The sequence below is a fragment of the Myotis brandtii genome, unplaced genomic scaffold, assembly GCF_000412655.1.
Source record: "Myotis brandtii unplaced genomic scaffold, ASM41265v1 scaffold123, whole genome shotgun sequence".
NCBI lineage: Eukaryota > Metazoa > Chordata > Mammalia > Chiroptera > Vespertilionidae > Myotis > Myotis brandtii.
The window spans coordinates 11,725,679-11,797,767 of NW_005354291.1; the positions used below are offsets into that span (position 1 = coordinate 11,725,679).

Below are 72,089 nucleotides of genomic sequence, written 5' to 3' on the forward strand. Positions count from 1 at the left end.
TCATAACCAATGTGCTGAGCTCTAGTAAGAGCAACTGACCCTCAATCCTTACCATTTCTTCTTTAGGCTTCAATGACATTGCTACCCTGGGAGGATACACTGTTTTTATGGAAAACTCTAATGTTAAAAACAATCCCTTGATTCTTAATTTTTTTTTGTAGTATATTCACTTTTTCTCCCAACAATATTGTTTAAACTTCAACACAAAGAGAAAAATGAGGTAGCTAGGTAGGACTGAGAGAGTGCTAAATTGATTTGGAAGATCTGGTCATGGAACTCTCTTTTCTAATTGTGTGACCTTGAACAAGTTCCTTCAGTTTAATGAGCCTCAGTTTTTTCATCTGTAAAATAATAATAAAATGCATCCCATCTACCTCATAAGGCAATTGTCAGTACCAGGTTATACATGAAAGAGCCTTGTGAAACAATGAATAACATTACATTTTGGTTTTATGAAAACAAGAGACATATACAATACTTTTATAAAAAGTTTCTTTCCTTAGACTAAAGTGTTTTTACATTTAGTTGTTGAGTGGAATAAATGCTTTCTTTTCTTACAACCTGGAAAACATATGAGATAATAAATAATAAAATATCTATCTAGTGGCAAATGTCCCTAAGGAGAAAGGGACACAAATAGACCACATCATAAGAAATGTTTTATGTTCCCCTTTAGCCTGGATGACTGTGACTTGATCATATGCTTAAAAAAACCAGCAACAGTGGGAGTGATGGTTGTAATTAGGAATCAGGGAAGCTCATTGGGGATTCTGGGTTTCTTTTTATACATGCGAAAGATTTTTTTAAAAAATTCTTTAGTTTAACCAAATTAGATTTAATTCATATATATATCAAGAAAAGTTACAAAAGAAAAACTGAACTTAAAAGATCAGTTCATCATATTTTTTCTTTCAAAGAAAGAATTATGTACAAATAAAAAGAATCAATGGATTCATGACATTTTTTCAGAAAAGATGCAGGTAGCAATGGCATGTCTTCCCTTTTGTAGATGAGATTAAGTGCTACATATTTGTAATTTGTTTCCATTCTCACTATGTTAAAAAACAGTCCTTCATTTTATAAATATACAGCTTCCTTATAGAGTCAGTATTTATCAACTATCTCCTAACTGGCAAAAGGTAAAAAAATAAATAAATATTTCCGGTGTTAACTGACTTGACACTGTTTGTTGAATGTCAAGTATATGCTAGTCATCACACTTACAAGAAAGATAATAAACCAATAAAAAGGCCAGAATTTGTCTTGGCAAATCCATTTTGATAGTAGCATTTAATTCATTTAATTTAAGGTATTCAACTTTATTCTAGGCCAGTGATGGCGAACCTTTTGAGCTCGGCGTGCCAGCATTTTGAAAAACCCTAACTTAACTCTGGTGCTGTGCCACATATAGAAGTTTTTTGATATTTGCAACCATAGTAAAACAAAGATTTATATTTTTGATATTTATTTTATATATTTAAATGAGTTCGCGTGTCACCTCTGACATGCGTGTCATAGGTTCGCCATCACTGTTCTAGGCTATGGTTTTAGCTAGATTACCAAATAAAGTGAAATTTTATTTATCTCTATTATAAAACATCCTATATAATAAAAGGCTAATATGCAAATTGTGCCCTCAACCAGGAGTTCGAACAGGGGGTGGGCCGGCCGGACCCGACTCGTGCACTGGGCCTCTAGTTTTATATAGAATTACAAAATTTAGTTCCTCAGTTCAAGAGAAGCTGTAACAGCTGATTAAAAATTCATCCTGCCTACTTGTATCTCTGCTACTTTCTTTTTACCTGGACCCACGCTGACACCTACATACATATCCCTCTCTCTTTGTCTTTTGTCTCATTGGTTCTATATTATAAAATGTTACAGAACATATTTATGACATGGTCTCTTTTGACACAAAGACATAAAAAAATTCTCTTTCTTGTGGCAATGTGACAACATGTAGCCCAAGGGGACAAATCAATTTGTTAGTAATTGCTCATTTGAATATTAGTGATAATTCATTAAACATAAACAGTGAATTTTACAGCTTTCCCAGATTTCACACATATGCATTCATTTCCATTCTCTTGTTTAAATCATACAAAGGATTTAGGACCTGCAAAGATAGTTTACTTTGAAGAAAATATATTCTTTTGAGCTCTTTTTTGACCCAACTGTCCTTATTATAGTGATATTTTATCTCTTCTGTCTGGGTATTTCCAATGTTGTAGCAATATTTTGACATTATATAAATCTCCTTGATGGAGACCTGGCAAACATAAAGATAGACAATTCCATACACAATCACATATGTACATGGTCACTTGGAATGAAGAGAGCAGGTCAGCAGAGCATTCTACAAAGGTCATTTTTTTATTATTGATTTCAGAGAGGAAGGAGAGAGAGATAGAAACATCAATGATGAGAAAGAATCATTGATTGGCTGCTTCCTGCACACCCCACACTGGGGACCGAGCCTGCAACCCAGGCATGTGTCCTGACCAGGAATCGAACCATGACCTCCAGGTTCATAGGTTGATGCTCAACCATTGAACCATGCAGACTGGGCTACAAAGGCCATTATTATTTACTAGAGGCCCGGTGCACGAATTTGTGCATGGGTGGGGTTGGCTGCCCACCCCAATCATGGCCGATGGGGCAGGGCAGGCTTGGGGGAGGGGATGTGGGAGATTGGCCAGCCAGCCCTGCCCCCGATCTGGGTGAGTGGGGCAATCGGGGATGGGGCCTGGTTGAGGGGACAATTTGCATATTAGCCTTTTATTATATAGGATGAACTGGATTGCCTTCTGAATGGCTGAGAAATGAAGGAGAAACTAGGTGGTAATGAATTTTATAGCCTTTTTATAAGATGCATTTTTTTTTTGTATTTTTACTGATTTCTCTCTCTCTCTCTCTCTCTCTCTCTCTCTCTCTCTCTCTCTTTTCAACACTCAATCTTTCAGATCAGGTTTAATATAATTCCTTAAGTGAGGCCAGGAGGTCACATTTTTAACTTGACTTGTCCATAAGATGTTCATTAACTACTTTTCTATGTACAGCACAAATGAACTGTGGTATGGGAGGGCTGCTCCTGTCACTGTGTCACCAGGCTGTGCACATGATAGAACAGGCTATTGTGATTAGTATTGATTGAAAAGACATTAGAGGAAAATTGGTAGCCTGGTACCAGAGTCTTGTTTTCTATAAGCATGACCTTTGGCTTTATCTCTATGTGCACCATGAAATGAAAAGCTTATTTTTATAATACCTATCTAACAGATTTTCATGAGGAGTTCCAACTACTCATTTTGATGATTTTCCCCATTATTAATTATAAAATCAGTCAAATAGCCTCTCCCTATAAGTAACCTTCATAATCAAAAGAGATAAACTCATCCAGACCTGATTCTGGTAGAGATGAAGAATTTGATTGAATTTGAGTCATAAGATTTACATTAACCTTTCCATCATTTCCTAGAGTAAAGAGACCTATCTGTAAGGTGTTGGATGAACAGTTTATGCATTTCCAGATGAATTGGAAAACATAATTTTTAGTTAAAAATAGAATAACATTCTGAAGAGAAGCTGGATACTTTGGAAAGTTATGTGCAACCAAGTGATTTGATTTGTGAAAAGGCAGACATTTTAAATGATTAAACACATTTTAGTGAATGTGTTTCTCCTTCAATTTGGCTTTTCCTTGCACACTATCTTGTCATTGAAGTACAGACTTGACATTTTGGATGGAAGCTGTTGAACACAATAGGGGAAGACCAGAATGTTCTTCTAAAATTCTCCTGTTTATTTAAATTTAAAAATATTTAGTCCTTATCTAGCCAATCATTTTATATTTCTATTTTTAATTTTTAATATAGGGTTTTACTAGATAGTTCTGCCTAGAATTCCTTCTCAGCTTTGGCTGAACAGAGTACCAATATTTTAGCTCTTCTGGAAGGGCTGAAGGTGTACTTAAAGTAGAATGTTCTTATTTTTATCCAATATGTGCTATTTTTATAATGAAGTGGGTCTTTGAAAGGTTCTTAAAATGTAATATAAATTAATGCTTTATTGAACATACTCTATAAAATAAACAAACATGAAATCTTAAGGAAAAAGAAAGGATCTAAAGTAAAACTTCCCCTCTATTTGTAAGGGTCTATGTGCTAAGCTGTATTTATTTAGTTTACTAGGTATTTATTACTACTGTTTGGATGAAAAAGGAGAGACAATCTAAATAAAGGACATGAGTTTCACCTCTTCATCTCAAGGATTCAATATGCATATTTAAATCAATACCAGAGTAATAATAGCACAGCGGGTTACTGCATTAGAAGCAGTGTGGTCTAATGGCCAAGAATGATGATGCCTAGGTTTGAATGTGTCCACCACTTCCTGGCTATGTGACTTGGGACACATTATGTAAGCCAAGTTTGTTTTCCATCTTTAAAGAGGTGACAATAATTGTACCTATGTCTCTGAGTTCTTATAATAATGAGAAAGTATACTTTGTGCAAGTTAAATTATTTAACAGAGTGTGTGGCACACTCCAGGATAGCAGTAAGGGTTGGCTGTTGTTGTTACTGCTACCTGAAAACATTTATAGAGAAGGTTCTCATTGAATCCAGTGACTGGGAAAGAGCATGCAGAGTGTGGAAGGCATGAAGAGTTTTGAATGTCCTGCCCAGTGTTAGTACTTTCAGAGGGCAGTGGACCTAGTTTCCAAAGAGGTCTTAGGGTATTAACCCACAATAGCCACCTGCATGTAAGAATTTTCTTAAATAATTATGTTTTCTCTTTTGAAAAATTCATGCAAATTTTGAGTTATAGTCCATAATATGTGCTGGTAGTTGTTACTATGAGAGTAATGTGCCTCCACCTTGCGCTCCAAACCTTCAAATACAATTTCTGCTCTTGGGGCTGAGACCTACTTATTCTGTGGCTTCTGGCACTCTGTACTTTATGCCAGATGGAGAAACACAAGGAAAAGCTGAGAAAGGGGTCACATGCAGGTTGGAGGCAGGAATTTCAGATTTGTGTCTGGAGGTAACTTTAAAAAAAGATGTTGAATGAAATATTATAGTACCATTTACAACAGTAGGTACTATGTTGTGAGTGCTTTCTGCATGCCAGACACTGGGTTAGGCACCTTATAAATAACTCATTAACTACTCACAATATCTCTGAGCAAAAGCGATTGTTTCTGCATTTGCAGAGAACATTGCATTGGAAAGATGGGAGTCCAGAGGCACTGTGATCATTTTGTAGGAGATACTTGGCCAGATTTTGACTGATAATAATTTAGCTCAAGAGGGTAACAATACAAAGTTTTAAAAGCATAAGTTTTATTATCTTATTCAACAAACATGGGTTAAATGTTAATGTACCTCATAATGGTGAAAGGGATACTCTCCTTGCTTTGCAGAAAGGTTGACAGTCAATTGCAGGGCTGTTTGATGAGTGTTAAGAAGCATAGGGTATCTGGGAACCCATAGACAAACCAGTCCAACTTTGGGAATCTAAGTGCCTTTAATAGACAGATGTTGTGAAGAATAAAATTTTTAACTGAGTAGATGCAGAGCATGGAAGCACACTGGAGTCAGACTACTTGGGTTCAGTTTCTCACCCCACTGCTTACTAGCAATGTGATCTTACTTAGGTAATTTACTTAACCTCCAACCCTTAGTTTCCCTCCACTGCTTACTAGCAATGTGATCTTAGGTAATTTACTTAACCTCCAACCCTTAGTTTCCCCATCTGAAAACAGAAATCAAAATAATACTTGCCTCATAGGGTTGTTGTGCAGATTGATGTGAGGTAATATATGAATTGTGAAATAGTGCCTGACCCATAATAATAAGTTCTATGCAATTGTTTGCTTGTTTCTATGGGAAGTAGAAAGAGAAAGAAGTTATGAGTGCAAATAAGCAAGAAGCCGATGCTACAATCATTGATGCATTCATTGATATTTTTGGGGTTTCTCTCACTATTATAAACTTCACACTCTCACCTCCTGTGTTTGGGCCAGAACTTAAAACTTGTTAAGGCCAAGGGGGTAAAGGAAATGACTGGAGAGTTGGGCACTGCCAGGAACTGAGTTGAATGGGGCCTTCTGAAAAGGGCAGCTGCTACTCAGCTCCAACCAATTATTGCCACACGGAAATGTCAGTCCAGTGATGCCAGAGCTTCTGACATTTTAGAGAAGCTGCAAAACCAAAACTATGAATCAAAAAAAAATTGTCCGTAGGCTGGATTTAGCCTTTTGAGACTCTTTTTAGGTTCTCTGTTGCTTTGGGGGATATATAATGGCCTTTTCTTTCAAGTTCTGCACAACAAAGAGGAAGGAAGAAAGAAGTTGCTGGACTCTGGGGAGACAATTTCAAATAGGCTGTGGTTTTCTCTGGTCTGGGTCCCTGAGCAGTGCAGGCTGGGGTGCTCCCTGGGTTTGGAACCCTACTCCTGCAGGTCCATTTTCTACCTCACCCCCAACAGAGGGTGTGTGTGTGTGGTGGTGGTGGTGGGGTGGCTGGTTATGTTATTGAACGTCCCACGATGGTGATATTTATTATACTTAAGTGTCAGGGAGCAATTCATATTTGTTACACGTGTAAATGACTAGTTTTAGTACCATTCAGACTCCTATCTTTTCATCCTCAGATATATTTTGCAATATGGAAGAACCAAATTTAGCTTAGAAAGGATGACATTTATGATAACTGCTGCCAAAAGTAACATTCAAGTCTGTAATTTCAACCAACATTCATTCTATAACTCTTTATTGAGCATCAACTGCATGCTGCTCTCTTCATGCTCCTTCATCTGGTCTTCCTGTGACAAGCAGTGTGACTATGTGAAGGTACGATGAGTGACAGTGAAGGCACAGGGGCTCATGTGGATTTGGGTGCATAGACTTTGTCCTAATGAGTCCATGGCTTTGTCAAATGATCCAGTTAGCAAGACCTCATTCAGAAAACTAAACACCAAAACTGACCATAATTTTATTACTATGTTTCAAGTAGAGAATAAAATGAACTACCTAGAGGTAATTATATTTACCCTGGCTCTAGAAAGAAATCAACAACCAAACCAGGTTGAGAGTTTTATACTACTTTAGTTTTTTTCTTATTTGATTGAGTCCTATAACTCCTTAAATTTGAATTGCCAGGAAAAAATCAGATTAAATAACAACATTTAATAATCCTATAGAATAAAAGTCTAATATGCAAATAGACCAAATGGTGGAACAATGAAACAACCAGTTGCTATGATGTGCGCTGACCACCAGGGCATGCATGTGCAGAACATAGTGGGTATCAGCCGCGGCAGGATGGTAGAGCAGGTGAGCAGGGGCACCAGACCAAGGTGGGGCGCTGGTCACTGTCATCAGGGTGAGCCTCTGGTGGTTACTGAAAATTCTTTCTCTCATGCAAAAACGGTCCCGCCCGGTGCTCGTACCTGCTGCTGGCGCTGGCGCCGGCCCCACTAACACCCGCTGCTGGTGCCGGAGCTGCAGCTTGCACCCACTGCCGTACCCTGCTCCAGTCCTGATCGCTCAACATCGGCAGTGGGTGCCAGCAGCGGCTGCTGGCCCTAATTGCCCCTGAGGGCTTCTCCACCTCACACCCACAGACAGCGCCAGCCCCAATCACTCCGTGCCTTCAGGGGGTACAAGTGGGGCTGGCGCCATCAGCACATGGGAGCAGTGGTGGCGGGAGTGGGGCTGCCGGCAGACAGGGGACAGGGGGCTGTGGCAGGAGGGGCCGGGCGGAGGCATGGAGGATGGGCTGAGACCTGCCCCTGTGCCTACCACAGCCTCGTGGCCCACAGTTCCTTTCAAGGTGCACGAATTCATGCACTGGGCCCCTAGTCAACAATAATGACAGCATTTTTCCTATCCAAATTTACACCTTTAATATGTTTTTTGAGGATACATTGTGTTTTCTTTTCCCCTACCACAACAAATTCATCCTGCTGCCTCTCCACTGGCTTGTCCCAGATCTGGAATTTAATTTACATTCTAAGTAAACACAGTGCTGACATTAGACCATGCACGACTCAATAATCAAACCCTCTAGACTTAGCTAGCCACTTCCAATTTGAGAATGTGTAATTCATTTCTACTATAAATGAGTTATACCATACAAAACAGCCATATGAAGGAACAAAGGAAGAGAAATACCTTGACTGCTCATAACAGACACTATCCCAGTGCTAACATATATCACAGTATAGTCCTTCTTGTCTTCAATTAGTTTTTCCCTACACACAGTTCCTTCGAATCTTGTACATCTTGGGACTCAAACTGCATTATCCTCTGCTTCATCTAATTGAGTGGAAATCCTTTTCCTTGGCAATGGAGAGCTTTAGAGCACTACAATATGCAAATGCCCTTTTAATATTACACAATGTGCTGTTTCCCCTGGGGTGAGTATTAAGACTTTTAATGGGAAATGACACTAACTGGAAAACTTTATCTTTTTCACTTTCTATTTTGCTCTTTCACTTTGAACCTATTCTTTTGTATCATACACAAATGTTTTCTACATGAATATAGAACATGTAGACTATTTGTTGTAAGGATTAAGTTAGTTTATACATGTAAAGGACCTAGAACAGTATCTGGCGGCATAGTTAATAGTCAAATATTTACCACCATCATCATTATCATCATCACCACTGTCAATGTAAACTTCCCTCTAGACTCTAGAGTTTTGTCACTTTGTTTCTTTAGGCAGTGTAATTCTCATCTTGCATTTTGGGTCATGACCTCTAGTGACAATACTCAGGATAGGAGGGTTCCCCTATCTCAGAGCTTTGGAGCTAATTTCCCTCCTCTCTTAGCCATGTGTACCTCATAGATGCTTCCAGACTGGGACTTAATCAATGCATCAGCAAATTTTTGGTGACTATGTGTTGATGTAAGGCACAGTGGCTTGTAAAATATCTTTAGAAACCTTCCTTGCTCTGAAGGAGCTGATAATATGTTAGAAAAACTAAATAGAAAATTTATTAAAATACAACAAAACAAAAATTGTACTAAGGCCGAGTGTGCTCAAGAGAGACAAATGAGTGGTGTAGACAGAGTGATTCTGAGGAATCACCTATTAGAATTACTGCTATTAGAATCACCTTTACCTATTATAGTAGAGTGAGAAGGTCTCAAGGAAGAAGTGAGTCTTAGAGTCAAAGATGAGGAGGATTTCATTCAGCATGCTAAAGGGTTACGTCTTGAAATATTAATTTGTGCATTTTCTAGATGTATTCTTCCCTGTGGTAATTTTTTTCTCTTCCAGCCACAGTGAAGCAAAAACAAAGGCTAATAGAACACTTCATCCTAGGCTAGAGCCTTTTAGGGTACATGGAACAGAGTTTTATCTCACGCTTTTAATAGAACTGGATCTGCAGAAAAGAGAGGAGAGTGCTGATGAATCATTGAAACTAGAGAGAGAAGAGAAGGAATGGGGCAGGGAGCAAAAGAAGAACCTTCAACCTGTACAGTCAGGGAGCTGAGAAGAAGCTGATTTGGTGCAGGTTATCATCTAATGAGGACTCCACAGAGCCTTTGAATGGTGGCCTACTGTTTCCCCTCCTGCTCATTGCCTGTGAATTACCTGCCATCTTCAGGTGCTAAACTCCTGTAGCTCCATTTTATACCTCACCCCCAACAGAGGTGAGGGGGCATGGACATCTTATGAGGAGGAAGAGTATCATGTAGGACCCTCAGTCAAAGTAGGACCCAACATGACCAATCAGGAATCCCCCTTTGAGTGAGAACATTGGTGGCCACAGTGACCCTGATACATATAGAAAAGAACAGGTATAAGAACTAGCCCCTAGTCCATTTAGAATAGGTAAATTGGAATAATTCTTAAGTTTGTAAAAAATGCCACTGACAGTTGGGCTGTTAACCTACATACAGAGTCCGCCCCATTAGGCAGAGACTATGTTCAACCACACATAAAGACTTGAGACACCCTCCTCCCCCCCTTCGACACACATCTTTATTAATTCCTTTAATCTCTTCTTTTAACCAAATCATAAAACAGTATTCTTTTAGGATTGCCTCTAAAGAGGTAAAAAAAAATGCCACTGACAGTTGGGCTGTTAACCTACATACAGAGTCCGCCCCATTAGGCAGAGACTATGTTCAACCACACATAAAGACTTGAGACACCCTCCTCCCCCCCTTCGACACACATCTTTATTAATTCCTTTAATCTCTTCTTTTAACCAAATCATAAAACAGTATTCTTTTAGGATTGCCTCTAAAGATTAATACCACATGGCTATCCTGAATAAGTAAAGAAAATTAACAAGTAGTGTTATTATCAACACAGGATTTCAGGATTGAAATGGTAGTGTTGGCTTGTAAAGCAGATTTAAAAACTGCCACAAGCAGAAAGGGAAGAGCTGAGAAGTCAGCTTGTCCTTTGTTTACTTCTGGACCTGTATTCTCTGGGTCAGATTCTAGCCAACTGAAAAAATTCATGAGTTCAATGATTATCCATCCAACTACCCATCTATTCATCTATCTATTCAACCATCCATCTATTTATCTATCCATACGTCTATACACACATTTGCAAAATGACTACTATATACTAGGGATTCATTGAAGAGCAGAGATTTTAGCAGTGGGAGAAAAAAAAAAACTCCCCCATCTCATGATGCTTATATTTTACACACATTTACGAAATGACTACTATATACTAGGGATTCATCGAAGAGCAGAGATTTTAGCAGTGAGAGAAAAAAAAAACTCCCCCATCTCATGATGCTTATATTTTAGTGGGGACAGATAGACAAGAAACAAAATAAATTGGTGTAAAATAAAATAAATTATGGAGAAAAAGAAAATGAGAAAGGGTCATTGGAATTCCAGGGTTGGTAGAGGGAAGGCTTATTTTTTAAAAAAATTTTAGGTCTATGAATTTATTAATAACTATAGATTTCTTTCAGAGCATGAACAATACTGAAAATAAGCAAATTTAAAGTCTTATGATAAAACATTTCCACTTCTCCTGAATGTAGTTTTTCCTCACTGGTATTAAAATCAGATGATGAGTTTAATGGTTCTTTAAATTGAAACCAAGCATTGGTTTTCATCACTGTGGTAATGTTCTTTGCCTTAGGATCATATTCAAATTGCTTTGATCTCTGAAAGAAATAGAAGAATCCTTTATGCTGGGAAGCAGCATCAACCAGGAGACCAATTCTTGGGAAGTAATTTATCACCCACCATGGGTACCCTTTGTACATGATTTAGATCACTTTGTCAAGGCTTCCATTTTTAAAAAAATGGTCAGGGAAGGCCTCTCTGAGAAGGTGACTGAGTGAATGCCTGAAGGAACCATGGAGGGATAACTTGGGGAAGTATTCCAGAGGGGGATTCAGGGAGAAAGGCCCTGAGCTAGTTTATGGTACAAAGGCCCTGAGCTAGTTTATGAAGGCTATTATGTAGGCAACAAACTGAAATTTTCAGCCATGGAGGGATAACTTGGGGAAGTATTCCAGAAGGGGATTCAGGGACAAAGGCCCTGAGCTAGTTTATGGTACATGAAGGCTATTATGTAGGCAACAAACTGAAATTTTCAGATTTTCAATGACTCTAGTAGATTTATAACAGCAAATGACACTGATGAATCTTTTGGTCAAAGCAAATTTATATTTCACTGTATGTGGATATAAATTATCTACTGTCAGAAAATTCTTAAGCTAAATATTGACTAATTTTTCTACATAATATTATATTCTTGTTTGGGGAAAATCTAAATCACTCCAGTAGGATTGGCAGTTTCTCTAATACTGGCTCCTAGGAAGTTGGTGATGATGACAGTCATTTGTGATTGCCTATTGATAAATTAAAACAGAAATTGTCATGACCTGACCTCATTCTAATGCAAACCCTTAACTACCAGAGGAACAAGGAAACTCTTGTCAGTGTCATTGCCCTCTTCCCAATTCCCCCTATTAGATTTGCATAGTTTTGCCATCTTTCATGGAGGTCAATACTCAGCGTGTTTGGCTTTTAACTGGCATCATTAATCAATGTGACATTAATCCAGGAAGAATAGCTATCACCCTGGGGCAAGTGGTAGGAACTAGCCTTGTTAAGGTGACACTTTTGATTGCAGAGTTTATTCATCCTTATGCACTTTACTCCCTTGTCAGGTCTCATGAGACCTTTTGCAAGGGCTATCTTCAAAACCTTTCTCAGCCTCACTCCTGCTAATAGAATGCAATAATAGCCGGGCCTTCAGGCTAAGTGGACATTTGAGATCTTAGATATCTAGAGACAACATATCATACCTCAGAGCAAGAAACAATTGTCTTCATTTGAAGCAACATTCCTGGTACTAGCAGGGAATTTTGTTTGAATGCTTTTATTTGTGGAGCAAAAATTGCAAAGACATTTGTCTTTTCATAATTGTAATCTATACATTAGAACAATGTAGGCTAGAAACCAGGGCAGAACTCAGTCGTCCTTCCTGTGAGCCAGAATGGGCAGAGTTCAGAAGACGGGAAATGGGTTTTTCCCCACCCTCACCACATAGTTACTGGAGGTGCATTTCTTCATCCTTCACTTAATCTCTCTGTCTCAATTTCTCATCAGTAAAAGGATATCTTTTTCTTAAAAGGAGATAAAATGAACCAATATAAGTGAAAAATGTAGATTCTCTAAATATTATCACAGTTTTAATAGATTGATGATCATGAGTGCAGACAATCTTCGACACCCCTACCCTCAGGGGTTAACCCCAAACTGCTACTCACCAGGTATGGGAAATTCATATTAAAAATTACCGCAGTTACTCCACGGGGCGAGGAGGGCATGTATTACGCACATATGCAGCACATTACCTGACAACAGCTCAATAAATAGCAGTATTGTGATTTGTAGGGGATGTGAGGAGCGTGCCAGAGATCGGAACAAGCCAGAGCCCAGGAACCCAACCTTGGGAGACCTCAAGCTGTGCTGGAAGAGTAGTGGTGTGGCAGTCTCCCGTCCCCAGGGGCTGTGCATCCTGCGCTGGCTCCAGTGCTGGGGACTCCGCCCTTTCCTGGCCTGGCGAGGACACTGGCCTAGGCGGCAGGCGCCAGGGCGGAACCCAGCAAGGCTTCTTGGACAACCCCGCCCTCGGAAATGAATTGCAATGCTTAACTGCAGATTTCATTCATCTTTAACAAAGGACTACTCCTATTCAGTTTGATTAAAATAGAAAACGGACTTCCTAGGAATTATCAATGTGCAGTCATATGTGCCACACATTCGCATATGTGAGAAGCCTGAGGAATAGCGAGTTACTATTTGCAGTCAGTGCCTGGAATACTTGCCCTTCCCCTGGTGTTTCACACCAGGACTGTTGTCTGTGATCACGGAGCTAAAAAATGAGAGACTTGTGTACACTATAGGAACTTTTTTTTAAAAAAACAAGTTGTTTCCTTTTTCCAATCTGTGCAAATTTATTGAATAATATGTAAACAACTGCACAGGGCAAAAACTTTTTTATTATAATTTGGTAGTAAATCAGTTATCAGCATTTTATTTAACCTATTATTGGTCAGACAAGGGCTAGATTGCACACAAAATCATCATATGTTTAGCATGTGGACAAAAAAGGGGCTCTGTAGACAGTAACTTCACAGGGCGATCTGCTCATAAGTTCCTAACTGAGCAGGTCACGGTAGTCATACCCCAGGCATATAACTTTTTTAGTAAAAGGTTTATCTTTGCCTTAAGCAAGCCCTGTCTGTTTTTCCTGTGTATCTAGTTAACACAGCTTTGAATGAAGAATAATCACCCCCAAGAGATCACACAATCTTGTTAACTATACTATAATCTGACCCTTCCTCCCACCTTCATTTTCTCTTCCTACTTCCCTTCTTAATCTCAAATTCATAAAAGAAACTGAAAAACTGTTAGTCTTCAGATCCCATGAGATCTTGCTTCCCAACAATAGTCATCAGTTTTGGCTCAAGTAAACTCATGCAAATTCTCTACAGGCTTGGACATTTCTTACCTCAACAAGTATATTTGAGCAAACATTTATTGAATGCCTGCTCAGTAACAGGCACTGTGCTTGGCATTGAGGAGACAAAGCTTGTGAAATGGTTGGGGGTGGAATGGGTGGGTGGGGCACAGCAAACCGATATTTCATACGTAAATGTGCTGGGAGAAATCTCAGCCGGCCATGGAAGCCAGAAGTGGAACTTCCAGTCTGAAAGTTCTGAGAAGACTGCCCTGGGGCCTGAGTCCAGTCTCAGGAGATGAATGGGAGCCTCAAGCAAAATTGACGGAAGGGTGGGGGAGAGAGGGAGGAGTCTGTGGTTGGGTGGTGGCAGGGTCACAGCATAGAGATGTGAAACAATACCATGCCTGCAAATAAATGTACGAGGAAAGCAAAAGAGGCAGAACGTGGAGAAAGATGAGCCTGGAGAGGAAGATAGGCAAAGTTGGGTCTCGTGCTAAGAAATTTGGGCTTTACTTTAGGACAGGTGTTGGTTGGAAAGATTGGGAGTGGCTTCCTTCGCTTGGCCCCATCCCTAGAGGATCTAGGAATTTTTGAGATAAAACTCCTAAGGCCACGAAGTGCAAAGGAAATGTCAGAAGGGCCCACACCTAGGAAGTATGCATTGATTTTAACAGCTGATAAATATTGTGCCTTCCACACATTGCTCACGTACAATGCTTGCTAACAAACTTTTTTTTTTTTCAAGTTTCAACTCCAAGTTTTTATAAGTACTGGGTTGGATTCTTTTTAACACAGTCCTTTATGATTTTTTTTTTTTTACAATTTTCATGTTAAAAGGATGACAGCCCACACTAGGATGAAAAGATAAAGCTGCTCTGAGCTGAAGAGAAATTGACCCTTTACACACCCTTCTCTGGATGCTTCAAGGACAAGGGTGGAGGACAAAAGCCATGTCTTGGGTGGAAACCATTTGAGGTGGAACCAAGAGTTTGGTTGGAAGGCTTTATTTTCACACCTATTCCACAGTCCTCTAATTCTTCAACTCTAATGTTTAGTAAACAAGTATGCATTGTACTCAACAATGACTTCGTAAGTACCTACTATGTTTAGGCATTGGACTGGGTAACAGGGATGCAATGGGGAGCAAGATAAATTGGGTTTCTGTCCTGAAGGAGCTTAAAGGTCAGTGATGCTGGTGGTTGGGGAGTGAGGTGGACTTGGGGAAGTACATAGGAATTACTAGGAAGCATGCCAACGCCATGGTGGGAGCACTGTATCTGGCAGCACATAACAAGAGCATGATCCTAGACTGGCCATCAGAAAAGACTTTGCCAAAATGTACATTGGCAAGGCAGGTAAAAGTTGGGCAACTAGTCCTTAGTCCCTGAGAGAAAAGCTCAACACATGCTTTAGTCACTGCACCTGAGGGGATGGGAGCTGAAAACCCCACTTCCTGTCAATTTTGGGCTGAAGACCACAGTGGGGCGGTGTTCATTCTCCGACACTTTCAATCAGCTACACAGGTGGGCAGGTGGGTTTTGGGTTCAGAAAATACCCTCAGGTAAAGGAATGTAGTGTGGAGATGCGAGCATTTGGAAGGCTGGTCAGTGTGCACTAAAGTGCAAGGGTGAGGACTTGGGCCCACACCACAATATCTGCTGCACTCTTCTAGGGCCCCCAACATCTGTGCCCAAATTCTGAGCCCTTAAACCACACCACATTGATTGAATTTCCATCTGGCTGGCAGGTGGAAGACATACAGTTGGCAATGGATAGAGCCTGTAAAGTCACAGATCAATCTGGAACTCTACGCTGAAGCCTCAGTAACTCTTAGGCCTATGGCTCTAGGCCCATATCTCCTTAATCACAGCACAGACTTCCAAAAATTCTTTTCTTCACTCTGGAGTCTTGATACTGAAGGAAAACATGCTATTTTGAGGGACCTAGTAATTCAAGAATGTCAAGTTTAACTGGGAAAATAAATGAGACTCCACAAAATTAGAATTTAGTCAGGCATGGGGTATTGAACAAGGTCAAACACTTAGCTTCAAACAGCTGGGTTAATTAGAGTAAAGTCATTTGGTTTGGGATTTTGAGGGCAATATGACTCAGAATTTTTCCAGCAATAAATGAGTCATAAGATTTGGAAATATGATATTTAATAACTCAATTTTTAGAGCTAAAAAGTTCATAGTAGTTTATCTTAATGACAATTTTTCTTAATAAAAGACTGGGACAAAGGGAAGAACAGTTCTGGTCTTTCCTTTCTTCCTGGATTTCTCTCCTCATCAAATATTCATTGTAGTAGGCAATGTGGATTTAAATGTCAGCATCATGGTTGAGGTGCTCAAGGGTTTCATAGTCTAGAAGAAGACAAACAGATTAGGGCACTCTAACTAACAAGCTTTGGGACCCTGGGACAGTCTGTCAGTCTCTCTGGGTCTCAGTTTCATTGAGAAGAATTTTGATGAATGAGATCAGTGATTCTCAACCTTGGCCATCCATTAGAAACATTTTGGGGAGCTTTGAAAGAACTCCAATGCCTTGGGTGGCCCCACTCTCAAAGATTCTGTCTAACCTGCTTTGGGGTAGGGCCCTGGCACTATTTTGTTTTGTATTTTTCCTTTTTCTTTTAAAGCTCCTAAGGTGATTCAAATGAACAGCTGAGATTGAGAACCACTAAAAGATAACTTTCAAGGTTTTGGAAACTGTAGAACTCATGCTTTCTCTGAAGAGAGTTTGCTTCCTGTGTAAGTCAGCAGAAGGCGGAAGATAGTAGCTAGAATTTACATTCCCGAGTAAAAACAGCATGAGGGCAGTGAAGCTCTGGATTAGGTAACCTCATGTTGGCCAGTACTTGCACTCTGAATAGATAGTTTACCTCAATAGGATGCATAGAACCCTCATTCCAGAAATAACAGGTGCCCACATTTCTTTTTCCCCCAGAAGACACATTCATAAGGCCAACAACTAATTATCATACCAAGAAAACAAAAACTGTGAGGGAGAGCAGAGGCGGTAGGCAGCACCATCGAGTTGTACAAACCATGACTCACTCTTGTCCTAGGCTAAAGCATCTTTGTAGCATTGCTCTGAGAAGTACCTGGTGGTTGCTTTGCAAAAGAAAGATGGCAACATACTTTGCTGTGGGCCAAAGGAAAAGGAAAATCTCCAATCTCCTATATCCTCTGATTGGCTTCAGACCACACCTCTCAGTGAACTTTCCATGCTCGGAATAGGGAACCATTGGCTTCCACATCCCTGTTCTGGCTTGTTCACTTACACTAACAACCTCTTCTATTATGTACAAGGCAATTAAAGGATGAGCTTAGAAGCTGGCATCTTTCCTTTAAAGTAAAAGCCAGAGCTTATGTTGTGCTAGTGACAGTTTCCTGTAAAAGCAAATTTCTTATTAGTGATGACATAAGAGCCATTGGAACTATCTCAGTTCATGGTTCACTTGGAGCCTGCCCCACGCCCTTCTGAGGCTCTCTTTCTGATATGTATATGGCTGAAAAAACCTCTCCCTCAGAGTGCCAACACCAATACAGTTACCTCACCTTGGAAGAGTCCATAGTTCTCAAAAGGGACTGACTCCTCAGAGCATTTTGAGGAATGACTTGGAGGCATGTTTAAGTTGCTTATATTTTTTGCCCGGCCAGCGTGGCTCAGTGGTTGAACGTCAACCTTTGAACCAGGAGGTCATGGTTCAATTCCTGGTCAGGGCACATGCCCAGGTTGTGGCTCGATCCCCTGTGTGGGCCCTGCAGGAGGCAGCTGATCAATGATTCTTTCTCATCATTGATGTTTCTCTCTCTCTCTCTCTCTCTCTCTCTCTCTCTCTTTCTCTCTCTCTCTCTCCCCCCTTTTCCGAAATCAATAAAAACATTTTTTAAAAAATTGCTTGTACTTCTTCTTGCTGGCTGTGAAGCCATCATTGCTCCATCTAAAGCAGTGGTTCTCAACCTTCTGGCCCTTTAAATACAGTTCCTCATGTTGTGGCCCAACCATAAGATTATTTTCGTTGATACTTCATAAGTGTAATGTTGCTACTGTTATGAATCGTAATGTAAATATCTGATATGCAGGATGGTCTTAGGCGACCCCTGTGAAAGGGTCGTTCGACCGCCAAAGGGGTCGCGACTCACAGGTTGAGAACCTCTGATAAAGGAATGTCTACAAAAAGCCAATGGAACTTCATTCATTCATTGGCAGATATACTTCCTATTTTATCTTCTGCAGCAGATCTTGTTTGAGAGAACTTTGTAATGTGTAGTGACCACTTAGAATGAGCTTGAATTAGTCAGTTGATTAAAAAGGGGCCCTTAATTTAAAAGAGGGAGAACGATATCAGCTCCATGAAGACCTGGGTGGGTTAAAATTTGGAGTAACATAATCAGCAAAAATTAGCTTTGTAATGTGCCATGTGGGTAGGCAACAAGGACACTAACAAATTGAATATATATATATTTTCTATTTAAATTATATTATTGTTTGATTTGAAAAGCAATGTATATTCCTATGTAAAATACAGAAAATGAAGGAATAAGATTTTTGAAATCACACATATTCCCCCAAATAATGAGGAGGGCAGCAGCTAATTATATTTTTTCTGGTCTTAGTTATTTATTTTTCCAGGCTAGCTATTCTAATCAAAATATAATGAAATAAAACTCAAGTCTTCTTGAATGGCTTGCCAAATAAAATGCAGAATTCCAAGTTAAACTTGAATTTCAGATAAATAACAAAAATACTTTTAATATAAGTATGTCCCTAATATAACATGGAATATATTTATACTAGAATATTATTTGTAGTTTATCTAAAATTCTAATTTAACTTGGTCTTTGTTATTTCTATTTGGTAAATCTGGCAACCCTATGAGTATGGTGAGAAAAAGGAAGAGGATCTGTCTACCCTGAATAATTGATACTAATTTTTCACAAATAAAACATTAGTTTTAATTTCTTACGAACAATCTACCATTTGGTAACAGCTAAGTGAAAGTGAAAAAGAAAAAAAAGGAAAGAAGAGAAAAATAGGCACACGGTATTTATAGTGTCAAAAAGGTAAACTGAAGTAATCATATTACACCTAACCAAAGTTATTTAAAATGTATAAAATAGCAGAAGGTATTTATGAGTAGCTATTAGTTTTATGTGTTGAAAGTACTATAGGAAATTCATGTTGGTTTTGTAGATGATCATCAACACTGTTTATGTTTATGGAGCAGTTCCAGGCTTTTGCCTTTTCAGATTGAATATAATTTATGGTAGCTCAGGCTTGAAAAGACTTGGGAAATTCAGCTGAGGATTTAGCCAATAGCAAACCATCTGTTGTCAATTCCAGGAGCAATGGTACTAATCAGTGAGGAATGGAGACTATCCCTAGGCCTCACCTGCAGAGGCCTCTCCCCACCATTTGTACACCAGTGGGGTTTCCCATAGAGCTTTACACGAGAAGGCATTGTGAGACCTGTAAAGCCTGGAAAAAACACAAAGGATCATCTTTGAATCTTTTGCTGATATTCAGTGAGTGCTATAGAATTTGCATATTGGAGGGGCTTCTAAGAGCCGCAGGAAGCGGAACAGGGCACTTCGTCTTGTCTTGAAGCTGCCATTTAGAGCAAACAGAATGCCTTTACTTAGATGCAATGCTTATGTGGACTAGCTGAAGGAGCAGGTGAAAAGGATGTGGTGACAGTCTTAACCACCTACCCCCCCACACACACATTCCATGCCATTGCTGCTGACATTATTGACAGTTGGCATGGGGTTTGAAGCATCAGAAGAAAAGAAAGGCTAGTGCTCTTAAATATGACTTAACTGATTAAAACAATATTGGGGAGAAACATTTCTAACCAGACTGTGTAAACTTCATGCTGTCACTATAGTTTCTCTCATTTTGTTTGCAATCAGAGACATCTATCCAAAATGCAATTTTGACCATGGTTCTTCTGACAGTAGGTAAAGGTGGCCCTGGGCAGCTGATGACCTCCAGCAGTATCTGTTCCCGTTGTGCCCGGCGCCTGCTTGCCTCCTATCATCTTGTCCATCTACTTCTCTGATAATACTGACTTTGCATTTTATAGGATAACATACTATTTCATGCCTCCATTTGTAGCAGCTATTTTCTTTGCTTCCAAGAAAGCCCTAGTCCCCTTAACCCCCTCCACTTTCCCTTACTCTAAAGGCTGTCTGGTGACCTCCAATTCCTCCTTCAGAATCACCTCAGATGTCAGTTTCTGCAAGACCATCTCTTTAGGAATCTGACACCCCCAGGGTTAAAAGCTCTCTCCTTTAAGCTATTTCTGCATCCTTCTCACACTCTGTGACATCAGATTGTTTGTTCATTTTGTTTACATGTTCTCTTTCCATTCTTAAGGTTATACACCTTATTACTTATCTTGATTTCCCTCATGCATCATAAACAATCACTATGGATGATTTGTTGGATAAATAAATCCTAGAGTTTAGGTTTAGCAATTATCCAATATTCAGTTAATGTCAGTTTATTAAATTAAAATAAATTATTCAATACGTTTTAAAAACCTGAATTCCCATCTGTACTGAAGGGACAGTAGTAGTGATGCCCTTCCTAGGTCCATACTTTTGAGATGGAAAACAGGGCTATGCACAATCATTTTAGCTCCTGGCTAGGCCTTTGACTCTATAGTTTATGGATAATTACATGTTTTGAATTTCCATTATATTGCTCTTGTAAACTTTTCAGCTTAATCAGGCAAAGGAAGCAAACACACTGAAGTCTGATTTAAACCTTTTTGATCTCTTGGGACTGGTGGTCAGATAAAGAGAGGTTATAGGACAGGGAGATTTAGTAGGGCATGAGATTTTCAGACAGTGGTAAGACAACACAGTCAGTGGTAAAAGAGAAACAAGAAAATTTTATGTCAGAAACATCACAGTGCTCACATTACAGAGAGCAGCTGCTTTCACACTCTATCAACACAAACCTTTGGGTGCCTGCTGATCTTCTGATTCAAGTCTTGTTTTGATGTGAAGTGTTATAGTCATCCTCTCTCCTTAAACTCAAGCATAAAGAAATCCTTCCTTGGAAACAGAAATGGATTGCTTGTCAGTACCCCTCAGAGACTTCCCTCAACGGGGAGTGATTCATTCTATGTGGCATCTACTCTCTTTGACTAATGCTTAGTAGAAGTTGTGCAAGTGACTAATCGATGGGAAAGTTCTCTGAGAAAGTAACTTGATTGTTTGTCTTGAGTCTGTGTGAAGAATCCCTCTGAGCTGCTTTTGAATTGTTGTGCTTTCCATTTTGATCGTATGTTGTTAATTAAAAAATGGCTTAAAAGTGATCTACAATTTTAGGTTTGCTCAAATTTTAAACAGAATTTCCGCCTTTAAACAAATTTTATAGATCAAGAGTATATTCCAAAATTAAGCAGTAGTCTCTGGATTTGTGACTATTTTGTGAGAGTTGAAATGGAGGAAATGGAGTTTGCAATACCTAGAACAGCGGTTCTCAACCTGTGGGTCGCGACCCCTTTGAGGGTCGAAAGACCCTTTCACAGGGGTTGCCTAAGACCATCAGAAAAACACATATATAATTACATATTGGTTTTGTGATTAATCACTATGCTTTAATTATGTTCAATTTGTAACAATGAAAACACATCCTGCATATCAGATATTTACATTACGATTCATAACAGTAGCAACATTACAGTTATGAAGTAGCAACAAAAATAATTTTATGGTTGGGGGTCACCACAACATGAGGAACTGTATTAAAGGGTCGTGGCATTAGGAAGGTTGAGAACCACTGACCTAGAACATGGTTCCTGTATTGAGACATCTTGGGAACAGAGGTCCTTAGGTGTAACTGGCATTTTCTTACTTCCCTCCTCCATTATGCAGCTCTGCTCCATTCTGTGCTTTGGGTCAGTAATGTCCTCACTGGCCCCATTTGGAACAACATGGTGAGCCTGATATCTCAGTGTAAGTCTAATATCTACTTCCCTTACAAACACTGACAAAATACTGTATATCTTCCTTCTCTCTCTAAGGACTCTAGATTAGCACTTCAAAACAGGGGTGGGGGTTAGTAGGGGGCAGGCTCTAGGTCATCACTTCTAAGAGTAGCCCATCTTTACACGCGCATGCGCACACACACACACACACTCAAATCCAAGCGTTCATACTGATACCTCTGTTTCTGGTCCAATACTACAAGATACATTTTACCTAGCCTTTCCCTTTCCTAGTTTGTAACTCTTTTTTTTTTGATACTGAGAAATCTTGCTTTCATTATCCATAGTAGATTTACTTCTTGCTCAATCCTAATATACACATATAATAGTTTCAGAATTATTAACCCATACCCATGAGAGACACGGTTTACTTGAGTATATATTTGTGTACAGTTCTTTTTGTCTATTGCATTTTAGTATATAGACCAAATACTATTTCAAAAGTTACTTGAGTTAACTCATTTCTTTCCCACCACTTGCAGTGTGATTTTGTTATTCATTTATAATACAGAGGTACATTTGTTATTGTTTGTATTCCATTTTCCCCTACCCTCTAGTTTTAGAGTGTTAGTTATAGTAGGATTGGGATTATGGTCAAGTTGAGCTGGACTGATAGGTAAATTTTAGGTTTAGTGAAGAAGGTAATGACTTGTATATACATTATCTCTTCTATTCTCAATTAACCTGGCTTCTGGAGAGAAGTCGCTCTATGACAACCTGAAAGCCACAGCCATATCATATTTGCTTTTCAACCTCTTCTCTTTACCATTTCCCTGCCCTCATTTCCTGGTCTTGTTTTCATAAGCATTCCTAATTAAGAAAAAAAACTGGTTTTAAGGCTCCTCCCTAATCCTTTTAATTTAGGATAAAATGTAGGTGGTGGGTGGGTGGAGCAACAGTGGCCAGATGCAAGAATCATCTATAAAATAGAGAATAGAGATTTCAGGAGAATAAATGGTCATGGATATCCATATTAATTTAGCAGTAATACAATGAAGAATGGGCATGACCTGGGTTGTTTGGTGGGGCTCCATCAGTGCCAGGACACACATCCATCAAGCCAAGATGCCACTAAGATTAGCAGGTTCTTGTCTAAGTAAGTCTCTGAGATTGGCAGGGCCTCATTCCCATAAAGTTTAGCTACATGTCCTATTTCTGCTCCTTTCTTAGTGTGTTCATTCATTTAACCATCTGTGGACAGACACAGACCCGAGTTCTTACTCTGAGTGAAGGACTTTGTGGGAGATGTATAATAGTGGGATCTCTTCTAGCCTCCAAGAATCCTTCTGCCCAGTGCCACTGTTTCTGTTTTGTGACCATCCTCATAGTAGATGCATTCACACCAAAATATTGGGGAGGTAAGCAAATAGAAGTCATGGAATTATGCTCAGAACCAACCATACAAGCAAAAAAACTCAACCCTCCTGCAGAGGGAATTGTTTTGAAAATCTCATGCCACATGCTTCCCTCCCATTTAGACTTCAAGGAGAGAGCTAGCTACCCAGATGCCTTTTGTTAGTGCTCTTCCCCAAAGCAGTTCAAACAGCCCAGCCCAGACATGTATTTGAATCTGCATAAACAGGCTTCTCCAATTAATGGGGAAAAATAGTGTTGTGTCAGTGCTGGGAAACCACAGGCCAGTAGACCAAGAGTGATTCATCAGGCAGGTCACAACAGGGCCAACCCAATTCTAAAATGTGTGTTTCATTTGAATGCTATTACTAGCATAGTAAACAGGACTACAAAACAATTATGTTAATACTGCAAACTAAAAGAAAATGGCAAAAGTGTCCAAGGTGAAGGAAGAGAAAGTTATCATAAACACCTGAGACAAGGATTTAAGGTAATATTGAAGAGTAGGATGAAGTTTCAAACTTTACAGTGTAGATATTGGTAACATCAGTTTGTTAGTAACATGTTTCATTGAAAGAAAGATGCATAATGTTTTGAAATGTATGTGCTTTATTGGTTTTCTGAATTGGCTTATGGTCTTTGTGAGAGGATCGGGCAGTTTTCACCTCTCTCTCTCTCTCTCTCTCTCTCTCTCTGTCTTTCTCTCTCTCTTCTTTATTTCTTCCATATAATGCACTGGGGAAAGGAACTCTTATTTTGTTTTACTTTGGAGTATTAAAATGAAAATACTTAATTTTGCAAGGACTGGGCAGTGAATCTAATAGTCCCTTTTCTCAACAGACTAAATCTTCTCCGTTTTTGTTGGTAATCTTATATATTTTTCCTCTGTTTGACAATTAAAGTTAGTATTTGAAATAATATTCCCAATAGAAATGTTATTTGTTACTTCTCAGGGGCTTGCATTAAAAAAATGTTATTCCAGTTCCTTATTTCAGCATTTCATGGTGCAGAATCTATATCTACCCAGTGGCCTCTAAAGATTAGGAGGAAAGGTGTTTCCAGATGTCCCTATCTCATCTGAGCCTCACCTGAGTTATGCAAGGGCCCCACATTTATGCATTCAGGTTGGATGTTCATTGGGGAATAGCTCACATAAGGTTGTTGGTATTTCCTGCTCCTGTTAAGTCAAAACTATTGTAATAACAGCTTTTCTGCCAGGATTCAGGTACCTTAGCTTCAAGCCCAGACCAGAATCAGGAAATGAAGAGGTGTATGTGTCAAGGAAAACTACTGGGGTAGAGGTTTGGGGTGGGGAAAGGGGAATTGCTCAATTTTTTTTTCTTGGCATCAAAATGTTCAACATGGATAAGTCATTAGACAAAAAAAGACCTAGTCTTAGTGGAAATTACCACTGGTCAGATTCTCCATGGTAACTTTTGATTCTGACACCGCGTCAATGGGCTGGGTAGATCTGAGAGGCTGCTAGGATTGTCAGACTAGGAGTTAAAATACTTAGTTTCTTTGCAAGAATTTTGAGTGCTTATACAACTGGCATAGGTCTTATTTAAGAAAAATATACAAATAAGAAATGCCAAACTAGGTATAAAAGTGAATATCTATAATGAGAAAAGAAATACTAAGAATTATAAATCTTAAAAAGCTGGCAAATGCCATATGTATTACAAAATCCCTAAGAACAACACAGTGTTTTTATTAGCCTGACACACTTCTATAATATTCTTTTCTCAATAATTTTTGGCTGCATAGTCTTCAATAGCTTCTATAAAAGATAATAATTTTATAATATTTTCTATAAAGAATGGAATGATAATCCAGTCTTTATATGTGAAAACTTGTTTCTCTCCCACTACTCACACCCATATACCTCCAGTGCAGGATAACCTGTAGCCTTTGATTGAAACCAGAGAGTTGTTACAGATTATGTGGTGTGTGTGTGTGTGTGTGTGTGTAAGAGAGAGAGAGAGAGAAAGAAGGGGGTTGGCTTGGTGAGTACATGCCTCAAAGCCAGTCCTACACAAGGAAGTAGGGGGTTGGCTTGGCGAGTACATGCCTCAAAGCCAGTCCTACACAAGGAAGTTTTGTAATAATTTGACTATACCAAAAACCCCCCACAAAAAACAAAAACAACCCACCAAACAATCCAATTAAAAAAATAGACAAAAGACCTGAATAGACATACAAATGGCCAATGGACATATGAAAAGATGCTGAGTGTCACTAGTCATCAGAGAAATGCAAATTAAAACAAAAATGAAATATCACCTCATACCTGTCAGAATGGCTATCATCAATAAATCAACAAACAACAAGTGTTGGGGAGAATGTGAAGAAAAGGGAACCCTCATGCACTGTTTGTAGGAATGCATTTTGGTGCAGCCACTGTGGGAAATAGTATGGAGTTTCCTCATCACTGCTTTCAGCCTTGCATACATTTTCATTTGTTTATTTATTTATTTATTTATTTATTTGTTGTATTTTCAAAGCTATGTTCTCTGAGCTCCTGCCAATACTCCTGTATTAATTTGCTAGGGCTGCAATAAAAAAAATACGACAAGTAGGGTGGCTTAAACAAGAGAATTTTATTGTCTCACAGTTCTGGAGGTGAAAAGTATGAGATTAAGGGGTTGGTTCCATCTGAGGACTGTGAGAGAGAATTTGTTCCATTCCTCTCTCCTAGCTGCTACCTTCATCTTCACATGCTGTTCTCCCTATGTGTGTGTCTGTCGTTGTGTACAAATTTCCCCCCTTTTTTATAGGACACAAGTCACATTGACTTCATAAGGCTCACTCTAAGGGTCTCATCATAATTTGTTTAAATCTGCAAAGACCCTATTTCCAAATAAGACACATTCTGAAGTTCTGGGGGTTAGGACTTCAACACATCTTTTCAGTGGGAAACAATTCAACCCATAACAACCCTTAGCTACACCCAGCCAATAATCACATTGAAAGGTGGACAATGGCTCTCACAACTGTGATTTATTTAAGTGTGTCGTCCTTGCAGTATTTCCAGTGATCTCAGTGATGATACTTGTTTTCTAAAGAGAGAAAGGTTAAGATGCCTATAAGTGTGGCCTTCATGTTCAAATGGCTGCTGCAGGGTTGAGTACTGTTGGAAAAGAAGTTCAAGTGCACTTAGTATTATTTGGCCAGTGCATGTGAGAGTAAATGTCCCTTTATGCACCATGTGAGTTCCATCTCATTTCATTATCCAGTCTGGGTGAAAAGCAAGAGAAAGAGTGACAATAAGGGACAAAAAGAACTCTCAGAAATTTTAGCTTAAAATGCAAATGTTATAGTTTTGATATTTTTTCAAAACTTTTATCACCAGGTGACTGTTGATCATAAGTTTGCACAGAGAGTTTACCAGTAATAACATGCACAACATGAAAGGTCTCTTTGTTTTGCTTCTTTGGATTCTGCTCTTGATTAGTTGTTCATCACTTATTCCTGCCTGAGGCACAGTGAATGATCAGTACTCACCCAAATGACTCAACTAATAGCAAACATCATGCTGGGCACTGTGAGATGACTCAGAGACGAAGCTGAGATCAATCAAGAAAGCTGTTCCTAAAGAATATGCTGTAAAGGGCATGAAAAATCTAGGTGCTGAGTATACCAAACTTTCACTGGAAAATTCCTTCAACTTTGCTGTCTGTTTGAAAACTTCTATAATGTTAAGGGGAAAAAATAACATAAATCAACCCCCGTGAATAACTTACTTAGAGCGAAAGAGCAAGTGCTGTTAGCATCCATTTGTTGTAAAACTAATTAGCAAACACTCAGAAATAGATCAGTGCCAGCTTTAACTCTCTTGTCGATGGCTGGGTAAACAAAGCATTGTCAGTTCAGGTTTTGATATCTGTTCTCTCATGATCAATTACTAGGATGTGGTAAGCAGCCTTTTGGTTGTATTTTATTTTGTTTTGTTGAATTAATAGCTGCCAGATTCCTCCAATCTGCACATTTACAAACAAGTCTATCTCTATTTTTAAAAATTATTTTAAAGACTTTTGCAGTGATTTTTATTTTTACAGAGAAGGAGAGAGAGAGAGAAAAAAAAACATCAATGTGAGAGTGGAACATCCATCAGCTGCCTCCTGCACACTGAAAAAAAACATCAATGTGAGAGTGGAACATCTATCAGCTGCCTCCTGCACACCCCCTACTGGGAATCAAGCCAGAAACCGTGGCTTGTGCCCTGACTGGGAATTGAACCGGCAACCTTTTGGTGCACAGGGCAATGCACAACTTAGCCACACCAACCAGCTATCTCTACTTTTAAACTGTCTCCATTTATTTGTTCCCTAGGTATGATTATGAATTTGATGGGTGGGGTACAATAAGATGAATATAAAATAGGGCATTCTACTTTGTGAGCCATCTTTTTTTGTTGTTGTTCTAAACTAGAGCAGTTAAGTATGCAGTCTCTGGAGCCAGATTGCCTAGCTTATTAGAATTTCAGCTCAGTAGGGGTTTGGGCAAATTACATAACCTTTTTGTGCCTTATCTTAAAGTGCAGGTAGCCTGCATCATGTAACTGACAGTGCCCATAGCAAGAGCTCAGTGAATTTAGCTCTCTCTCTCTAGAAAGTTTCACCTACCATTCTCTCTCTCTCTCTCTCTCTCTCTCTCTCAACAACAATAATAATAAAAGCAATAATAATACTCTCCATTAAGTTAAACTGGTTTATATGTAGAAATAGGTTTTAAAATGCAAATTGCAAGATCTCTAAACAATGTGTTTGTGACCAATACGTAGGTTAATGAAAAGTTAAGGATTGAAACGTTAACCACACTGGATATTACTATACCTCCCTGTCCTATAGCCAAGGAGGAAGACATAGAATACTTGATTAGGGGAAGTTGGGAGTTGGAGCACTGGGAAAGGAATTTGCAGTGGTGATGGGAGGGCCTCATAGACATCCCTCAGTGGAAGATAATGATTTTCTTACTGTTGCCTTTAGAGCAGTGGTTCTCAACCTTGGCTGCGCATTAGAATCACCTGGGAATCTTTTTAAAATCCTGATTTCTGAGCCTCATCTTCCAGAAATTCTGTTTCTTTGTTATGGGGTGGGGCCACAACATTAGTAACAAAGAAACAGAATTTCTGGAGGATGAGGCCCAGAAATCAGGATTTTAAAAAGATTCCCAGGTGATTCTAATGCGCAGCCAAGGTTGAGAACCACTGATGTATACTAATGCCTGTGTATCTTTAAACGTTTCTATATGTACCCATCTTTATGTTAAACTAATCATTAGTTCATACTGATGTCTCTAATTCATTACCATAAGGATCATTACAACCTCCTCCCATTGCTTACCTGTAACCTCCCGCTCCATCATCCACCTGGCTCCCCACCATCCTGAATCCATCTACGAAATTCTTCAATACCAGTTTACTTGTACTAGAGAACAGGTCTAACCAAAGTTCCTTCTGCCTTTATTATTTCTAAAGTTAGCACAGCATTTATTTCTCCACCCTCTTCAGTGAGGTTGATTCCATCTTGCGATCCTTGACTACCTAAATGATTTTTTAAAAAGCAGGAGCAGACAGGGGGCCGGAGCCTACAATGGGAGGGGCTGGGCAGGGACACGGAGGATGGGTCGAGACCTGCCCCTGTGCCCACCGCAGCCTCGCAGCCCATAGTTCCTTTCAAGGTGCATGAATTTGTGCACTGGGCCCCTAGTTAATTAATAAAGTCCTGCCTAAAGGGATCCTATTCATTTTCAGGAGACCATTGTCAGAGGTAACCGATACTGTCTGTAGTTATTGTCCTTGTGCTCCAAATGCACAAACAGGGTCCCTCTGCTCATCTTCCATCTCTGGGGTCTGAGGACTATCTACTACTTGACCTGGGGTGTGTATGTCTTAAAATGCACATTCAAATTCAATAGGAGATTTTGACATGGCCTAGAGAGTAAGGGCCATTGCCTTCTGAACCTTGTGCCTACGTAGGACCCACTTCCTATCTTGAGAAGCTACATACAAAAAATGCCATAATAATGATAAGTTATATATAATCACTACTTGACCTTCATCTATCCTATCACTTCTCAAAATCATTTTTAATAGTGTGATGATGTATCAATTAATTCTAAAAAGAATTTTCTGGAAACATAAAATAACAGTAACTCCTCAGCTAAATCCTATGGGTTTGATTCAATTCTTTCCTGGAAGCAGATGAGGACCTCATTTAGGACCATGAACCCTGCTGGCCACAGTAGAGATTCCAAAAGTAGAGTCAGCCAAAGTCAAGGGAAGACCTCAGTCACTTCACCAGTGTCCTAATTCTTACTTGATTAGTTGAGCTCTGTGGACAACGGAGGAAGGGTACTGGATAAAGATAATAGTGTCTTTTTGGTATAGAAGGCCTCACATATCTCTTTAAAGACTGACTCCTGAAAGGCTAAGGGGAGGCTTGTTTCTTCCTGTGATTTAGTGCAGAACTTTTGTGGATCATGAGCCCACAAACTCACCCCCCCTCCCACCTCCCCTGCCTCTGGGACCACCTGCCAGGCTTCCCTATCATCAAATCCCAGCTTTCTTCAGAAAAGTGCTCTTAAGAGATCCCTTTGCGCTAGGCCTACTGTGCTACAATCACACAGTCCACACAAATAAAATGCTTTGGCTTTCTTTTTGCCCCCAAAATGGCCATTAAGAGACTTGGATACGTAGGAATTTATTTGAAGTGCCTAGGATAGAGGTCAGTGTTGTTAATTAGGAGTTTAGTTCAGTTAATTATACTTTTTTATGTTTCCACACATAACACCTCTTAAAATTGCATTTCAGGCAATAGCTTGGTGGTTTTCCACTCTCACTGCATATTAGAGTCATCAAGGGAGCTTTGAAATATTCCAACACCCAGGCTCCATCCCAGGAAAGACTATGGGTAATGCCTGAGCATGATACTTTTTAAAGCTTCCAGGTGATTCTTAGTGTAGTAAATGTTGAGAACCATTGCTAGCTTTATGATATGACATACAAGTCAATTCTATTAAAATCAACCACTAATACCATCAAGAAAACTTGATTTGACGACATCATAAAGTTGAATAGGTTATGTAGGCATTATTATCAGCTTGAGATTTTTCTGGAAATTTGACTATATTTCACAATTTAAATGAAAGAAATAGAATTCCAGGATTCAGCATCTCAACAAGATAGATCTTCCTTACATAATGGTGAAGTAGTAACAGTTTCCAAATTCATATTTTTATACTGTTTAGAAGCAGAATTCATCAGGAAATTCAGTTAGCAAAATTGCTATAGAAAGCTTGTTTTCTCAATTTGTCCATAAAATTTCTAACCTCAAAGCTTTGGAGAATTTAGTCCCTATGAAGTCCAAAAAGTATAACAAAACCACCTGTGATGTTTTTGCAGTTAGGTTACATTCAATTGATTTTTGGGACTTTACTCTGGAGCAAATCTATGTCCACAGAGCCAGTCAAAGCTGTGAAATTTCCATTTTGCCTCATATGTTTATCTCCTTTCATAAGCAAGGCTAATAACACTTGTGAGAGTGATAGCGGGCAAGAATAATGCTGGCGTGGCTTTTAAGAACAGTGACTACCTGAGAGGATGATTCCACCAGTTTCCATTTGATGAGAAGGACCACCTGCCAGACTTCCCTATCATCAAATCCCAGCTTTCTTCAGAAAAGTGCTCTTAAGAGATCCCTTTGCGCTAGGCCTACTGTGCTACAATCACACAGTCCACACAAATAAAATGCTTTGGCTTTCTTTTTGCCCCCAAAATGGCCATTAAGAGACTTGGATACGTAGGAATTTATTTGAAGTGCCTAGGATAGAGGTCAGTGTTGTTAATTAGGAGTTTAGTTCAGTTAATTATACTTTTTTATGTTTCCACACATAACACCTCTTAAAATTGCATTTCAGGCAATAGCTTGGTGGTTTTCCACTCTCACTGCATATTAGAGTCATCAAGGGAGCTTTGAAATATTCCAACACCCAGGCTCCATCCCAGGAAAGACTATGGGTAATGCCTGAGCATGATACTTTTTAAAGCTTCCAGGTGATTCTTAGTGTAGTAAATGTTGAGAACCATTGCTAGCTTTATGATATGACATACAAGTCAATTCTATTAAAATCAACCACTAATACCATCAAGAAAACTTGATTTGACGACATCATAAAGTTGAATAGGTTATGTAGGCATTATTATCAGCTTGAGATTTTTCTGGAAATTTGACTATATTTCACAATTTAAATGAAAGAAATAGAATTCCAGGATTCAGCATCTCAACAAGATAGATCTTCCTTACATAATGGTGAAGTAGTAACAGTTTCCAAATTCATATTTTTATACTGTTTAGAAGCAGAATTCATCAGGAAATTCAGTTAGCAAAATTGCTATAGAAAGCTTGTTTTCTCAATTTGTCCATAAAATTTCTAACCTCAAAGCTTTGGAGAATTTAGTCCCTATGAAGTCCAAAAAGTATAACAAAACCACCTGTGATGTTTTTGCAGTTAGGTTACATTCAATTGATTTTTGGGACTTTACTCTGGAGCAAATCTATGTCCACAGAGCCAGTCAAAGCTGTGAAATTTCCATTTTGCCTCATATGTTTATCTCCTTTCATAAGCAAGGCTAATAACACTTGTGAGAGTGATAGCGGGCAAGAATAATGCTGGTGTGGCTTTTAAGAACAGTGACTACCTGAGATGATGATTCCACCAGGTTCCATTTGATGGGAAGGACCACCTGCCAGACTTCCCTATCATCAAATCCCAGCTTTCTTCAGAAAAGTGCTCTTAAGAGATCCCTTTGCGCTAGGCCTACTGTGCTACAATCACACAGTCCACACAAATAAAATGCTTTGGCTTTCTTTTTGCCCCCTTTCTTTTTGGACACCTGCCTTTCAGCTGAGAGGAGGGCTGTAATGTGCCCTTTCTATCTGATGTCGCTCCTGTCAATTTGATGGACTGAGTTTTATGAGTGGGAGGTTGGTGAAAAATAAATGTAAAGAATTTATGAGAGCTAAGTTGCTAATGTTTTGCAAAATATGAGGAATAAACATATATAAACCTTTCTGGAGGTGAGGGGGCAAGAAAACCAATTGGGCAAAAAGAACAAAAGAAACCCAATCTTGTTAAGTGCATGCATTTCGATGGTGTCCTTAGCTAGTGTCTGCTCTTCTGTTGAACTAAAGGTGCTTAATATTTGGCTGCTGCACCTTTACCATGATAGCTGGGGGGTGAGAAGAGGGCAGAAATTGAATGTAGTCATTGCTGACATCCATTTGAAGCCAAAGACACAAAGGGAAGTAATTGGAGTTATTGGAAATAGAGTTTTAGAATGAAAGTACACGGGATTCGATTTAGTTAATTTAATTAAAGTTATACTTTAGATTACCTCATTTAAATTGCTTGTGTTTTCATTTATGCTCTGAATCCCTGGCCTTTACTCAATGAGCAAAGGTTCCCTAATAGAAAGTAATGATCTGTTTACCTCTCCTTCAGGGCCCTGCTGTATCTCATTGTCAGCCAGAGCCAACTGCCCCAGGTCCTTCCCAAGGCAACCTCTTTCATGCATTTGTTTGCCATAGAATGTGAGCACCTGAAGGCACCTGAAAAGCTCCAGCACTGCTCTAGCAGCAGTGTGAAGGCTTCACCTTCTGAGCCTCTGGTTGTTTGGTAGCTATGGGAGCTTAGCCAGCATTACTTGTGCAGCAGGATATATACTCTCAAGGGCAACCGACACTCCCGATGGCAAAAACCATGGGGATTTTACCAATACATCAGATGAGAACTAAATGTTCATTTCCAGAATGGAAATCAGTTTTGCATAGTCATACAAGGTACTTTATCCGGATCACAAAAACCAGCTAAATGAAACTAACTAGTGAGACCTCATGGATAGCTAGGCTGATGACACGGTGAATTCCTGCTGGTCTGCATCCAAACATCCCTGTGCCTTGGTTAGTGTTTCTCTCCTTTCAAAGTAGGAAGTGTGGCAGAGCAGCCTAGGTAGGGGGAGGGAGCAGTAAGGAAATGCCTAAGTAGAGGGAGGGAGCAGTTCCCCTCGTGGTTCCTGTGGAGGTCCCAGGAGAGGGGTGAACTACACAGCAGGCCTCTTTATAATTTCTCACTCCTTTGCTCTCAGGAAAGCAAGGATGACTATAGTCATGAAACAATGCATTTCATGATAGGATAATATGAACATATTTCCACTACAGGAGGAGATCAGCCTTTCTTGTCTCTCAGCACACCAGCTCTCAGAGGAAGCCTATAATTACTGTCTCCAAGCACCTTTATTCAACTCATTCCTCTTATTCCTTTGAAATTTTCAGAAAATCTGTGCTATGATGAATAATACATAGATTTTTGTTACCTTTTAGTAAGGCAGTATTACTAGGATATAGATTTCATTAATTTAAACATATGCATGTCACCATTTATGCTTTGTAGTATAATAATCTACTTTCTCCACTTTAGTTATTCTTTGGCAATAACTTGCACGTATATATGAACCATTGAATTATGGTAATTAATTCACTCTCAATAGAATAGGCAAGGCAGTAATATAGACAGTGATCTACTCAATAGGCATTTATTGGATAACCACTTCATTTAAGGCACTGAGCCCAGGTACTGTGGTTAGTACAAAACTGTAGAAGACTTGATCACTTTCCAAGGGGCCTCTACCCTAATAAAGGAGATTAAGCCTCAGGTACAAATAGTAATTCAAAGTATGGTATGAAGTGGTAAATGTGAAATACAAAGAAAGTACTGTGAGATTTCTGAGGACCATCAGATCATGTCTGACTTACGGGTGGGTGGGTCAAGGAGTATTCTGTGGCACTGAGCTCTAAAGGAGGCAGAGGCTTGGACAAGTAATGAAGGGTGGGTGGAGATGGGGCACCCAGGTAGTTAGAATAGTGAGAGTGAGTGGATGGCCCTGTGAAAGTGCGGAGCACTTTCTGGACCATAAATGGGCCTTTTGGTGTTGATGTAGAGCACATGTCTGAAGGTAAGTTTTGCTAGAGCAAGATCTTGAGAGTCCTTGGTGTCAAACTAAGGAGTTTAACTTTACCAGTGAGATGTCCAGGTTCAGAGAAACACTGATCTTAGTCTTTTCAGAGCAGGGAATACCCTTGCAGCCTCAGCCCTCCTTAGGTTGGACATGGTGTGCTTGTGGTGAGCTCCTAACACCTGGATGCCCTGAGTCACACCTTCCATAGTCACCCACATACACTGGCTGGGTGCCTTCGGGGTCTCCATCCCCGCCCACTGGAATGTGACCCTAGCATCTATCTAGATCTTGTTGGGGGAAAATGTTCTCGTCCCACTATCTGATACCTGACCGCCAGCTGCTAGCTAGGACTCATGAGTAGGAGGTAGGTGGGCGAATCAGTCCAGGGCTCTGCTTCTTCCCACTCTACCACATCTGCTTCCCATGGGTTACTTTCCTAATGATGTTTTGTTGTATTATATGTGTAGGCCTCTGAGAGTAGGAAGGAGAACTTTCATCTTAGTAGTGCTTCTCCAAATTTTCTTTTTTGCTTTAAAGACATCTAAAGAGCCACATCAGAAGAAATACCAGTTGAAAGACAACCTTGACTCTTATTCATGAATACTTTTTTGAATAAATGAATACATTGAATGTTTGCTATCTGATAGACACTGTACTAAACCCCACATTTCATTAATCCTTTTAAGCTTTTAGTATATGTGAAGAAAAAACATGTTGAACATCAAAACAACACAGTCCCCTTATATTACCATTTATAGTTGCAAGAATTAAATGGAATAATGTATTTAAAAGTGTTAACACATTGCATACAGTAGTCACTATTTTATTATGACTTATAACTCCATACGCTATCAATGGTCTGGCTCAAAGAATTTTTAGTTGGATGTGATATATTTTGCATCTCAATTTCAGGTTTTAATGCTTTTTATCCTCAAAGTATTGACACATCTTTCTGGAAAAGATTAGAGATTTGGTTTCAAAGTTATGACAATCATTGCAATGTGTCCCAGTGTAGATACTCTGGTTGCCAGGGACTGTATAAATCAGGGTAAAAAGTGGGCTGATGACAACTGCCATTTTCTTTTATTTTATTTTTGTTGCTTGGAGGGAAAAAGCAGTTTGGCAGATGTTGGGGCTTGTGTCTGAGACATCGGAGCAACATGGTGAAAATGAATCAGTCAGCATGATGATAGCAACCTTGTTTGACTTCTGGACTGATCTGCCATCCCACAGCTGCACTTCACGTTATTCATGGGAGTGTGAATGCAAATGCTTGTGTTAGAAAAACATCCATGTCATCAGTTCACTATGCAAAGTACCCTAGAGATTGTAGGGTAGAGCCCTTTCCCTGAACATGAACAGAAATCTCGGCATGAAAGTTGATTTTCCAATACCACAAGGTTTTGTGTCAATTACCCAAGGATGAAATACTCTTAAAATAGAATCTTAATATAAATCTAGAGAGTTTTGAATCTAGATTTAGGGACATCATAAAGAGAAATGATTATCATGTTCAGAAAGGTGATTTTCATGAAGGAAATAATGTTTACTCCTGGTGTTTTATTTGTAGCATCCATGTCATATGAACATGTTTTCTACACAGTCATAGGGAGAGAAAAAAGAAGGAGGAAATTAATTTGGAGCCTAACTATACCAATGAAAAAAATAAGTTGAAAAAAATGAGTTAATTTTAACATCAGAATGCTCATCCAATTTGTCTTGTACAATAACAACAAAACACAAATATATCATGTTGAACTGTGTACGAAAGTTGCAAAAGCTTGTCATTTCTATTTTTTTTTAAAGGAGAAGCAAATGTGTCTGGCTTCCTCAATTTTTTCCTAATTTCAAGTTTTCAACTTTAAATAAACATTATGGAGACTTGCTGACTCACAGCACTTAACTTCTTGGTTATTTAAGAACCAAAAATAATGCCACCAAGAAAGGACAAACTAACAATGAAAGTTATTTACATACAAAAGTAATATAATCTTATATATTTATTTGTCTGCTAATTGTCAAAACTTGGCTTGAGATAATCTCTAAGAAAAGAATTAATTCTTAAAATACTAAACCAAATCAGCAATCTAACAACAATTTTTGGGTTTGCAGGTAAAACCTCACCTGATTTTTCATCTCTGGCAGGTTGGGCTCATGTTTTCATGCCCCCCGTGATACTTAGATTTGGCACCACAGCACTTAATATTTATTGGCTTAAGTATCTCTCTCCCCAGTCATATGAATTTCTTGAGACTAGGGACTGTCTTGCCCACTTTGGTTTCAGTAAGTGAACCAAAGTCATATCAGCTGGAAGACAGAAGATTCTGTGTATGAGCTCTTGAGTTTTTACTTCAGGTTTTTCATTCCAGGGCTCAGACACCTGCAATTTCATTGTCATAATCAGGACTAAGAAGGAAGCATCCAGCGTATTCATCTAGAGTGAGGAATACAGGGGTAAGATTTCATGAAGACAAACAGAGTTATTTAAATAATGTAGATGAAAAATTATAGGAGAGACGGGAAACCACCATAACACCTTCCTAACTGTCTACTTTCAATCATTGCAAGTGAGCTTTTAAAAATACAAGTCTAATGAAGTCACTTCCCTGCTTAAAAACCTTCAATGCATCCAAGGGTACATGGGATAAAGACTCAAGCCCTCACCTGCCCATGAGGTCTTAAGTGACTGGCTCCTCTCCCAGCCCATTGGAGCCACTGTCTCCTTGAGCCTACACTCCACAATACATGCTCTCTTTCAGTTCATTATAACAGAAGGCTCCGTCCTGCCTCAGGGCCATTGCACCTGCTCTTCCCACTGTCTGAGTCATTGGAGCAGGAGCAGCCTGCCAGGCCTTCTGCTGTCTTTGGCTGCAGACTTTGGCTAGCCCAGAGATGATTAAAGTGTGAATTTGAATACCTTAAGGCCAGTCAACTTCCTCCAGTCTGCCTCGAGCCTTAATGTTTCCAACACTCTTGCCTCTGCCAGATGCATACCTGTGTGTTACCTGCCTGCTGCCCTGAAGGAATTTGAGTTTGCAATCCCTGGACTAATTAAGTCCTACAAATCAAACAGTGATCTGCAGGAATGTCACTTCTTTTTTAAATTCTTTATTGATTTCAGAGAGGAAGGAAGAAGTAGAGAGAAAGAGAGAGAGATCGAAACATCAATGATGAGAGAGAATCACTGATCCACTGCCCCCTACATGCCTCCACTGGGGTTAGCCCACAATCTGGTTATGTGTCCTGACCCAAAATTGAACCAGGACCTCCTGGTGCATAGGTTGACTGTTCAACCACTGAGGCATGCTGGCCAAGGCAGAAATGTCACTTCTTAAAGGAAGTCTTCACAAACCCACACTCTGAAAAGCATCCTGTACCTCCCTTCATGGCACTCATCATAATTGCCATTAAATAATTGATTGTGTTATTAGGGTTTTAAGACCTATCTTTGTGGCAAGGACTCTTGTCTTTTCACCACTGTATCCGCAGCTCTTTCCATACGAAAGGCACTCATTTATTGAATGGATGGATGGATGATAAAACTAGAGTATCCTAAAACTTAATAATGTAAATAACTCACTAAGAGTGGTAAATGTGAATCATGGGTAAACATCTGTGAGATTTACTAGAGCCTAATCCTTCCAGTAGACACTGCGGTCCCCTACCTCTGAGATGATAATACTGTGTGAAGCTTATAAGGATAGTGATTTTGTACTAATGAACTGTGTTCCAAAGGACAGAGGGAATGGGAAGCAGAGGGCTCCAGGCTCTCTACACCTAATGGAACTTGAGTATCTTTGCTCTTTTCATTATTCATCTTCTACCTTTTATGTAAATATAATGGACTTCTGTGCAAGATTTGTCTGAACAAAGCTTTCATCAGTATTGTGACAAAGCCTGTCTTATAGACTGTGGTATCAATAGCCCCAAGAATAAGGCCAGGCACCAAGTGAGTGATCCATAAGTATTTGTTGAATATTATCTATATATGGTAACCAACTTGTGGGGGATGATACATTTTCACATCTACAGATTTACAGTGTGTTTCAGAATCAAGAAATGGTAACGTTGTTCCATTGCAGGTAATTAACTGCTGTACTCTGAGTGTTTTTCCCATCCATCCAATCCAATTGCAAAACCAAACCAAGTAAGTACTCACTTTCCAAACTATGGTAACACAGGCCGTTCAAATGCATTTTAAAAACTTTCATCATGGTCCTTCCCTAGCTACATTATCTTCTCTGCCTATATTCACATCCAAAAGGCAATGAATGAATGATCTTCACAAATATTTTATCTTATTTTCAGAATGTGCCTAAAGAATGCTTCACTAATGTGTTTGTTGAGAAAGTTTGATTTACTGATACTACTACTATTATTATTATTTGGCTTCGTTATATCTGAAGCTAACTAAAATAAAGTGGACAATTTTCCATAGTGATAACGTAATTTTTTTTAGTGTGGTAATTGGCAGTAAGAAGTGGGATAAAAGAAATTATATGGAATAGTGTGTGCTCTGTTCACTGTGCCAGATACCTTCTATTCCCACCCCTACCATCACCCCAGCGCTCCTCACCCTCTGCACCCTTCTCTGCCCTGTAGGCAGACCTTACACATGACTGTAACAGACTCACTTGTTCTCTGGTTTCTGGCTGGCTTGGCCCATTGGGAAGCCCCTACAGGAGGTCAGAGGAAAGGAGCACAGTAAGGTCAGTTTCTGTATTTCCTTGCTTCCTCCATGCAGGGTGGCCTTGGGCTGGCTGAATAAAACCACTAAAGGTCACAGCTCCTCTGAAAGTGACCTTTTCCACGCTCTCCCACTGAATTCAGTTCCCTCCTCTTATTCCTTTAGGCTTACAGGTTGTAACACCTGGTATGACTAGCCCAGGGGCACCTCAGTCTTCTTTGTGGTTGCCCCACACCTACCCATACCTCATAAATAAACCCTCCTGAGTGTGCCACTTGCTTCCCGTTGGGTCCCTGGCTTATGCATTCATCAGAGGTTCCATTTGCCGTCTCTGCCATTTTATTCAGGAATCAGAGTTAAGGTGAGAGGCCTGGCATCTACTGCTTTAACTACTTTTTAAAAAAAATTGCTTTAACATATTTTGCTTTCAGTAAAAACAGTTCTGTCTTATTCTTTTAAACAGCATCATATTGCAGCATATAAAAGTTCTCTAATGTATTTATCGAACACCCTATCATTGAGCTTCTCCCCCTCAATTTTCCTGTTTTTGTTTTTTTTTTGCAGTGTACATTCTTGAACACACATCTTTATATATTTGTGTGATTTTTTATACAAGTTAAATTCCTAAACGGGAATTGTTTCCAAAGGATAATACCACTAAGCTATTGTGACTAAGAATGCACTGCATTGAAGAAATTAAATTTTAAAGAAGTTCACCAATGAATTAAGACTTTTTTTGCTTTTTATTCCCTAGACTTGAGTAACAACATACTTTTAAAGCAGAAAAAAAAGATTTTTAATTCTAAAAGAGTTTTAGCTGGAAAAATACTGGATTACAAAGCACCTTATTTTTTTTTAAATTGCTTTCAATGACTAGTTCACTATCAAAGAAAACCTATTAACATAACTGGTAACATCTACTTTTTAGATTATAATTATACAAACACACCTACATTAAAAAATTTCTCTGGAATTTATGAACCCCCGGAATTCATCCATATAATTTCAAAGGAAAAGAGAACTATTTTCCTAATTTCTTCACATTTACCCAGCATTTCAATTTATCTCACAGAGCCCTGTTTTTGTTTTTCTTCCTTCCTTCCTTCCTTCCTTCCTTCCTTCCTTCCTTCCTTCCTTCCTTCCTTCCTTCCTTCCTTTCCTTCCACTGGGAGTTAAAAAAACTGAGCTCCAGACCTCTCACCTGCCACACCTGGCCTATGTGGACCTTTAGGACACCATTGCCAAGGACTGGATGACATGCTTAGTCAAGGACCCTCTTCCTCATCACTGTCCGCCTGAACTGTGGTGGTAAGAACCATGGTAGGAGAGTGTATTGTCTCAAACACATGAGTCTCAGTAAATATCAACATGGCTGTGATCTTTTGGGCGCAGCTAGTGTAAGAGGTGGCAGAGATTAAATAAGGATTTCCTCATCTGGGAGATTTCTCCAAGATCCCCGTTATTCCCCAGCTCTTTTCCTCATGACTTATTGAGGATTTGCATTATGCCTGGGATTGGGAATAAAGCACCAAACAAGGTAGAACTATTTAGAGCACCAATTTTAAAAATGTTTTCTAGTGTACTTCCTGAAGAAATTTTGAAAAATCATATGCCCTCTTGCAGAGTTTTAAGTTGATATATTATCTTAAAATCAAACTGGTAAAGGGTGTAATTTCTAGCACTTGTGACTGGGTAACAAATCCATTCCTCGTGTTAAAATGCCACTCTTGATAACTTTCTTCAAGATATGAAACTTTTCATCCTAGCTACTCCATTAAATTAGCATTTATTAATATTCTGAATTCCTAACAAGTTTTGATTGAAGAAAAACATAATGGGGCTTTCATCTAATGAAACAGAAATACAAAAGGGCTGCTTTAGTCTTACCATTCACCATCCTAACTGTACTCAAGTTGCTGAGTCATTTAAGATACCTGCTCTTCTGTTTTAATGCTTGAGTTCAGAGTTACAGGATTTTAAAGTAAGACTTTTATTTGTTCCAATTTTCTATTTTCCAGTGGAGACAAATGAGACCCAGAGAGGCAAGGTGACTTGCCAAAGCCATGCAGCTGGGTGGTGAACTTGGGATCCTTGGTTATCATTTGGTGACATTTTCATTCCTTTGTGATTGGAAATGCCACAACCTCTGTAGTAGGTTTAAGTAAAAATTAATAAGAGCCAAAAACAACAGTAGCAACTATCACAGTCCTGTGTTATATAAGAACTAGAGGCCCAGTGCACAGATTCGTGCACCGGTGGGATCCTTGGCCTGGCTGGGGAGGGACCGCTGGAGGTTGGCTAGCCAGGGAGAGACTGCTGCAGGAGGGCTCCAGGGCATGTCTGGCCCATCTTGCCCAGTCCTGATCAGCCAGACCCCAGCAGCAAGCTAACCTACCTGTTGGAGTGTCTGCCCCCTAGTGGTCAGTGCGCGTCATAGAGACTGGTCAAATGGTCAGATGGTCAGACACTTAGCATATTAGGCTTTTATATAGAGAGATGAGACAATAATTTCTTTTTTAATAGGAGCAAATAACAACAGCAACAGTAATACTGTATTATACATGATACAATAATTTCTTTTCATTTTCCCTTGTATTTTTTTTTACCATTTTATTTCTTCCACACTATCTATAAAAAATTTTATTTATTGTTTTGAATTAGTTTTACCTGTCTATTTGGAATAAATTTATCATCTTTCTTTTTTGATTTTTACATTTATTTCACTGAGAAAAATGGAATACATTTAATTTTATAAAGGTAAAGTCTAGGAAGATTAATTTTCACCACTTAGTGTCCTAAGTAATACAGAAAGCTTGACAAATGATGTGATCTTTAAAAATAATTTTAGGATGCACCTATGACCTGATCAGTAATAGTTTAATAAAGTGGTTAGAAGCTTTTAAGAACCTGTTATAGTAGTAAAATAGTTTCATTCTGTCTAGCTCAATTACTATCAATCATATCACAACTTTTTAATATTGTCAAAGTTTTATTTTAGTTTTCAGTTTGAAAACTAAATAAAGCTTATAAACAACTATGAAGATCCTATAGGAATACTTTACTGTGTTACTATTCAAATTAGAAGAGACTTCAAACATAACTGTTCTTGTTTGTGATAAATTTTGGCAATGAGAAAATGAACAAAAGGAACTGACTATTTGTAGCTGACTATTGGTATTGGTATCCAAATTTGCTACTTTTCATGTAGATATCTTTATTAGTTATAGACTCTGACATAAAATAGAAACTACTGTATTTAATACTGCATTTAGTATATATCTTTATGTTTTCCCAGGACACTGAAGTTAACATTTAGGGCAGGTGTTCACTGAGAATTAAACTAGATTATACATACATTTATGATATGAAGTGGAATTTGTACTGAGGGTTCCTTATTTGAAGAAAACCTAAAATAAAAGCAAGTCTAATAAAAAGGAATAAATATGGAGTGATAATTCACACCACTATTTTTTTTTCTCTAAAATAAGAATGCCTCAAATATAAAAAAGAAAATTGAAAATCCCTTTGAGGGTAATGTTTGACTAAAGGGAAGGACACCTGTTTTATTTGTTTACTTATTTAATTTTTAAAATATATTTTTATTGATTTCAGAGAGGAATGGAGAGGGAGAGAGAGAGAGAGAAACATCAATGATGAGAGAGAGTCATTGATTGGCTGCCTCCTGCACACCCCGCAACCCAGAAATGTGCTCTGAGAGGTAATCAAACCCTGACCTCCTGGTTCATAGGTCGATGCTCAGCCACCAAGCCACACAGGCTGGGCTTACTTATTTAATTTTTAAAAATTAGGTAAAATGTTGTTTTGGTCTCCTCAGTAGTCTGTTCTCTAGAGCTCATCTTAACCTTATTTTCTCTCTACTGCAAGTCTACACATTCTTAATCCCAATACTTTGTGGATCAGAGTAGAATTTTTACCTTGATCCCAAACAAAATTCAAGGCTTATCTTCTCATTGCCAATATCTGATTAATGTGCTCAGCTAAACACAAAAATAAAAGGACCTTCTCTTTAGGTCTTTATCCTCCAATCCCCACCCCCCTCCAAAAAAAAAGGCAGAAACTTTGAAGTTAGAGCTTTTCATTAAAACCACGCAGTTCTAAAGAGGACTGGCTGTCACAGAAATCCCTAAAAACGGAAAGGAGGAAGTCTCAAGATGTACTCTTCCTCACCACACAGGAATTTCCCCAGCAGTGGGAGTTGGGTGACATAGGAGTTGGGAGAGTTCAGTGCACTGAAATGCACTTCACGTGAAATGTAACAAAGCTGTGTTTAAAAGCTATTTTTAAATCATAGTAATATTATGAACTGAGGTACACTTTAAAATCTGTGCTATCCTTGTGAGTTCATAGTCCAGCTCTCTGATATGGAACTATTATATGCAAGTAGAATGTCAGAGATGTGCAAAAGCTGATTGTTACGTTTTCAGAAACTGTGCTAGCCAGTTGTCCAGCACAGTCATGATTAAAAATAAAATGATATGAATTTAAAATATAAATTATATTCAAAAGAAAGCCAATGAATACTTAAAACCTGTCATTCATTTTACTATTATCTATGCACTGGAGGTTATTTATGTCTCTAGTATTGATATTATGATTGCCAGATAAAATTCAGGATGCCCAGTTAACATTGAATTTCAGATAAACAAAGAATAATTTCTTAGTATAAATATGTCCCAAATATTCATGAAATACCTATATTATACTAAAATAATTACTTGTTGTTTAACTGAAATTTAAATTTAATAGAACATTCTGGCTTTTTACTTGCTAAATCTGGCAGATTCTGTATGGAGGAAATACTATGTAGAGGTACATTACAGCACGTTTATTTCTAACTCCATGTTTTTACTCAGCATCCATTGATGACTATAAAAATAAACACATTTTAAATAATTTCATAAGTATTTTCTCTATAGAAATCCAATGAAATCCTGATATCTGCTAGTATATTCTTTCAATTCACATACCTACATACCTTTTGAGTTAGGATAGTATGAAGAATTGTAGAGAGAGGACTAAACTTGGGATACCGAGTTATTTAATGTGAGGAAAATGTCTAAGAAAAGCTATGGTTTCTTTGTTTACTCCTCTCTGTTGTGGGACCTATGGATGCTTCTCATTACCATTAATAAGTGTTTTAGAGGATACAGCAGGCTAAGTACAGTTGTTTACAGGTCAATTCATTGAAAATATTTTCACTTCCCCCACTCCCGATTAAATGAGTGAAATGAGAGAATGGATCAATGAATCATTTTAGTAGCTGGGCTCTGGGTAATCGAGGTCACTGACCTTGGTGGGCTGATAAATGAATTTGATCCCAGAGAGAACTGGCAAGATCGGGTTTCTGGCTGCCTTGTTTTAATCATTTATGTGTGTCCTATTATTCATACAGAGATGTACAGTGCTAGCAGCTCCAAACTCAGGTTCATCAATATTACACAACAGACGTGGGTGTTTCCAGGACAGCTAAGTCAGAATATAACTTCCCTAGGAAATGGGAAACCCAAGGTAATTGTCTTCTAAATATGCAACAGGCACAGAAGTGCATATTAAGATTACTTTAGCTGAAAATTTCACCTGATTCTCATTTGTGTCTTTCCATACTTTGCAACAAGATTATTCTCCTCCAATTCCTCCTCTTCTCCCCTCCTCCTTTTTTAAAAAAATTTCAAAAATTAAAACACCAATATTTTAAAAGAATGGATAGTCATTTTCTTCATGCAGAGTTAAGCTAAATGCCTATGCTTCACACACACTCTTGCTTACTATGGACTGAATAAGTCTGGATTTGAAAAAGGCTCATATTTTAGTCAGATTCATTTTCTTCCACCAAATGAGATATTAAGTTTTGTCTCCACATGCAAACTGTTGTATAAACAGAAACTGAGTAAATTCTAACAATAAAACATCTGGTTGTTTTGCAAATAGCAATTTGAATGAATGAAATAAAATAGTCAATGGATTTTTTTTACCTGAATTGAACCATTTAAAAAATGGGTCTAGAGATATCCTAATGTTCAATTTCCAATGGAGCAGGAATTTTTCAGCACCCATAAATAGTGAGTGCGTTCCAACCCAAAGAAAACAGTATTGAGTCTTCTTTTTGTAATGTTAAATTTTGGTAGGTAATTCCCCTCTACCTAGATAATCCTTCAGTTTTCAGATTCCCTAACTAATCTTGAGGACTTGACATTTCAAGGATGGGAAATATTCTTCTGACTGTTTAAATAATATGAGAATAAGCATATACTAACATGGAAACCTTTGGCGTCATTTCCCCTTCTTTTTCTACATACACGCAGGACTAACATAAATATTTAGAGCTGGTCCTTAAAAGAATTATGTCTTGAGAAGTGATCTAAAAAGAAAGAGAAGATGAGAGAAGGGTTTCCAAAACATCCATTCAGCTTGAGAGGAATACGGCCATACAGCCAACGCAGAGCCATTTATTTGAACTTCCAAAATAGTGTTGAGCCTGAAAGCTTGAGATGTAAAGGTACCACCTTGGAATCATTGTGGTCCAATACTCTTTTTTATTTTTATTTTTTTATTGAGCTTAACTGTAACAGTTAATAGTATTTTACTTTTATCTAACATTTTATAGTTCATATGATATGTTCATAGAACAACATGAATGTATTTAGTATCGAATGTGTCATTTTCTTATTTAATTTTCACAGCAATTGCATGAAATGGATTCTACTATCCTAATTTTATAAGCAAAGACAGTGAGCCCAGAGAGAGGAAGTCACTTGCTTTTCAGCCACTCTGCATTCACACATCTCTTAGTCCTTCTGACAAAGCTGTAAGATAGATTCTATCAGGCTTGCTGAAGGGAAGAGCAATTGATGATCAGGGAGATTAGGAAATTTGCTCAAGGTCATTCAGCTAGTAAATAGTAAAAGGGGGCACCAAGCCAGGTTTCTAAATTATTTCCAGTTGCTTCCGGTGACATCTTTGTGACTAGAAAACATGGGAGAAGCTGATGAAAATTCAGTTGGCTGGTGATCATTTTTGTGTGAATCTACAAAGTCTTTGAATGTAGTTGTAAGACCTATATAATATGTGGATGCAATAAATGTAATTTAATTTTAACTTTATGTAAGTGCCTTTAGGGTAGCGGTTCTCATCCTGTGGGTCGCGACCCCTTTGGGGGTCGAACGACCCTTTCACAGGGGTCGCCTACGACCATTGGAAAACACATATATAATTACATATTGTTTTTGTGATTAATCACTATGCTTTAATTATGTTCAATTTGTAACAATGAAAATACATCCTGCATATCAGATATTTACATTAAGATTCATAACAGTAGCAAAATTACAGTTATGAAGTAGCAACAAAAATAATTTTATGGTTGGGGGGTCACCACAACATGAGGAACTGTATTAAAGGGTCGCGGCATTAGGAAGGTTGAGAACCACTGCTTTAGGGTGTCACTTATTCTACCCTGTCCTTTGCTACTGTTGTTCTTGCTGAAGGGCCTAGCACTATGCCTGGCACACAGCATGTGCTCAATATGTTGTGAATGCTTCATGAAAGCACATCCCTGTATGCAAACCGTGGGGACAGCTTCTCCTGACAGTGCAGGAGTGGAGATTCAGATTGCCCTTGGGTGAGTGAGGAAATAAAGTATCAGGGGCCATCTGTTTGGTTCACCTGCTGAGCTGCCTTGAAATGGAAAGTCTGCGGCATGAAGTGAGATGTCTGCTCAGTCTGCCCCCAAACAGCAGGCCTGACGAGAGGCAGAGTCGCAGCTGCTTAAATTTCTTTCTTTCCAAAACCCAGAAAATTAGAATCGAAGACCCTATAAAACTCACGGCTTCACTTCATACAATAACAAAGTACGCCTGATTGATGGACGAAAATCTGGGTTGAACCCCAGCAGGTCACTTCACCACATTTTTTTCTCATCAGTAAGAAGAAAAGTTCAAATTATGGGGCCTGCACATTCCTTCCAGCCCTAAAACCCTTCAGTGTAGTATTGCCTGAGGCAATCACATACTTGAACAATATACACAGGCTCACCTCAGCCATGCCTTTGCAAACGGGATGCTTCAAACAGTACGATCCACACTTTCTTCCTCTGTTGTGGTAGAATAATCATAAAACAATAGTGAGAAATGTTTCCTGATGATATATTGGTTAACTAGCTACTTAGTATTTATTCTAATTACTGAACAAACAAACAAAAATTTTGATGACTCTTGTGATCTTGGTGGGCTCAAGTGAATTGGATCCCAGCAATGACTGGCAAGATCAAGTCTCTGGTTGCTTAGCTTTAATCGTTTATGGGTACCTGTAAGCTGAGTGTGTGAGTGTGTGTGTGTGTGTGTGTGTGTGTGTGTGTGTGTGTTAAAGTCACTTAAGATGAACATGGATGAGGTGCAGAAACAAAGTTGTTTAATTGAATAGGAATTTGTTTTGTTTACCCAAAACTAAATTGACTGTCATCAGGGTATTATTTGGAAACTATTATTCAGATATAGAAATAGCAGGTCTGGCTTTTAAATTTCTGTCAGTGGAAATATAATTTAGTGATGGATTCTTTTTGTCAACTGGTTTGTGTCCTGTTGTTAAATTTTTTTTCAATTGATTTTCTTTTGAGTTTTTTTTTGTTTTGTTTTTTAGATTTGGTAGCTATCTTTCACTATATGTAGTTGTTGATTATGCACTGAATATGCTTATTTTATTTTCTGAGCAAATAAGAAGTAAATGTCACAAAGTGTTCATCTTCAAAAATACAACATTGATCTTAACAAACATAAAAATTAGAGCAAAACAATCGAGGCAATGCATAGATTATCTATGGATAAAAAACTACCTGGAAACTCTACTTTAAGACTGGCATTTAGGAACAGGAGTATCAAGTTATCTTATGAGGCTTTTTGACCAAAACCCACAATAAGAAACACATATTTCTCATTGTGATACAGTATATGTGGTGTATCTGAAGAAAGGTTTCACTAAATAATAGGTTTTCTTACTGTGTGTGATGTGCTCTGATGTTTTTATAAAAATATATATTTTTATTAATTTCAGAGGGGAAGGTAGAGGAATAGAAAGATAGAAATATCAATGATGAGAATCATTGATTGGCTGCCTCTTGCATGTCCCCACAACTCGGGCATGTGCCCTGACTGGGAATCGAACCATGACCTCCTGGTTCATAGGTTGACATTCAACCACTGAGCTACACTGGCCAGCCTGCTCTGATGTTTTTTTTTTTAAATCTCTATTTTAATTTTTTAAAATGATGGCTGTAATTCAGTAAGTTGATCTGTGACCCACTAATGGACAATGACCTGCAGTTTGAAAAATACTGTTTGAAGGCAAAATATACTGTCAAGCTCATATATACTATATACTATATACTATATACTATATACTATATACTATATACATACTATATACTATATACTATATACTATATGCTATATACTATATGCTATATACTATATGCTATATACTATATGCTATATACTATAATATATATGATTCACCTCAGAATAGGTACATCCAAGTATCAATGAACCATGTTATAATGAAGCAACTCTACTGTGGATATTTGCTTTTTAAAATCAGCAGCAATATTGACCCTTTTTCATAGTCAATAAAGGCTTAGGCCAGGAGCCATTAGTGTCCCTTGCAAAGACTATTCTTTGGTGTCAATGGCTTCCTCTGGACCCAGAGTTTTTGCTGATAGTGGGTTTACCTGATCTGACTTGGAGAAACAGGAGACCCTTTTTTCCATGCCCCTCTCCCAGCGTGGGCTTTGGGCACTGAAATGAAGACAGGGAGAAGGGTGGGACGGTGGACAAAAGCTCCACTGAGATGGACTGGTTGGCCTGAGACACTGCTGACCTGGGAGGAAGAAGTATCATTGTAAGGTTCCATTCCTGTTCACCCACTGACACTCCCTGGGAAACTCACTGAGATAGTCTCTCTCATTGTTTCTTGTTTGCACAGCACAGACTCAGCTTTTTCAGAGATTAAGATGCTCATCAATATCCAGGCTTTTCTCTTCTTTCTGGGCATATAGTTAGACCACTTTCCATGGCAATTAGATGTGGTTATGTGACTGAGTTTTATCCAAGAATGTAAGTGGAAGGGATGTGTGTCCCTTCCAGGCTTGGCCCATATAAACCTTCCACCACAACCTGGCCCTCTTCCCACAAATGCTGCTTGGAAAGGTGAGAACACTGATGGTTAACTGTCAGTCCACACTGTGCTGTGACATGAGCATGGAATTCTTCTTTATTATGGTAAGTCTTTGAAATTTTAGTTTTTAAAGTACTTTTCCTACCCCCAAATGTTGGTCTCCTTCAACAGTCTCCTAAGTGTGTATTTGAATCCCATTTTGCCTTCCTTCAATCCATTCTTCATAGTGTGGCTTCAGTGGTCTTCTCCTATGAACTAACCATGTCAACTCTGCCATCCCCTTCTTGTCTTCATCAAGCCTAAAATTCAGATTTCTTCTAGGATAAAGCTAAAACTACTTAATACAAATCTCAATGGTTTGGGCCTGCCTATCTCTCTATCTTCATCTCTCATCATGTTTACCATGTCTCACCATCTTTCATCTTACTCTCCGCACTTTGATTATATAAGCCTTCTCAAGTAGTTCCTATTTTGTCCTCTTTCTGACCACAGGGCTTTTTGCATATCCTATTTCTTCTGCCTAGAATACAGGCCAATAAAATATTTTTCTTTAAATGATAAAGTGGTGAATATTTTAGACTTTGCAAACCATATGGCATATGTCCCAACCAACTACTTGAATTTGCCATCTTAGTGCCAAGGCAGCCTTAAACAATATGTAAATAAATGGGTGTGGCTGTGAACCAATCACATTTTATTTATAAAAGCATGTGATGAGCTGGATTTGAACCATTGGTCATACTTTGCTGACCCCTGGTGCAGAATGTTCTTTCTACACTTTCCCCCCCTAATAAACAGTCCTATAAATCCTTTATCTCTTCTCCAAGGCAGCCTTCACTGATATCTCCGACTAGATCAAATCCTTCTAGTGTATTTTCTCATAATACTTGTTACGGTGGAAATTTTACATTGCCCATATTAGTCATCAGAAGAAGCTAGTAAGCCTCTTGTTTATTTGTTGTTATTCACTGTTAACTGAGCAATAAGTGGGCACCTCTGATTTGTTGTCTATTACATAGGACAAAGTGAAAAAGGTGATTGTCCTAGCCTCTGTGATTTAAAATAATGTATTCATCTATTTGTTCAATCAACAAATATTAATTGAAGTTCTACTGAGTTGCAAGGAGTATTCCAAGGTGTATAAAACATGAGACACGAAGCTATTATTTCAGATATCTTGGTGCTTGTTCTCCCATCTGAAAAAAAAAAAGATAAAATGGGAATGGAGAATGCAAAGATGGGAGCAATAAAGACAATGCACTGGCACCATAAGTATAATATTTTTATAATATTTTATGGGTGTAGAATTTGATTTGCAGGATACTGTTGGTTAAAGGTGATCTGGAATGTTTTGCTGACACACTCATAATTTTCTCCTTCCCACATGCTGTTCGACCTGGGCAAGTTTCATAGGTTTCTTTTTGGCATTCTAAACCCAAATATCTAGAGCCTTTTCCATTACCTGCCAGACCTGAGAAGTTGCTGCACCACAGAAGCAGAAGCAGATGCTGCTCGGTCCATATAGACATTGGTCAGAGCCAGATGTGTTCACCCAGCTCTCTTGAATCCTCATGTTTCATGGCAGCTCTTTTCTGAAAAGAAGCCCAGGAAAAACAATACTCCAGAATCAGACTTTCCAGATGCTTCTGGGTGTTCCTGGCTATGTATGTAAGTTTATATGTACAGGAACTCAGAGCGCCTTGAGCAAGCTCGACATTATTGCCATGTTTCAGCTGAAGAGTGAAGCCGTTGCTGAACACAGACGATGTCAGGCACTGGTAAGCATACATTTGGCCCTGATTGATTTCAACAGGCTGGAAGTGAAAATTATCTTAAAGGCAGAGTTACTTTAAATCTAATGCAAAAAATCACATGTTCCTCTCTGTCTTCCCCCAACCAGCTGCATCTGGCCCTTAGATTTGTTTGGTTTGGCTTTCACAGTATTTAAACAACAGCAACAACCAAAAATTGGATTTGTGGATGTGGGAGGTTTCATGTAAAAATCCAAGTTTCTGGCATCTGGGCGATCTGGCAGGCCTAGGTGCCATTCCAATGTGGCTGGATACAGCCCTGCTCAGATGAGTCATGGGCTTGCCAGGACGCTGACCCTAACTGACCGCCTTCACTCACTTATTTTACCTTCCTGGCACAGAGTTTGCCTTTGCCCTTGTCAGATGGAAAGGAGGATCAGTGGCACAGAAATATTTTTATAAAGAAAACAACTCTTATTATTAAATGACTTCAGTAATTATTCTTACTGTGCTACTGTGCTATTTTCGGTATTTGTGTATCACCTTGTATTTTTTATAGTATCTTCCCCTCAAGGAACTCAAAAGATCTTGCTAAAGTTCAAGGGCAAAAAAGCCATTGACCCCTCTTGTCAGAGTGGACTAGTGTCCTAAAGATCTGCAGAATCTGGGGAAGTGCCTGATGAGAAGAATGTGCCTAAAAGGGCATTCTGCCCGAGACAAGGTTCTCTCAAGGGCCCTGTGATGGGTACTGAGCAGCTGAGTCAAGTAAGGATGGGCAGAGGATCCAGTGGGAGCAGAAATGTCCCATTCAGCCTACAGAGGTTTGTTTAGGGATCTGGCCACCTGCATGCACTGGGCAGGTCTAGCCCCAGAAGACCTAGCTTTGAAGATAAAACTTCAGAGGATAAGTAGCAATTTACCAGATGGAGGTCGACTTTAGAGAGCACGTCAGCAGGAAGGAAATGAGCTTTAACTTAGAAACGTGAAAAACAAGATTGGGTTGGTGGGTGGAATGGGGACTGAGTTTATGAGACATTTTTATCCAACCTGTGTCCCCTGTAATATGGGAGCATTCAGACCAGATACACTGTTATGCCCAGAACCCTTTCTGAGTCAGCTACTCAAAGAGTGGTTCATGGACCAGTAGCATCAGCACTTATTGGAAGCTTGTTAGAAACAGAATCACAAACCTTATTCTAGACCCACTGAGTCAGATGCCCAGTAAATAATATAATTACTATTACTTCGTGTTTTTTTTAAGAACTAAGTCATTCTTTTTCTTAAAAAAATGAGTCTTGGTTTGCTCATTATTATTATTATTTTTTAAATCATGTAGATAGTAGTTATAATAAAGACCAGGTAGAAATAGTCTCTTAAAAAAATAGAGCCCACTCTTGCCCTTTGGACTCAAACACTAATAAAACAAATTATTGAGTTATTTATTACATTCATGAGTTACTTAAATTCCAGTTTATGGCAGGAAGCTATGTATAAATACTCTCATTTTTTATTTAATGAGTAATGAAGATGATAAATTAATGGCTTTGTAAGATAAAGATATCATTATTGAATGGGTACTGTGTGTGTAATTCTTTACATACTTCACTTATTTTCCATACTTCAACCAACCTTAATTTATAAATGAACAATTAAAGGTTATAGACATTAAGTTGCTTACGTAAGATCATGCAGTTATTGCTTTGTAGTTAATATCTAAACACATACTTGAATCCGAATCCCACATTATTTGCCTTTCCCTACAAGTACTCCTAATGAACTTTAGATTTTTTAAACTCTTCTGTGACCTGGCCAGTTATTGTTGTTTTTTCCTTTTGATCTTGATTGTCAAAATGGAAAGGTCCTATTCTACCTGATTTCATCTTTTCTACTTAAAGAAAACAATTTTTAAAAATACTGATTGTACTTTCAGTGAAAATGGTAGTGAGAATTATTCTTACATTATTTCTTTTCTTTTTTTCTTTTCTTCTTTTTCGATTCTTTGTCCTTCCTTCTTCCCTTCCTTCCTTTGTTTTAATAACACTTAGTTGCTTGATTTTACTCACCAGAATCAAGTTAGACTAAAACACATATACTATTTTAAGAGAAAAAAAGAAGCCTAGTTTCATAGCTCCAATAAAGCCTGCAGGCATCTCAAAACAATATGCATTACAACTTCAAAGAAGAAAGATATTGAGTGGTGAGAATTTAAACATATCACAGGGACTTTCAGGTGGCTACTTTACGATGTGAAACACACTTTTAACTTAAAAAGCAAGATTTTTATAACCTAAGCTGTCTCTTTATGCATTCATAAAACCATGGAAATTTTATGGAAAAATAAATCTTTCCTTTAGAAAAGAACTTGGAAATTTAAAAACTATAAGTTGACATTTGTTTCCCAGAGCTGATACTGAAACAGTAAACAGGAATGAAACTGCTGGATGACATTAGAGAAGCAATAATGGTAACTTTCTGAGGTCAGCCTGCTGGAAATAGGAAGTATATACTTCTGCAATTGAACTGACAACTGAAACAACTCAGGAATCCCAGGTTTGCTTAACTAGACCAGTCTGGCTGCTAACAGAGCTTCCTAACAAGTAGGCCGTGGAGCAATGGAGACCAACAGACAAGATGCCAAAGCCACCAGCAAGGCCTGCCATTGGACCCCTGAAGACCTTGCTGTGAGTGCTGGTATTATCGCTGAAACTGTACATAGCAGTGCCAAGACCTATGTGATCATTATCATATATGTATCTCATTCTGCTCCTCTGAGATTATTTTATTAACGAGTGATTGAAAAAAATATAGGACGGTGGTTAAAAACAAAATATTTGGAGTAGTTTGAGGGTTGAACTCCAGCTCTGTCATGTATTATTGTGGACATTTTGTGTTTTTTGCCAGCCCAGCATCCCCTCCTCCATCTTCTGAAAATACCACCTTCCTTTTCCCTTAAGGAACTTCTCTTCCCCTATTTTGTGTTAATAATCAAAATCCCTGCCTTTCCCCAACAAAATAGGAAGGCATGTGATCCAAGATGGGCCAAATAAATTCAATCTTCCAGAAGTTCAAACTGTGAGCCATACCAACAGCAACTGACCAGAGTTGATCATCTCTACAGTGTTTTCCTGAAGAAACTGGTCCATTAGTTCCTGTTGCTTAGATGCTTAGAATTTTTTTTATTTCTTATTCTTCCAATGATCCAGTTGTTCACTCTTGATTCTGTGAGCTTCTGCATACCCTTCCAATAATTTTCAGTTCTACTTGGGTTAACCAGAATCTCTTGTCCTTGTTTGTCACTCGAATATGCTAAATAAAGTAAATCATAACTCTAACCTTCACAGACTTCAGCAAATGTAAAACATCTGGTTTAACCTAACAGCTTTATAATAATGACTTCAAAATACTTGACAGTTAAAAAATATTATTTTGGTAACTTTGAAATACTACGTATTTAATATTTCTAAGACGTTATATGTAAAATTTGAAAATAATGCCTACTTTCCAGATTTGTGAGAATTAAATGAGAACATGTCTAGAAGATGTCTAGCACAGTGCCCCCTAGAGTAAGCAATCAATTCTATTGGTCCTTACCACTCTAGGGTCTATAAACTTGAACATCTTAGTCCCAGGCAAGTTCAAACATTAAATGAGTTATGCTAATAGTTTGTCATTTAGCAACTTCTCTGAGTTTTTGGCAATGCAGGAATGACTGCTGGATAGTTCTATTTACACTAAAAAACTGGTAATTTGAACATTTTAGTGGGACACTAATCAAATTGGCATTCAGTTAAAAAATGGATTTAACCCACCAAAAAAAAAAAAGGAACTTGTTTGAATAAGAGCATTTAAACAAGATTTTCACTTTGTAAATGAGCAGTTTTGAATTTCCCCAGAAATTTCTGGTATTTCATTCTAAATTATGAAGTAATCTAGTGGATAACATTTTTAGATTTATGTCAACCGAGCAAATGATTTATTTAGTCTTTACTGTACATATATTTTTAACATGGATGTACACATGGACACACAACAAAGCCACTCGAATTGCTCTTAACCTTTTGTAGAATATAGATGTGCAGAAAATTTTTAAAAATCTGAGATGTCCTCAGCCAATTGTTCTAATTGATTCACGTGCCTGAAGGTTTAGAGGTTTGTACAGCATTGGTCCCACTCTAGTAGGCATTTGGCATAAACACTCTTTAGGTAAAGCTTCTTTTGTTGAAACTAACATTTAAGAGTGTCATGTCATTTGTCTCTGCTTCCTCAGCTTTTAAAATTTTACCCAATGTGGAGAAAGTACATGGTGGTCTGTTTTCCCAAGAGCCTTCTGAATGAGCTAATACTACAAAAGTCATTTAGCCTGCTCTCATGAGACAGTCCAATTTTGTTAGCAGAATGAGAGGAGGAAGGTATTGTGAAAGGTACTTGTCCAACAACCATTTTCTTTTTACAAGCCAACAGAATTATGATTTCATGCAGATTCCTAAATCTCAAGGCAGGTGGTGATCTCCAGGGCATCACGTCTCATAAGTCTTAGCCAGTCATGGTAATTTGGTTCCCCATTTGCCAGTATTTGGTCTAATGTTTAATATATAACCAACTTCCAGCAGAAAAGACGTAAGGGAATCTGTTGGGTGGGGGGCGGCGGGCGAAGGGATTCTAGAACAGATTTTCTTCCTGGTTAAAAATATAGAGATTTGTGAGAAGGGCCTTTGACTCTAAACCTTTCTTCCTCTTCTTCTTCTTCTTCTTCTTCTTCTTCTCCTTCTTCTTCTTCTTCTTCTTCTCCTTCTTCTTCTTCTTCTTCTTCTCCTTCTTCTTCTTCTTCTTCTTCTCCTTCTTCTTCTTCTTCTTCTTCTCCTTCTTCTTCTTCTTCTTCTTCTCCTTCTTCTTCTTCTTCTTCTTCTTCCCCTCCTCCTCCTCCTTCAATTTTTATTGATTTAAGAGAGGAAAGGAGGAGAGATAGAAACAACAATGATGAGAGAGAATCATTGATCAGCTGCCTCCTGCACACCCACTACTGGGGATTGAGCCCACAGCCTGGGTGTGCTCTGAGCAGGAATTGAACTGTGACCCCCTGGTTCATATGTTGACGCTCAACAATGGAACCACACTGCTAGGGCTACACCTTTCTTCTTGTCTTGAAAGTAGCTAAGTGAGAACAACTTGCTTATATCTACATCACCTATTCTGTAACCACAAAGTCACAAGATGATTGAATAAAAAGCCGACGTACTAAAGATGGCAGAGTTGAAATATAAAAAGATCCTGAATCCTAGGGGTCACTTTTAGCTACTGCCCTCAAAATGGAACCACAACTGCCTTCCTATGGCCAATTTGTTAGCTGAGGGAATTAAATGTCTTCATTAATTTCTGTTACTTGCTGCTGGAAGCATTCCTAAGGGCATTAACACTTATACAACTTCTCTAAACTCCTTAATTTTAAATACTTTAAGTCACCAGACGAAAGGATTATTGTCTAACAATAAGGTGAAGAGAGGTGGGAAAGCCCTACAAATATAATCTTTTAAAAATAAGCTTGAAATTCTACTTAGTGTTTACTGCCAGATATCAAATGGCTGTTTGTATTTGCTGGAACTGGCAGAGTAAATTCCTGCTAATACAGCAAGCTGGGATGGCAGAAGGAATTTTACAAGGGCCTGTGATATGCCCTGTGATGAAAACACTCAAAATTCCTCTTAGAATTTTAGAAACAGGATAAATCAGTGACTGTTAACTTGGAACTAAAATCATTCTTCAGTATCTGCACTTTAGGAGTGGGGCATTTGTTTGCATAGGAAGTGGTACAACTTTGAAAATACATTGGATATTAAAGAATAAAAATAATTGAGAAAGATTTTATTATTATAGAGGGAAATATAGTCTCTTGAATCATGTGGCCCTTTTTCCACAGATAGAATTGTAGAAACTGTGACCATAAAGACTGCTGTACTATTGAGATGTCCTGCAGGCTTTCCATACTAGGAAGATTTCCTGAATGCATAATATCCATGTGAAGAAGTTTCTGAGGGGGAGCATGCTTTGTCAGTTAGCACAATGACTTTCATTTTTTTTTGTTCACTATGACTCATGGAAATAGATGAACATGTCTTGTATAAGTGAACATGTGTAGGTGTACACACATGATTAAAAGTTTCATATTAAGATACTTATTTTTTATTATATGATGCTCTCATATGTTCTATTCTAATCTTTCTGGGGTTTTTTGCCTTTATTTTTAATGTGTTGGTTTTAACCTATTAAACTAGTTTCACAACCAACTAATGGGTTATCACTTGTAGTTTGAAAAAGCAGTGAATCAAGATAGTTTCTGCTGCAGGTTACAGCTTCTATTGGAACTGGAACCAAAGTTTGGCTACCTGCTGCCATGAAAGCCAAACTCATGAGACAGATGCTGGTGAAGAAGGAAAGTGGCTTATTAAAGTGCCAGACACCTGAGGAGATGGGGGACTCTTGTGACAAAGTCCTTCTCAGCATCTCAGTGCAAGCAGACATTTTTATAAGGAGGTGGAGGGAAAGCAGAACAAAGAAATAAAGGGGAAGGGGTGGAAAAGTTCTCCACATGCAGACCAGCACAGCCCATTCTGATAAGGACCTCAAAACTGGTCAAGTGATGGTCTATTGTGCATCATCCTGGTCTTATCCTGGTTCTATGTCGTCCTGGTTATACAGTTGAAGTTCAGCAAATCTCCCAGAACTAGGATGACTGAAGGTCAGAGTCTGTACCTTCTGAAGTTAGTTCCTAGGATTCTTATACAAACATTCCATTTGTCTACAAGTTACATATTAGTCAGAGTCACTATTTACAGAAACAATGTCAATGGAATGGGGTGGGCTACTATTCCCCACTGTTACACTATGAATCAAACTGGCTTGTCCTACATGGAAACTTGTTGTCTTACAGAGCAGAAAGTCCAGTGATAGGGCATACTCCATGGTTGCTTATCATGTCACCTAGGTACTGTGTCTGTCTTCTGACTTCTATGGTGATAGCTTCAATCTTAGGCTGCCTTCTCTTGTAGCTTGTCATAGAGGCCAGTGTGTTGAATGTCATCAGTTATTCCTTCAGACCCACCCTCTACCCTTTTGTATCTACTCTGTGCCCAATGAGGCCCACAGCATGAATTACATGAGTATGCTCCCTCACCTGCTGACTTCTGCCTGGATCTAGTCAATGGGGAGCCCCTGAGGGAAACTGAGCAGAGAGAAGAGAAGAAAGCTGGCTCTCTCCCTGTGAGGGAGTTGTGCTGACAATGTTCCTTAATGAAAGTTCACTGCTCTTCTCAAGGTGGCCCTATCTCCACCGTACTCTCCAGGTTCTAGGAACCTTGGTCCATGTGCTTTTGAGCACAGGGGTGATGAGAGCGCTGCTACAATTCATCCTGGGGTGGAATCATATTTATAGATAGACCTTGTCACCTTTTCTGATTTTTCCTTAGTTACTGATAGGAAGGTGCCAAGTAGACCAGAGAATAGAAAGAACAACTGATTCTGTGGCCACACAGTAGTTGATTTAGCCAAAGTATCCTGGATCAAAAGGCACTGAAACAGCTCGCTCTGTGCTGTGTTCTGCTTCAGCCTCTAGAAATTCTCTGGATGATGACACAGGGTTGAGCTATTCCTTCTGGGGCTTCATGTTTAGTTCAGATGGAATCCACTGAGACCCGGGTCCCTGCGGTTAGGCTGACAGTGGTTGCTCTCCCATGTTGGTTCATCAACCAACATCTTCCCGAGGCTTCTCCAAGCTTAGCCATTGCTGTTCTGTATTCACCACTCCTCCATAGAGGAAGTTATTTCTCTAGCCATTGTCATTTCCCCCTGTGCTTCACTTCTCCCCATCCATCCTTCTCCCAAGGAATATTTTCACCTGTCTTCTTAGAAAGCTTTTATTTGTGTGAGTAGATGACAATAAATTCTGGGATTGTTACTCAGTCCTGTAGGTTTTTTGTAACTTAATGAAGCAAGTAAAGGTTTATAGCAATTGTTTGTATTCTCACAGTGTATAAAGGCATTTCTCTTGCCCCTAAAATTGGGTAATGCAGGTGGAGTATTTCAGGCACACAGAGTGCAGTCAGGAGGGCTGTAGAATCAGGACATATTTGGAAAAATGTTGATTTCCATACAGGACAAAGACATTCAACATCTGTTCAAGTTCTCTCTAGTATCTATCTATCTATCTATCTATCTATCTATCTATCTATCTATCATCTATCTTTAATTTATCCATCCAACCATCTATCTATCCATCCCTCCAGCTATCCAGCCAGAAGGACATATTTGGAAAAATGTTGATTTCCATATAGGACAAAGACATTCAACATCTGTCCAAGTTCTCTCTAGTATCTATCTGTCTATCATCTATCTATCTATCTATCTATCTATCTATCTATCTATCTATCTATCTATCATCTATCTTTAATTTATCCATCCAACCATCTATCTATCCATCCCTCCAGCTATCCAGCCAGCCACTTACCTACTTATTTATGTAAATAACAGCTTCTGGGTAACTATGGCTCATTGTTTTCATGCAGAGAGCATATTTCAAAAAAGTGGGTTTATTCCTTTTTTAAAAAAATCAATCATAAAATTATCTTCCAGATTGTTTAGAGCGAGTAAAGAACAGTGATGTTAGTTTGGAATGCTGGGTCCTTAGGGCAGGCACCTAGCTGGAGACCAGTGATACTACCTGCACTTAGTTTTGCTGAAGTTTCTGCCTGGGTCTGGTTCACTGCTGGGCCACGGGTGGTGACTTCTCTGATATGTCATTTCATAACCTGTTCGCAGAATAAAGGTTGCAGGAGAGAAAGGTATTAGAATCCTTTCTACTTACCCTTCTAGAGACATTGCAGTAAAGATACTTTTTAAAGGGGATCTTTCACGTCAGAAATGGATTCAGGTTTTGTGGAACCTTAGGATTATACAACTCTGTAGATCTTGTTTAAGAAACAGCATATGAAAGTGGTTATGAAAATACTTATTTAGAATTAGAAAAGAATTCTCAATAAATTATAATTAAAAAATGCAAGTATCACAAACATTGCAGAATCCAGAAAACAATGTAATATTAATTAACTGCTTGACACATCTCTATAGTACCTTCTTTCTATATTTTAGCTTTGTACTCTTGATTTTTCTTCTCATATGCTAATGACTTTTAAAGATAATTTTTCATGAATAAAATAGAAAGGTTATTCAATCTCCTAGTATATTTAATTGGAATTTTTTTTTATTGATAACTGGGATGAATAAAACATTCTGAACTTTCCTTTAGCTGGACCCACAAAAATCCAGGTAGCCAGTCCAACTCCACCGGACAGCAGAGGAATTCTGTTGGAGGAAATGTTTGTGTGGATCAATCCAGAAGTCTTAACAAATTGCAGAAAGTGTAAAAAAAGGAATCCTCCTTATTTGTGAATTCTGTATTTGTGGATTTGCCTACTCATTAAATTTATTTGTAACTCCAAAATCAATGTTTGCAGCACTTTTGCAGTGATTCATGGACATGTACAGAGCAGCGAAAAAAATTGAGTTGCCCAATGTGCCCGCTCCCAGCTGAGGGTGATGGAGGCAAGGCTCTGCATTCTCGCTTCAGCTCTCGTGCTCTGAACAATTGTCTGTTTTGCAGTCTACTTAATGCCAGACTTTTTACATTTTTGTGCTTTTTGTTGATTTTGCTGTTTGAAATGTCCTTGATGCTTGGTGCTGAAGTGCTGGCTGGTGTTCCCAAGTGCAAGAAGGCTGTGATATGCCTTATGGAGAAAATACATTGTGTTATTTATTTTATTGTTCATCCTCACCCAAGGATATATTTTTTAAAAAATTGATTTTGGAGAGAGAGGAAGGGAGGAAGAGTGAGAGAGAAACATCAGTTAACTCCCATATGCACCGGACTGCAACCTAGGACTGTGCCCTGACTGGGATTCAAACTCACAGCCTTTTGGTTACTGGAGGCTGCTCCAACCAACTGAGCCACCCGGCCTTGAGACAGAGAGCAGGTAGGTTGGCTCATAAAAACAGGCAAAGGAGAAAAAGAGTCTAAAGTGGGAAAGCTCAGTTTTATCAGATAAGTCCCTCATTCCCCTGCGTAAAGAGGAGAGGAAGGTGGTAGGAGGAAGGACAGAGGGTGTTCCTGGCGAAGTCTCTCCACAGGGAACCCTGCATCAGGGACATGGAAGCCCTCCCATCTATGGATAGGGAAGCAGAGTCGGTGGGGAGAGGGAGGCTGGACATGTAAAAACAACACACCTCCTTTTTAAGAAACAAATAAAGCTAGTTGTATTTTAGAAAATATGTTTTAATTTCTTTGTTAGTGAGGCTGATGCATTTTTCACATTTTTGTTATCAAATTGCATTAGTTCTTATGTAAATTGTCTTTTCATAAGTCATTTTTAAAAAGCCCATTACAAATGTACCCCGTGGGAAAGAAATATGTGTCATGGGGCTAGGCAGGAAGTGATGTAGAGAAAGCTTTGGTGAGGATGGGGAGAACACTTAGTTGCTTCTTATCATTTTCACCCATGATGAAAAGCTTTAATTCATAAGTTCAATGTGCTCTTGAGAGAGTCTAAACTTTTTTTTTACAAATGTCTTCACACCCTCACTCCTCTCTCTTCCTAGTGAGCCTGAACCAAGGATGGGCCTCCACATTTGCTTTGCCTCGACCACACTGAGGAGATGAGCCTACTGAGAAAATTCCACAACCAGTGCAATTGGAATTACTGTGCACTCAGCTGAGCCCTCAGCTGACCCCTCAGCATAGCCTTGCACACTTACTCAGCTTCTCCAGAGAACTTGCTCTCATTTTCTGCAACTTCATACCTTTTCACTCTCCTCTAAAGAACGACACACACTCCTACACATCCCCCACCCACTCTCAGCAATGACTGCTGTATAATGCTGCGGAGAGAAAGCTGAAGACATCCATTAAGAAGCACCTTACCTTCCTACCTCCACATCCACAAACTGCTTGCATTTGTACCGGCCTTCTCTTTCTTCCTCCTGATAAAAACGAGCAAACAGCTCTCCTGCCAAAAGTTGATCACAGGTACCCTGAATGCCTCCTCCCTCCCTCCCTACTTCAACAGAAGCTTCCTCACTGCACGCATCTCCACTCCAGCATATAAACATACTACCCTCCTCCAAACCCTCCCTGACCCAACCTGACTCCCCCTTGCACCCTATCTTGCTATTTCCTCAGAGGAAACTTTAAAAAAACTTTGTTGTTGAAAGTATTACATATGTCCCCCTTTTTGTTATGCATATATGCAAACAAGATCTTTGGTTGATTACCTCCCACCTACCCAACCTTCCCCATCTTCCCTACAAAGATTCAGAGGAAACTTCTTAAAGGGGCTTTCTCTTTCCATCTCTATCACCCTTTAGGCTGAAGGTAGGTATTAGGGGCCGAGAAAGCTCCCTAGTGTGCTCAGAGGTCTGGAGAAATGGTCTCCAGGCTGGTAGTCAGGAGTGACTGTACTGGGTATCTCCCAGGAATCTCCATATTTACTAGGTGCTCCAGGTCACTACTATTGTTTCCATGATAAAGACACGGAACATTCTTCTTTACTTGGCCTTAAATAGCTTTTAAACACTAAAATCTTGGTGGTCACCAGAGGCTAGGGACAGGGTGGGTAGGGGTCAGGGGATAGGGCATAACTGCTTAACGTGTACAGGGGCTTTCTTTAGGGGTGATGAGAATGTTTTGGAATTAGGTAGAGGTGATAACAAGTGAATATACCAAATGCCACTGAATTGTGCACTTTACAATGGCTAATTTTGTGTTCCATGGATTTCACCTTAATTTAAAAAATCTACTGAGAAAGAAAAGCAGACCTTATTTAGTGCTCTGTAGCAGAGAATGCTTAATAATATTTTGATCTGTTGCTCATTAGGGAATAAAATTATAATTAATTAGTGAGAGAGATGGGTTCTTATACTATACATGAATAGTCTAGAAGTTTTCTTGATAAACAACATGTTGGACCATGAGGATTCAGTAATAAAGTAAACTTTATTTATATCGAATTTGGCCTGGGGTCTATTATTTATCTTCAATGGGCCTCTAGGAAGGAAAATAAAGTAGTATTTTGAGCTATATGAAAAAAAAGTGTTTTATTATATCCTTTAACCAATTTGGAAAGTGCTGTTTGCACACAAGACACTAAATATTAAAACTCTTATATAAGTAAACTATATAAAACCTGGAAAGAAGAAGAAAGGCTATAATTATTCAGCAATTTCTAGACTATTTCAGCTTCAGTTTCCTGCCACCTCGTTTTAAGATGGAGGAGAGCTGCACATCGGGGGCTAATTTGCATTGACAACAAGCTGTGCACTACTGGACCCTCTGCAAAAGCCAAGATGATGAATAGGATCATTGCTGCATATTCTTTACTAAGGCTCCTTAATGCATTTAACCTCATTCGGGTATTAGTCTTAATAAGCTTCCCAAACTTTGACTATTATTGTTCCTTAGAGTATTAATAAGAAACAGAGAATTGCAGATTGTGTGCCCATTGAGTAAACAAATTTATATTAGAAATCACCATTAAAACAAATAATTTAGGAAAAGGAAAGTCATGGCGCTGGCTGAGAAATCTTGATATTATCTTCCCAGGATATGAAAAATATCCTTCATTTCTGGTGCATCTTCTCCAAAGCAATGTCTGAGTATATTTGCCCAAACCAAATCACCCCTTTTGCTTCTCTGCATGAACTTGATTTTCCTGGGTTGGGAGGCCTCCCCAGGGCTTAGGATGACCTGCAGGTCTGGCAGGTAGATTGTTACAGGGGTGGACTCTTCACCAGGTGCTCCCTGTTGCACCTGCCATTGATTGTCCACTTGCCCTGTGCACCTCACATCTGCTAGCTTGTTCATTCCTCACAAACAGCAGTCCCGACTTCACAAGCCAGAGAACAGTCCACGCATCCAGAAAGTGGGAGCGAAATTCCAAACTTGGGTCGGCAAAACTCTTAAATTCTTTATTCTCTCTGTGGCACAAACCCCTCTTTGCTGGGAATCTGCAAAAGGAAAGCATCCTTTCTTTTTCCAGACAGACTGGGAGTAGCATGGCGGCTTCCTGTTTTCCCAAGGGTTGGGCGCGCCTGTGCTCACTGACCGTGGAGGACCTGGGAGATGGAAGACGGTGTTGGCCTCCTTCCTGAGAAGAGTGTGTTAGTGAACTTGAAAAGAGAATTAGAGTTATTAACTTGGCTCCCTGACACTTTCTAGGAAAAGGTAAATATTGCTGTTTTTCATATAGAGAAACATTGAGGCAGAAAGAAGTATTTAAGAAGTGTCTCCCAGAGTCAGGGAGGTGGGAGGGGGGTGATGGCAGGAAGCCAGATATGAATTTTTGACTTTCAGATTTCTTACTTTAATTACTACACTATATTTGCAAACATTGACATGTCTCTTAAGCTTTTGGCAAGAAGTTTTAAAACATCAAAATTCAATTCTCTGCCAATTAACAGTCATTTAATTTAGGAGTACCTAACTGAGTTTTCTGATTTTAAGGTACTTCTGGACTAGAAACTCAGATGCCATATTTTAGCCCAAAGCTAATTTTTTATGGGCAAATTATAACCTTTCTAATAGACCTTGAACAGCAGTAACTTTCCTTTGCTGGTATAACTATAATGAGCTTTGATCCTTTGCTTGAGTGTGTTCTATACCTGGACTCGAATCTGTAATGAATCATCAGCTGGAGTCCAAGTTGCCATCTCAGGAGGACAGCTGGGCGAAAAGGTCAGGGGAAATTGGTCTTTGTTTAAAGTGGCTCCAGCAAAAATACCTCATTTAAAATCTGCTGGAGGTTGGCATTTTCTCTTCTTTATATCAGTGCCTGCATTCTGATGAGCAGGGCAGGAGAGAAGCAAAATTGTGTAAATGTAATGAGATCTAAGGAGCTAAGAAACCCCAGAAAGCGAAAGACAATATATTACATTTTAAATACTAGATTGTGTTTTGGATATCGTGGGGATGTTTTTGAACTAGTGTTACTTAATATGACACTTACAGATAAATTTGGATGGTGATGAGTCACATTCAAGTTTAGGGTATATGTGTGTCTATGACTAAGCTTTGTTCAAATGTTTCTACAAGAAAGAAACTGCTTCTGACAGTCAAGCAGGATTCAAGGTTTCCAAAGATGAAAACAACCTAAATGTTTACTGCAAACCTTCCTAGTTTTATTGTAGTGATTGGAGAGATAAAATGATTACATTTAAATGGAGCTCCTGACACAGTGTCTTACAGGTAGTTGAGGCCATACATCTGTTTGTTGAATGAATGTATGAATATATGAATACATAATAAAGTGTGACAGGACCAACCAAGTTTCTTCTGTATCACATTGACTTTTAAAAGGGGTTTTTAAGTTGAATCCAAAGGCACTCTCAAGGTCAATATGACTATACTACAGAAATAATCCTTGGGCAAAATAAGTTCTCTCTGTAAGAATTCCTGCAGGGAAAATCAGTGTTGGTGTCCTCAGAGTTTGGTTGGCAGAACCACTAAGGCCTTCTGAGAGTAAAGACAACCTGCTCCTTAGCCTCTAGTGGGACACGTGTGGGTAGTCTCCCTACTTCCAGGTATGACCCTATGACTGGAAAGGAGAAACCCCCTACAAGAAAAAGTATTTTCATACAAAGATGCATCCAAATGCTAGGAATCTTCTTACAAGGATTTCCTATGGATTCAAGAAGGTGTAGACGCTCTGGGTTTCCTCTATGACTGAGTCACTGTGAGGAGATTCACAGCTCCCTGAAAAGACCCCGCGTCCCTAAAACTGAATATGTGAGGAAGAATAGAAACCACACCATGGGCTTTGAAATCAGAGTTTAAATAAAAACACAATCCTTAGCTACAACTCTTACTTGATTTATTTGAGACTTAATTTTTTTTATGTGTAAAATGAAGGAAATAAAACCTACTCTTTGGAATGGTGTAATAATATATGTAAAATTATTAGTATAATACATTCTCTTAGGATTTGCTTGATAAACAGTAACTATTAATAATACTAAACAGATGCACATCCTACCTTGAAATGTTCATTACCTGCCTCTACCTCTTTAAACAGTCACACCATTTTATTGTGTATCTACTATAAGCCATAGTATGCTAGGTATCACACAAAAAGTGTTGACTAAGTAGCATGGCTCCTGTTCTTATGGAGTTTACAATGTAGGAGGAGAGGGACATCAAACCAGTAATCCTTAGGCAGAAAAAAACAGAAAATGTGAAATGAGCATTGATTATCCAATAATCCGAGCTTTATTATTTTAAGCTGTTTTTAAGCCTCCCCCCCCCCTTTTTTTTTTATCCAGTCTCTTTCCGTGGACTCTAGAGAAATTCAGAAGAAATGTAGTACTATCCATTTCCCTAATCTTAATAATTTTAAAGGCTTGAAAAAAGCTTAAAATGGGCAATTCAATATAGTAATCAGTATTCTTATTGCATATAGTTGTTCCACTTCACAGCCATTTTTTAAATCCCCGAAGACACCCTTTTTTTTTAACTGTTTAGTATCATAATTCAGCTCAACTTATAGTAAATTAGATGTTAAGTAATCCTTTTTTGTTTCTTCACAATGTCTGACCTGGGATAGATTATTTATTAAGAGAATGCAATCAACGTCTGGTGTCAATTTTTCCATGTGTCATAGAGTTTCTTTATTGGTTTTGCTAGTCAATGTGACTTGCAGGTATAGCTGATGAATGGATCCAGAAATAGAATGTAACATCTGTGATCAATCCAAATCTTCCAACATCCTGATCTGTTTATCAGAAACCTAAGCTGTTAAGAAGAAAGCAACAAAGAAGAAAGAAAAATCCAAAAAGACAATCATTTATTATAAGTTTGAAAATAAATAGCCTCATGTGTGTATTTGTGTGTGTGTATGTATAGAACAAATTTTTAAAAATTAGAGTTAGGTGAATGTTGATTGGGGGTGACTAACCTTCTAGATTTGCTCAGGAACAGGTAGTTTCCTGGACCATGGGACTTTCAGTGCCACAACAAGGACAATCTTAGGCAAATCTGGCTGACTGGCCAGGCTAATGAGTCCTTAATCATAGAGATCTATCTAGTGGCCTGTGGTCTGGACCTTGGAGCTGCCACACATCACAAGAAGTTGCAAATTTTGGTTCATAAATTTAGCCAATATGGTGTCTAATTAAAACAAATTGTTGCATTTAAAAACACAGAGATTACAAAACTGAACATGTCCAACTCTTTTGATAATACTCTTGATACTGCTGCATAATCTAGAAATGTTGGATATTGCCACGTGGCATCTATGCTTTAGGGTGAGAAATATAGTATCCAGTATGTCACAATCTGTATCACTCCCTATTGTCTTAACTGTTACTGAGTTCAATTTTCAGTTGCCATTTATCATCTTGTGCTGTTGCTTTCCTTATAACTGAGAAACATGAATTTTTTATATGTCTCCAGAAAAAGTAAGGAAATGAAATATGCACTGAGAAGGTTATACATTTCAAGAGAATGTGAGAGAGTGCATTATTCTTTGAGCTGACCTCCTTCTCACATTTGCATTACCTGCCTGACCTCTGCAGGTCCCCATTTGTGGTTTCTACTCCAAGGAAGAGATGTTCAGTGGACAAAATAATTATCCTGATTAGTCTTTTATAGAAATTGTCTTACTTAATAGAGAACTTAAGATGCTTCTTCTCATATATACAGCCATTTAAATATGTTTTCAAGGGATATTTATTGACATGAAAACTATTCATTTAATTAAATTACTAAAAGATAGATACACTATTGCACTTATGGAGTCTACATATACCTGTATGTTATGTTATGATACCAGTTAGGTAAGAAATATGTTACATATGAAAAAAAAAGAAAACACACCAGATATATTTTTTTTAATTTTATTAAATCTATTGGGGTGACATTGGTTAACAAGATTATATAGGTTTTAAATGTAAAATTCTATGATATATCATCTGTACATTGCATTGTGTGTTCACCACCCAAAGTCAGTATGCAACCACTATACTATTGGAAACACACCAAATATTAACACTCCAAAAGGGAAGAATCTCCTTGCCATACCTATTTACATACTGACCTCAGACACACAAACCCTGCTGTGCATCCTATAAATAAAAGGTCAAACTCTCCAAAGGTCTTTGTTAAACTTCCCATTGTTATGTTGTCCTCATTCAGAAACTTTAAAAGATGAAAACTCCAAATTTATAGATCAGGATTTGGTAAAAACAAACAAACAAACAAAAAACAAACAAAAACATTTCTTGTAAAGAGCTACAGAGTAAATATTTTTTGTTTCACAGGCCATGTGATCTCTGACCCAACTTCACAGATCTGTTATACTGAGAAGACCACTAAAGGCAATAACACAGAAGCAAATGAGGGTGGGTAGGCACCAATAACACTTCTTATGAACACTAGCATTTTATTTTCATATAATTTTGATGTTCACAAAATATTTCTTTAAAATCTTTCCCAACACTTAAAAAAAAGGTAAAAGCCATTTTTTGGCTCAAAAAAAGCCTGTATGTGCACAAATAGGTCGTGGGCCTGATTTGAACCTCTGGCTCGAGTGTGCCGATTGCTGTTACAGATCGTTGGTGTTTCCACCCATTTAGGCTGAAGGCTCATGGATCCTGACAAGCCTTAGAGGTAACCTCTGAGGTGACAGTGTATTATTATGATCTCTTCTATGGAAACAAATACTATTACATAAAGATGATGCAACCACAAAGCCGGATGGTGACTGCATTTAGGTTATATACTAAGTGTCCACGGAGGGAGGGAGGTGTGGACCCACATTTGGCAAGCAAAGTGGCATGTTCACAACTGACTCACCCCAATACTGTCCCACTTAGTGGTTACATTTGCGAGAGTACACACTAAACTCACTTCCAGGAAACATTCTAATGCGGACAGGGTAGCAGCATGATGCCCCTGGATATCGAGTCATTGACTGATGGTTTGTATGCACTGGGAAATTGATGGAGCTGCTTTAATTTTCACCAGCTATAAAATTTTTTCATAAAGGGCAGGGAGAGAAATTACGGGTTCAGGGAGCGACAGAAAAAAATGTTCTCAGCTTTGCTCCTAGGGAAGGAGTTGCTGGGCTTTAAAGATGCAAAAAACTAGGATTGCTTATGTTTAGAAACAAAGTTTCTATTATGCTTATTTGTGAGGAAAAGACCCTCCTGGACTTCGCTTCACCGCTTCCAATGTTTCTGAGTGGAGCCCTGCATCTGTTATGGTGTGGATGTCTGAGCTCCTCCCCGGAGCTACTACTCAGTCAGAAGGATACTTTCCAACACGTGATTATTCTGCCCAGGAAAAACCTCTGGTTTCTATGAGTCTCCTACTGCCCTGGAATAAAGTGTCCTTCAGGTCCAGAGCTTCGCTTCCTGTCCATATTTGGGGGGGCAAAGAACTCTCTTGAGAGGCCGAGAACCCCAAGGCCTGAAGGTGCAGTGGTCGCTCTGTGCTCCTGCCGCCTCCTGGCACTGCAGGAGGAGACGCTGCTGTGGGTTCCCTCACTGCCACATTCTCTGCTTCCCACCTCATTGCTCATGAAGCCACAGCCCATGCCCACCGTGCCCACTCCCCGTCCTCTCTGCTCTCTCTCTCCCTGCCCTTCAATAAATGTCAGCTTTCCCAGATGTCAGACAGATGTTGCTTTTGTTCTCAGCCCGGCAACAGTGAGGCCATGCCAGGAGCCTGGCTAACTCCTGGGAACCAAGCAAGGAGAAAATACAGAGAACACAGAGTGATACCTCAACAAGGTATCCCGCCACACGCTGAGGCCTGACAACCACAGGAATGCGCACATTAGTTAGTGTGAAAAGTGATGCACTGAGTCAGAAAGCCTGCTGGCCAGCAAGTGGCTGGCGTGGAGGGGTGGTGCTCAGGTCCTGCCTGGAGATCACTGCACTCACCCCCTCCCCACAGCCAAAAGTTCCTGTTGTCACCGGAAGAAACAGCTGCACTGTGGCTCTGAAGCAGGAGGGATGTAGAAAGCCCTGGGCAGACACTCAGGTCCAAGGCATCGAGTCACTCCCCAAGCTTCCCTAGTCCTGATCTTGAGTCCAGTGTGGATAATGGGGCTTCGGGCTATTTCAGGCTGAAGGCGGAACGAGGCTGCCGAGAGCCCCAGTTCTCACAAGGGCCCTGCTTATTTTCAGTCAGGCCCCTGCTTTCTAATTCACTTTGCCCTCAGCCCCTGTGATATTGGGGTGCTGCCTCGGTGGTACTTTGATTGCCTGTGGGAAATGGATCCTGCTCTGAACTGATTCCACTCCCTATTGACAGCATTTCTCAAGCAAGCCTCCTTGTTTTTTTAATTCACCTGCTCCTCAAGTCTTTACTGCTGGTTGGGCCACCAGCTTACCTAGACTCCTGCCCGCTGGCTTTTGCTTACTCCTAGTAACGACCCAGGTCCAGTGACTCCGAAACTTGAGTGTACATCAGAATCTCTTGGAGGTCCTGCTAAAACACAGATTGCTGGGCTCCAACTCTGCTTTTCTGGTTCTTCAGGCCTGGGGTGGGGGCCAGGGAGTCTGCATTTCTAACTTGTTCCCAGGCGATGCTGAGACCAGCATGTTGAGAACCACCACAAGCCCACTAACCGATGGTTAGAATACATGTTCCTCCCCCAGAAGCCTGGGCCGATTACATCCCCCAGGAAGCCAACCTGATCCATGGTACCAGGGCTTCTGATTTTTCCAGGTTCTGTTTCAGCGTATGAGGTCGTGTCTAGCCTGATGAAAGTGGTTTTTATATAATGGACATTTGACTGAATTCATTCACGCATTTCACTTCCAAACCACTTTGTAGTGATAGATACAGAATCACCTTTTTACAGGTTATTTCCCCTTCAGAGCAAGAAACAGGGCCACCCGACACACTGTCCAAAGCTGACCCTGATTACAGAGTCTGTGAACATCACCCCATCTGCTGAGCCTCTAAGTGTGTAACCAGGCGCTCACACGACTGTCATTCAGGGTCCTGGTGGAAAAGAGGCTCCGCAGTCCCACCGGGGATTTCAGGAGAGTTCAATCAAGTGTGGCCAGGGCCTGAGGGAACCACACAGGATGGTGTAGAGCCCGGTGCTAGAAAGAGTGGGACCCCAGGGCGGGAACCCACAGAGTGAAGCTGCTTGGAGAAGGCTGCCCCATGGGAGCTGTGGGCTTCAGTGTGAGAAGTGGCAAATCCACAGCAACCTGGTGAGTGGAAGCTGCAGAAGTAATGCTTGAATCTCCCTCTCCTCCCACCCCTGGCTTCCACTGCTGCCTCCACGGGCACAACTCACAGGGAGTTAGGCAGCTCCTCTTGACTGCAGTTGATTCATTGCTACTTAGGAGTATGTGCCCTCAACTTCCCCACCTAGTGTCTCTTATAGAGCTAGGATCTGAAATGTAAAATTTTATTTTTGACCATCTATACTAAAAAAAGGGTAATATGCTAATTAGACTGGACGTCTTCTGGATGTCCTTCCAGACAAAGCCATGGTGGCAGGGCCAAGGCAGAGGTGGTTAGGGGGGATTAGGCCGGCAAGGGAGAGCAGTTAGGGTGATCAGGCCGGCAGGGGAGAGCAGTTAGGCAGTAAGGGTGATCAGGCTGGCAGGGGTGAGCAGTTAGGGGTGATCAGGCAGGCAGGCAGGTGAGTGGTTAGGAGCTAGTGGTCCTGGATTGTCAGAGGGATGTCCAACTGCCAGTTTAGGCCCTACCCTTGCGGAATCGGGCCTAAACTGGCAGTCGGACATCCCCCGAGGGGTCCCAGATTGAAGAGGGTGCAGGCTGGGCTGAGGAACGCCCCCTCTCATGCACAAATTTTGTGCACCCGGCCTCTAGTTAAAAAATAATGTAGTAAATAAAACATGTTTAAAATAAAAATAGCAAAATTCAAAACACTGACAGAAATAGACACTAGATGAAATGAATCTAATATTGTCTGTCCCCTTAGGTCCAAGTCAGATAATCTAAGAATAGAAATCCATTATTCTAAACATAAAGAGACTCTTTGTGTGAACTATCTCTAGTCTTAAAATGTAAAATTATCTTCCAGGATTGAGGCTGAGG

The 72,089-nt window shown here is 39.2% G+C and overlaps 2 long non-coding RNA genes across 2 annotated transcripts in view; both read left to right on the forward strand.

Moving 5' to 3' along the window:
• Positions 1 to 23,739: 23,739 nt before the first annotated feature.
• Positions 23,740 to 54,241, forward strand: LOC106724883. The gene is made up of 3 exons (XR_001360719.1): positions 23,740 to 23,821; positions 49,190 to 49,324; positions 53,988 to 54,241. It is a non-coding gene; the product is annotated as an uncharacterized LOC106724883 (long non-coding RNA).
• A 9,817-nt stretch (positions 54,242 to 64,058) lies between these two features.
• Positions 64,059 to 72,089, forward strand: part of LOC106724884 — an 11,712-nt gene continuing 3,681 nt past the window's right edge. The window contains exon 1 of the long non-coding RNA XR_001360720.1: positions 64,059 to 64,232. This is a non-coding gene — a long non-coding RNA (uncharacterized LOC106724884). The remainder of the gene's footprint in view (positions 64,233 to 72,089) is intronic.